Raw genomic sequence first — 72,089 nt, 5'->3', positions numbered from 1 at the left:
GAGGGCATAAGAGATACATATATTTTATCCCCTATAAGTTGGGAGGATTCGAGGAAACCTTGAGATAATTCGAAGGATAAATAATGAGACGCGGATAGACTGAGGAGACAAGAAAGTAAGAAATTAAGAAAATTGGATGAATGAAGTGACCTTCAAGAAGGTGAAGTGTAAGACCAGTGGCATGATACCCAAAAAGGGAGATGCCAGGTATGAAAGATATCCCAACATTGAGATGACTGTTGAGATAAACAACAAAAGTAAATAAGGAATTATTAAGAAGAAGTTCGCGTTGAACACGACCAATATCTTCCAGAACATCCTTGTTATCGTTACCAAATTAGGAAAGAAAAGCGGATAACCGCCGCTATCTTTTGGAGGCCATAATTGATTGACCTCATTTGGAATACAGATGTTATTGTATAATTAGGCATATACTATCGAGGTGGGAATGATTGAATAAGACACCCTCATCAGGGATATATGACTTGATTTATCCATGGAAGGATGTATGTACTTTTTCTAAAGATGGAATTAAGGATAGAACATCGGTAACTTAAAATGAATCCCAGGGGAATGCATAAAGGTTGGCATTTCACCCTTAATAGGGATAGTATGAGTTTGACAGTATGAATTGGAAAGGATTAAGGTAATAACAACCTTTAAGAATCAGTGGAGAAATTTTTCAGAAGTATATAGACAATGATTCTGGTATTAATAAATGGTATCTTGATATGCCCTGTATCTAGGGAATTCATGAGGAACGATTCAAGGATAACCTTAGAGGTTTTACAAGGAGAAAGGTAACATTCAAAATTCTCAAGAATAAAAATGTTGATAAAGGAAATATGATGTAATTATAATGATGCCAAGTGGGGCACGTGTTAAACCACGAGAAAGTATGGATCGAACCAGTAATGGTCGAAATTTTTTAGGGCAATTAGGACTTAAGATAAAAAGATGTTCTAAGTATGATTAAAAGTCAGTCGTGACAGTGATTAACCTCTAAAGACTGAGGCAATAACTTATGGAAAAATGGTGATAATTTTTTTTATTTACTCATCAGATTTTAAGGAAAACATCTTCACATAAGCTGTGATTGAAATGAGGTAGAAAATTTATTTGGAGGTGGTTAAAATGACATTGACTGTAAGGAAATTTTACTATCAGGAAAGGCCAAAGAGGTGGCCGACACTTTAAAGGTAAGAGGATAATTATAGGCGCCTGTGCCAAAGGAATACAGTGATGATGGTTAAAGCTATGAAGGTTGTATTAGGGTTTGGAAGATTGACATTCCTTCTGATGACTGTGCAATACCCAACCGTAATGGTAGTTGGTAAAGGTTTAATTCGTGTAATCGCTATGAGCGGGCTATCTATCTCAGAAGATACTATCTTGAGATAAGTCAGGACCATGTTTCAAAAAGGAATAGACGAACCCTTGAGTTAAGTCTTCTATTTAAGGCATACGATTAAGAATGGTATTAACCTGCTATCGTTGCTTTGATTGAAACTCTTTTGCAATTTTATCTGCTTCATGTCATGTATGTACATCAGGATCTAGAGTGTTCTTCATGAATCATGAATGGAAATTATGTTATCTCCTTAGGAGAATTCTATACGACATGTATGGACTCCGTATGGTTAGATATTAAGATTTCATGAGAAGTGAATGACGACAGTAGGTCAGTGGTGGACCATAGTAATGCAACAATGATTCTGCGAGTAATGAGCTGATTACAACCGTGAGAGTTGTATTGGAATGGATGTTGAGATTGAGTACCACTAATCGGTTTGTATTGACGTATAAGTTATCTTTGATAGAAAAAAAACTAGGTCGATTATCTAACTATTGAATACTTATTCCTTCTTATCAATAGAGAGTCGTATTACTATACGAGGAAGGTTGCGGTGCAAGCATAGAATTCTATTATCGATGATGTATAAAATGAGATTCCAGATTCGATTTTCGATGTCGAGGGAGTTTCAAAGGTGATTGTTTATAAGCTCGAGCAAGAGCATGGGTCCATAGAATGATGGACGAAATAGTAAATATTCAGCATGCGAAATGCGATGCGATAATACTTGATGTTGATATATAAACACATATGTTTTGTTCTCCTATATCAAACCTCTATAGTTCAGAAGTAGGTTCCAAGCCAGATATTTTGTGGCAGTATATTTTTTTCACATATACAATTCTCTTCAGTTCGTTCTTTTCTCTCTTTTTCATTTCATATAAGCTGAGAAGAACAACCCTTCCAGAAGGGGAGGTATTGCCAAATGACTATCTATCTGTGTGATAGAAGCCTAGTAGGATACCATCTATTGTTTAATTGCTTGTCAAGTACTAAAGGCTGGCCACCTTCTGTACAAACTATGCGATATAACAAGTGTTCATGATCATAGTAATCTCTCAATAAATTCTTTTACTTCTATATGAAGGACTAAGCTTTCGAAGATAGAAGCAACTGAAAAAGGAGTAGTAAAGTTGTGGTGGTATTCGGAATGGAAACACATTCGTGATACTAAGGTTGACGAGGTTATTAAAAGGTTATAAAACGCTAACGAGCAAAAGTATAACCAGTATAATATTAGGAATGGAAGGTAGTAGCAATTACGAACTGGAAAAGAATGGGTAGTGAGAAGCAAAAGCTATAATGCTAGAAACTATGATGAGAGCCGGTGCAATAGACTTGAAAGAATTTGGAATGATCACTTAACGCGGATTAAGTTATCTCAAATCGATCGTATGTCAGTATCGAGGTATCGCCTTATGAGATCCTCGAGGGAAGACAATGTCGATCTCCCTTATGTTAGGATGAAGTTGTAGAGCGCAAGATGCTCGGATCCGCAGTAGTCCAAAGGACCAGGGATATAATAGATCTAATCAGAGGACGGCTGGTAGTAACCCAAGATGGACATAAGAGGTATGCTGATTTGACTCAAAAGGACAAAGAGTATGAAATAGGGGACTTAGTTATGTTATAGGTATCCCTTGGAAAGGATTTATGAGGTTCGGAAAGAAAGGAAAGCTAAGTCTACAATTTGTTGGACCCTTGGATATATTAAGACGTTTTGGGAAGTTAGCATATGAGCTAGCCCTACCCCCGAACATGTAGCAAGTCATAACGTGTTCCACGTATCAATATTAAGGAAGTATAATTCGGATGCTAGGTAAATAGGGGCATATGAGCACATAGACACGCAACCCGACGTAACCTATATGGAGCAACCAGGAAGGGTTATAGAGTGAAAAGGAACAAGTGCTTAGGAGAAGGGTGCTCAAACTATTCAGAGTTTGATGGAAGAACCACAATGTGGGAAAATTTACTCGAGAGTTAGAAAGTGCAATGTTAAGAGAGTATCCCTATTCATTTTCCGGAATCCTTTTAAGGAGGGGAGACTGTAATAACCCCAATTTTTGGAAATTTTTGAAACCCTTATGAATAGTGATTTTGCAGATTATGCTGAATGAGAAAACTTTTCATGCCACACTATGTAGGGGTTCTGTTATTGATCTTCTGGGATATTATTAGTACTCTATGTGGTATATAAGTGTATGTAAAGATCGTCAGAATCCAATTCCGAACACTTTGATTTTTCCCGGAAATCCACTAGATACGGAAAGAATTGAGTATAAGGTAACAGGATAAAAAGGATTTAAATTAAAGGATTATAAGAGAGGATCATAAAAGGAATATAATGTATTGAGAAAGGTTAAGGAAACCCAAGTAATAAGATCCCAGGTATGATCCCTCAAACGAGAAACGAGAACGAAAGTTAAGCGAACCGTATAACAGATCAGCGGTCATTAGGCAAACAATTAGAAGCTAATCAAAGGGATTAGTGGGGATGATGTCATCAAACCAATAGGAAGAGGACAAAGGAGGGAGGGTGACATCACTTGATGATGTAAGCATGACATGAGGGGGAGGAAGTGTGGTTGAATGATAACCACACAAAATCAAGGTTAATTAGGTAATTAACCTAAAACAAATCAAAATTCAACCAACCAAGCCAAACATTTCATTTTCACCAAACAAAACACAAAACATTTCATTTCTTCCAAGCTTGCTCTCGGCTTCTTGCTTTTCCAAAGGAAGAGAAAAATCAAAATCAAGTTCCAAGCATTGTTAAATCACAAGGTAATTACCTAAGGTTCCTTGTACATAGATATGGATATCCTATAAGTTTAAGCTTCTAATTCCTTCACAATCTCTTCCAATAAATCATGGAAGAAGATGGTGAATAGTGTTTTTCAAGAACTAAAATTTTTGTTCTTGAAGTTTTGTTTAGTTTAAGCTTGGATAAGGACTTTAAGGGTGATTCCAAGCCATTCTCTTGATTCTCCACTCTCCAAGGAAGGTATAAACTCCAAACCCTAGCTTTAGTTTTGAGTAATTAGGAATGAATATGATTGATATAGTATATGTGAAGCATGATGCTTGTTTGTTTAAAGTTTGGTTGAGTTTGTAGAGATTAGTTGGTTTTGTGGTGTTTTTGGAGTTGTAAATCTTGATAATTAGTTAAAGAACTTAAGTAAAGCTTTTAGTTCATGTGGGGAATAAGTATAAATTGTTAATGTTGAGTTGTTGGGGCTGTTATGATGTAGTATGGATGGAGTTTTGATTTGGTTGTGATTGTGGATTGATTGGTGGTTGAATTGGAATGGTATAAAATTGGGAAATCGCGTAAACATAGCCGTCGTAATGCCCGATTTACCGTAGACTGTTTTTGTTCTTAACATCAGAACCCTTGAACTCACTGTTAGGCTTTTACCATTTCTATTTTTAGATAGTTCCTGTTACGAGCTTCGTTTTGATATGTAGTTCGTTTGATTCCGATGTACGGTTTAGGAGAAACGGTCGTTTTAAGTAACGACGTTTCGCGAGCGAACCATTACCCCTCGCCTTACTTTGAATCCTTGGTAAAGGACCTTAAATGACTAATTGGGGTAAGAAACATTTATGTAAGGTGTAATAGGCAGTTAGTAAGACATTTGTGAAAGAATCGCCTTAAAACTCGTAATGGTAAATTTATTAAAAATGGTGGAGCCACGGGTACTCGAGCGACTTAAGTGAATCGTTAAGCGCGAAAGCGAACATTAGGACTCTAAATGGTTAAAGTCTAGTTTCTTAAGCGACCGGGGTCTAATTCTGACTTATGTTGTTATCCATAGGTTATCGGACCCACTCTATGCTTAAGTCTATCCGGGAGCACTCAGGCAAGTTTTCTACCCGTATAACTGTTATTGTGATGTATATGTGTATATGCATGATCTTGCGATAAATGCATATTTGTTATTAGCAAATTTTTGCGATATATTGTAGCATGTGATATGGTATATATACATGCCTGTTTCATATTCTTGATTTATATATCTGTTGGTTCAAATGCTTATAGTTGCATAATACCTATGCTAGAGATAAGCGGTATTTGAGTTTACCCTTAGTATAGGGGACCCAAAAGGTGAACTTTTCTAAAACCGGGAGTCGAGGCTCCCGAGTATAATATATATATATATATATATATATATGTATATATGAATAGTTTTTAAAACTATTATTCGAATAAGGTTTATTCGATAACTTTATTTTATTATTGAATATTATTTTGAATATTCATTCGAGGGCTTATGACTCCGTTGATTTTATTATTGAATATTATTTTGAATATTCATTCGAGGGCTTATGACCCCGTTTATCTTATTATTGAATATTATTTTGAATATTCATTCGAGGACTTATGACTCCGAGTTATTTACTAATTAATATTCTATATTTTATTAAGGAATAATGTGTCGATAATCAAACTCACTTTTGATTATTCAAATAAAGATAGTACTTTCGTATAAGTATATCTTTGGTTATTTAATATTCATTGCAAGTATAAGTTTTTAAACATCTACTTCAATTATTTTTATAAAGATTATTCTTTATGGGAATATTATGTAAATAATAATATTCAGATATTTTTTTATATATTGGGACTGATTTATTTTATTAAATCAGCATCACTCCGAACATTCTTAAAAATGTTTTGCGAGTCTTCAAAATGATTTTTAAAAGTTAGAGCGGATCCCAAAACTCATTTTTATATTTAAGATCCTCCTTTAGAAGGGGATTTAAATACTCGCTCAAAACCTGAGGGATCCGGCTATGTGGTGTGTTTTATATTCGCAACAAGGTTGCTGTCTTGATAAAAGAGTTTTTGATTACTTACCCAACACTCGGGAAGTAAAATTCTTGGAACAAGTTAATCCATTAACAGGCATCTCCTGGGAAATATTGGTGAGTTTTCCTTTCCAACTAGATACGACTTCTTGGTGGAGCCGTATCAACAAGTTTCTACTTGGGGAAAGGGGGGACGAGCTTTACGTTTCAGAGTCATGGATTTCATCTGAACTAGGAGTGTCGTAAGTGGTCGAGTAGCGCCGGCCCAGCCTTATTATATTGGCCCAAATGGCCCGGAAGTTCCGCTAAGACGGTCCATTCCTTAGGAGTCCAGTGTTCGGTTGACAAGTAAATCCGACAGGTTCTCCTCTACATGTAGAAAATGGCGGGGTTGCACTACTACGACTGATCATCGTAAGTGGTCTTCCTGGCGCGGCAAACTCCCGTAATGAGTTCATCATCCAATTGGATATTTCTGCAACACTACCCAGAGCACTTCGATAGAAAGGCTACGGTTGGGCGATTGTTGAGTGTTGGCAGGGTCGAGTTTTCAAAATGATGTTTGCATCAAATGAAGTATCTCATAACTTCATTTTATTTTGATGATATTTTAAAGATTGAATCTATTCAAGTATTATCTTGTGGTCTCATCTATGTGATGAACTTTTGAACTAATTATAACTTGAACGGTGGTAGTTCAAGTAGTATTTGGAGAAGATATAAGTATATTGAAGTATCTTGTAACTTCATCTTTTAAACTTATATCTAGTAAATGATTATCTTGTGTGTGTCAAAGATTTTCGGAAAAACGTTGAGACAAGGTTAGATATATGAGATCACCTTGCAATAATATTTTTATACAGTTATAAACTGAAACTCTGTGTATATTATGCATGGAAGAGGACTTCCAAGATTTTGAAAAGTATATATGTATATATACTGAATATTTTGCGACTTCATCGCATTAAGATATCAAACTTGGTTCATTTCTTTTGACCAAGACTTTCATGAGTACTATGAGAAGGCTCATATACTATAAATCATTATACATATTATTTTGGTGGGCTTGCTGCTCACCCTTGCTTTCTTCTTTCATCACACAACAACAGATAGAAAAGATGAACAGGACCAAGCTCCCAATTCGCGAGCGGATAGGAAACGTTCCGCAGTTTCCTATAGGCGTTGATGTCATTATAGCTGAGGTAGGAACTACCAATAGGCTAGGCTTCAACTTTTGATGTACCAGGTTTATGTATATTTATGAATTGTAATAATGGCAAAGAAATGTAAATTTATTCAGAAACCCTTTTAAGGTGTATTGGCATATAATTGTGGAATAAAACGACTTGTGATTATTTTTGGATATTCATCTCTGAGACTATAACTTGTGGTGTGTGTGTTTATTGTGGGGTCACAGTACAGAGTAGTTGATTATTTATTAAGACTGGGTGTTATTAAGGGAAATGGAACTCCTGACAACCCGGATCCCCGACCCCGGATTTGGGGGTGTTACATAAGTTTTATCAAATTATTATATTATTTGTTTATGTGTTTATATATTGTGTTAGGTTATTGTTTAATGCATGTTTAATTGATTTAATTGATTAATTGTTATTTGTACTGGCTACAAGATGTTTAATTAATAGTAATATAATTAGTCATGTTCCCTGTTATTTTTGTTTTTAATTTTTATGTCATTAAGTTGGTTTAAGAAATTATATGATTATCGGGTTTTTACATTTTATTAATTGGGTGATATGGTATATTTTAATATTGTTAGTGTCTGGCTAGTTTTGTTAATTATTATTTACTAGTTATGTGTGTGAATTGTTTACAATAATTATCATGTTATATGGTGCTAGTTTGTTAATATGTAAAAATATTTGTAAAGTAAAATCTATTTTCGCAAGATTTAGTTTATGGAGATTTATTAAAATTGACAAAATATGTATTTGTGGGACTAATGATATATAAAGTATTTTATTTGACATGACATATGTAGTCAAAATATTTTATTAATTAAGTTAAGTAATTAATAATTGATTGTTTGTTTATCTAAAATTATAAATTATTTATATTTGTTAATATTATGTTATTATATTTTCCGCATAACATATTTGTTATCTTTGTCTCATTGTTTTTTAACCAATATGTTATTAATTATAGTATCTAATACTTGGGCATAATAATTTAAAATTTGTAAGTAATGTTGTAGTATTAATGTGCAGAAGTAAATTTGATAAATCTTGTCAGTATGATAAACAGAGAGCATGCTATATTTATTTTTATCATTTTCTTAAATTGTTGTTATAATTTAATATGTTAAATGAATGTATAATTTAAGTTTTTCTACTTTTATAAAGTTATATACTTAAAGATTTCTACATTAGTTTTATAAATTAATAAAATATCTTTTATATTTTATGAACCAGCTTGTATATTATTCAGATTATTTTTTAGTTAAATGTTTATACTATAGCATGAGATAGTGATCATCTATATTAGTTGTGGTAATTGTATAAAATATTATAATTTTGTTAGCTTACTTTTTGTGTTTTAGAGTTTGGTGTTTATAAGTTATATTTGTGTTGATATTATAGATTATAGATTGGTTTGAAGGTTGATTCAAAGCTATGTAGTGATTTAATATTTTAGACTCATTCCAGGTACGAGTATCCTCCATTCTCTCTCCATTTAAAATATATTTTCTTCCTCTGTACTTATTGTCCTATCATATTGTCCTATCATATTTATCTTATCATATTTTATTTTGTTAAATTGTATATATGTACACTTGTTAATTTTTGCTCAGCCATCTTTGATCCTGTTGTTGCTTAACCAGTTTTAATCTATGTTGCCTATCAGTATACTTGATTTGTCACAACACTTTGTAATCATTTGTTATGGGCTTTTAAACTTATCTGTGTGGGTAAATCAAAGACGAGACACATGGAGTTTTTTGCAGTCTTTGGTGCTCTCGACACTAACTCGTATCAGTGCTGTGAGTATACGAGCATGTCTCTGGGGTATGAGACATGATTAAGATCATTATCATTTTATTTGTTTGGGAAATGTTTTATACATTTCATTTTATCCTTCTTGTGGATAACCGAAAAAAGAACTGCTTGCCCTGCTTTGCTTGGTGTTTACTAGCCGCAGAGGTTTTATAAGATGCCCTTATTAGTAACCACCTTACTTTTTCTCAGCCATTTCTTTGATTTTGTTTGGATTAGTTTGTTCCATGATTCTAAATAATTATTATCATATTACTCATCTTCTTGGCTAATTGTTAAAATCAAATATATTCTTTTGCTTTACCTTTTAATGATATATCTGTATTGGGCATTTGCCTCACTCGTATTTATTTCTTTCCACAGGTAGTCAGGGGTAAAGCAGGCGTGTGATGAGTGCTACCTAGATTTTAGCTTGTTTATCTAGTTGAAAATAAAGTCAAGGACATATTTTATTCCATATTATTTTGGATCTTGTTAGAGAACTTTATTTTGGATCTTTTGAACTTTTGTTAGTCTAATAAATTATGTTTAGCTTGTTTTTTTTTTACTTTCATTAATAATTAAGGCTTAGCTTGTGTAGCCTCTACTCGTTTAAGTGGGGTGGTATGAAAGTAAAGAAAAGTTTTTGCTTAGGGTGGATGGCGGTGCTACTGTTAACAACCTGCTAATGCAAATTCAGGTACTCCTCCGCACTTTATAGTATATAGGTGCTTGCGTGCTACATGTTCCTCACTTTCTTCTGTTCTATAACTTAAAGTACTATCCTGGTCATATATCTTCACAAATTGAGTGCAATGAAAGCATGTTGTCGTATATTTTAAGTTTCTACACGAAGTTTACTTCTCTACTATTCTAGAAGGTAGATCATAAATGGATGTCTTACTTTTGGTTTCTTGATTAACATTGACCTGATGATTGAATCCCAACAACTTTCACCGACTTGAAAAAATTATATATTTTGTAAAAAAAAATTATTCCCTTTTTCTCCAGTTTCTTATTTTTCAAGTGATTATTTTAGTTTTTTTGTTGACACCTGAGAAAGTTGCAGATAGTAAATGCGTATAGTTAGTTAAAGTTACGGCATAACTATGTTAAGAACTAGACTTGTATTATTAAGTAAAATATGGCTATGCTAATGAACCTGTTTCCCTTCTATGGTCCTCTTGCATTTTTCCGGATTATTGTTATTTTTAATTGGTTACTAGTTTCCATTAACTCTAATGAGTGGATTATCATCAGATATCCACATTACATTTTGATTCTTTTTTTAATATATATATATATATATATATATATTGCAGTGGAAGGTGTAAGAAAGTTGTAAAAAGGAAAATTGCGATCTTATGATTGTGGGCACTATTGGACGCTACAAACAGGAAGCAGCTCTTTTTGAAGAGATGCGGCAAGTTTTAACAGCAACGGTATATGATATTGATACTTTGATCGTGCATTCAACATTCAGTTCCCTTCGATTACAAATGCTAATCAACCAGATCTTTTAATTTTTGTTATGGATAAGAGTATTGGTCAAACTGCTTTTGATCAAGCGCAAGCATTTAAACAAAGTGTTGCATAATTATTATAAAGATGGATGGGCATGCGAAGGGACGGGGTACTCTTAGTGCATAAGTCATAAACTAGTAGCTTTTTCAAAGAGTTTTATCTGTGACTGTATCATTTCAAGCCTTGTTCAATGGGTACATCATTCATCATAAGGGAGTGATACCTCGTTATACTGTGGGTTTAGTCACATATCCAGAGTGCATCTCTGTACGACAGCACCATGCACCATCCAGAGTCACATTTCCACATTTGCAAGTGAGAACGTTTGTTTTTTATACCAGAAGTATAAAATGCTATATTGTGGTATGGAATTGGATGTAATTTTGTTAATCTCGGTTTAAGGTCTGCAATCTGCATTTCTGTTCATCTTTAAACAATCAAATAGCATAAAAACCCGTGCGAGTCACTTACCACTAACTTAAATTATGTGCGTTAAATTAAATTATGTATGAACAATATCATTTAAAGAAGTTTGTAATTTGGAATCTAATATGAGTACTGATAGCTGTTATGGCTAAAACACGCGCTAATATTCACACAAGTATACACGATCGCAAGTAATATAGAATAAATTCTAGTTCGTTCCCACATGAATTGGTTTAGGTTAATTTCAATCAATGTATTTATCCAACACTAGTATGGTTATTATCCAATGCTAAGATGAATAACAAATTGAGGTTGTTTAACTAAGATTAACTAAGAGATTATACTAAGGAAATAAACTATGAGATTAAAGAGAGTTGAATACTATATGACACAAACATGGGATTCTAACTTCATTAAATACTTCATTCAATAGCCTTTTCGTTCTTAACCTTAGCATGTAATGGTGATGACACTAATCAGATAACACGAAAATAGTAAACGCCAACTTTCGTTGTACGAATACCATACTATCAGACATCCACAAAAGAGATAGAAGCTGAATAGACACCAATTATATTGAGACCCTATATGTCTATAGAATTTGACTACATAACGGTTTAATGCACAAGTTATCTATCATGATTACATAGGGCAAGTAAGATGGTTAAAATTACCTATGAATCATGTATAACAATTACATGAACCTATGCTAGCATGGCAAGTTCTAAACCCTTAAATTCATTTTTGCTTCATTAAAGATTAACAAACTATCTTATAAATTCGCGACGCTCATAAGATGAATAAGTACAACCAATGCTAGGTTATCATACAATCACCACACATTAAGGCATCGAAACGAATTAACTAAAGAAATCCATAAATAAATCCATTAGAACCCCTGTTAGGCCACACAACACTGTAGAAGGGGGTTGAATACAGTGTTACTACAATCAAATCGATTTTTAACACAAGTAATAGTAAACAGATATATTCAATATGATAAACTCTGTTACAATGGGACTGTTCTCTCTCAGTGATGAACAAATATCACTAAGAGCTGTTAGGTTACAATGTATAATCTTCTCGATAATGATAACATATATAGTGTAAACCCTAAGCCTGTGTTTATATAGTACACAGTTACAAGATAACTTCTAATTGATATGGAATATAATTCTGTCTCCTAAAATATAACAATCAGATATCTTCTACAAGTCTTCCAGTCTTCTAACTCTTTCCATGCATATCTTCTTTTATTTTAGCCTCGATCTTCTACTGTAAATCAGCTTCCTTCCTTATATGAAAGTCTTCCCGCACTTAAGTTCTGATATTAAATTCTGACTTCCAGTAATTCCTGATTCCAGTAAGTCCTGATATGACATGTTTGTTAAGATCTGAAAACTAAACATGAATCATATTAGACATGACATCTCAAATATATCTAACAATCTCCCCCAACTTGTAAATTATGCAAAATATACAAGTTAATAGATTTGATGATGTCAAAAATATTTAAGTACAAATACAAGAAGAGTTTAACTAGATAACTAACTATAACTTACAGTCCTTGTAGCTTTTACCAATCTCACGGAGTCAATCTGAATCCATAATGATACTTGACAAAGCTTGATATCAGCTTTTCTTCTTTAATCCTCAGGACTTGAGACATTGTAGTCTTGACTTGCTTCATTTCTTCATTCTGACTTCCAATCTGATAGATTGCAGTCCTTAAAGTAGAGATATGGTTTCTTTCTAAACCATCATTCAGTCTTATTACCCTAGGATGAGAAGAATCTTCATTGTAGCACATACATTTCTCATTCAATAACACTTCAAGCTTAGCAGAATTCTTCTTCATTGGAATTTCACTTCCATCATCTTCAACAATACTAGGAATGAATTCTGTAACTTTTGAACCAGAAATTATTGCTTAATCTTTGATGGTCTTCAATATGAAGTTTGACCATCTCCTGGTAATATTAGACTTTACCTCTAAAAGGTAATAAAAGAATTAAAGTTCTTTCAATAATTTGTTTAGCACATCTGATTCTGGTATCTGATATGTCCTTCCATCTTCAAGAAATAGAATCAGATTTTCCTTAACATTGTGCTTGTTATGAGCATCCAGTACCACTTGAACAGAGATAACCTTATCAAGATGTTTATGTGTAACATCTTCAAGCGGTCTGTCAGTCAATAGAAATGGATCTCTAGTAGCAACTTCAACTCCTGTTTTAATCTTAGCTTCATCAGAACCTAGTACAGCCCTGTCTCTTGGTTCTCTAGCATTTAACCCAATAGTCATGAAATCAGACAGCAATTGGCTTTACTTTGGATATGATGGTTTGACATTTTTCCACAGAAGTTTCTTTTTATCAGCTACTTCCATTTTGTCTAAATCAACTTGAGCACTGTCAGAGGTTGACTTGATGACTTTATCAGAACTTGTTGTTTCTGTTATAGCTTGTTGTTCTTGACTCTGAACAACTTGAGCCTTGTCAGAGGTTGTATTTGATTCTTCAAAAATCTTCTTTCTTTTCAGAGTTTGAACATCTTTATCTTCAGCAAGATTATCATCAGTAACTTGAACCATTTTGCACACTGGCTTTATCAGAATTTGAGGAATTTTCGTCTCCAGTGGCTTGATTGGTTCATCAACTTTTCCTTTCCCTTTTTCTTTGGGATCAATCTCAATCCGTGATCTAGTCTTGGGCTTTGATGCTTCAGTTTGTGACATCTCCTTGATCACAATGCCTTTTACCTTAGGCCTTGGAGGTTTCTTTGCAACAGAAGCTTTTGGCTTTAGATTTTTCTTTTCATCTTTAAATCTAAGCTTTTTCCTCCTTGAGATTTTCTAAATCCATTCCTGGATTATGTTTCAGAAATAATCTTCTAGCAATTTCCTCATCAAGTGTCTGAATCTTGGGATCCTTGTAGTAGACAGTAGTCTACTTTCCCTTGAGCTTCAAAGTTTGCATGAACTTTTGAGAATCTTGACTTCCACCTTATATCAGAACATCAGACTTTGCTCATCAGAACTTGATATCAGATTTTGAGTTTTAGTACTTGCTATCAGATTTTGAGTTTGAGCAGTTTCAGAACTTGTCTTCTTTTGAGTAGAAGATTTGCTTGCATCAGTAATTAGTTTCCCTGAAGAAACCTTGCCGCTCTGCTCTTTTCCTTTAACTTGACCTTTACCCTTGCTAGGGTTTCCTGGTCATCAGCTTCATCATCTTTCTTCTTCAGTATTTGATCATTAGAGCATTTGGACTTAACTATCTTCTCCCCCTTTTTGGCATCATCTGATAATAGGAGTGAGAGAAGAAGTTTCACTGAAGATTGAATATCATTCAATTGAGCCTGTTGAGAAGCTTGATTTACCAGGACCTCGGAGATTTGGGCCTGTTGCTTCTCTTGAGTTTTCTCAATTACTTCTAACTTTTCAAGTATAATTCAAGATATGTCGATTCAAAATCAACATTTGTTTATCAAATCAACACAAATTATTAGTAACCACAATTTTAATCAAAACATTCATCAAGATATATAGTTCAAGTAGATGAAGTAAAGATTAACAGGTTTTAATGAGAACATTCACATTCACATAATACGAGATAAATAAAGACTAAATCTTGCAATCAACAGAATTTTCATTAAAATATCAAAAGAGTACATTTTATGAAATTTGTAGATTACATGCAAAAGATTACAAGATAATCCTAGTCTAAGATTAGTTCCTTCTGCTGCTGACAACTAGCACTGCAAGACGGATGATCCGTTATTGCTGAAGAATAGCCTCTCTCTGTTCTTCTTCCAAGCGATCAAGATGGAGTTGATAGTCCATCTCAAAGAACAAGAGATTTGTTCGAACCTCTTGTGGAACCAAGTTCCATATCTCATCAGGAATGGCAGTGACGTGTCATTCCTGTTCCCAGTCACCACAACTGAACTCAACGTTGAAGTTTTCATAGTTCATAAATATGTTTACAAGAACCATTTTTATGAAGGAAGAAAATGGTGAGAATTAAAAGAGAGAGAATGATTTGTGTGAGAATAGAAGATGATTTGTCTGAGATGAAATGGCTGTTAAATAGCCAATGGAATATCAAGGGACTAGAGGACTGATTAATGATTAAGTGTAGAGTTAATGATGCCTCGTTTCCCTAGACCGATGTGCAATAATAACAGTCAGTAAAAAGTTAAAGCAGGAGTTAATGTGCAATAAGTAACAATTATTGTGCACATGCAGTTTTTCAAGACAAACACATTTACCACTAACTCAAATGATTATGACTGTTTTTATCTCACCTAATTATATTCTGATTAAATACGACCGTTTCAGTATTTACCACAAATAAGTCAAGTAAAGAATAATGCCACGTAAGCATCAGAGTTTCTGTTAGGTCACACTTTCACTGTAGAGGGGGTGAATACAGTGTTTATCACAATCAAATCAAACTTCAATAACTTATGTAACAGAAAACAAACTTTATTTAAACAATAAACTCTGTTACAATCTGGAACTGTTATCTCTCAGTGATGAACAAAATATCACGAGAGCTGCTAGAGTTATACTAAATAATATTCTCGATAATGATAACACTTTTAGTGTAAACCCTATGTCTGTGTTTATGTACTACACAGTTACAAGATATTCGCTAATTGATATGGAATATAATTCTGCTTCCTAAAATATATCAATCAGATATCTTCTATTCCAAGTATTCCATTCTTCACGGAATTCCTTCTTCATGCATATCTCTTCTTATGTTTATCTTGATCTTCTTAACTTTAATCAGCTACTGTCCTTATCTGATCGTCCTTCAGCACTTAAGTTCTGATATCTATCTCCTGATAACATAAGTACTGATATCCCTTAAGTTCTGACTTCCAGTATAAGTACTGATCAGTTAAGTACTGATTTGTTCTGTTCAAATAAGATCTGAAATCTAAACATAAAACATATTAGCCATGACATTATCAAATATATCTAACAATCTCCCCCAACTTGTAAATTAACAAAATATACAAGTTTAACAGATATTTGATGATGTCAAAAACATTAAGTACAAATGCATGAGAAATAGACAAGATAACTACAACTTACAGTCCTTAAAGTTTTTACCAATTCAACTTCTGATAACAACTTCAATCTGTATAAATATCAGAATTTAAGCAGTTGTAGATCTTCGACTTGGCTTCATCATTTTCTGATCTCTCTGATGTCAGGAGTTGTTCTGAGATAATTCTTCAACAAACATTTCTCAGCATATCTGAGTTCATCAATCATTCTCCGTTTGACATCTTTAAGCTCTGCAGTATCTTCACCAGTTTGAAATATTGCAGCTCTGAGATCATTAATCTTTGCTTTTCTCAACTCCCGATCTAGTCTTATGACATAAGCTTTATTAGACTCTAGATTGAATTCAAGCCCCTTAATACCAAGATATGTTCTGATCTGTGCAGTATTAGGCTTCATATCAACAATATCACCATTGTGATTTCTGTACTTTGGAACATATCTGCTGTCAGACTTAACAGAATAAAGTCTTTTCTGTCTCTGAATCTGTTCCTTTAAGTAGTTTGCAGCAGTCTCTGTTATTCTGTCATCCACTTGAAGTAAGAACAATACATGCTCCAATTCTTCAAAATACTTCAACGGAATGGCATTTTGTCTTATATGATAAACCCTACCATCTGTCATGAAATACAACATGATGTATTCTTTCAAGTAGGTATGGTAAACCATCTGTACAGATTCTAGTTGATTCAATCTTTCAGGAGTTGCTCCAATACCTGATTCACACAAGGAAGTTGGATCATCAGTAGTGTTGTGTACTCTTCTTTCATCAGCACTTCCCAATCCAGTTTTATCTCTAGCTTCCTTTCCAGTAACTACTCTTGCTTCAAAACCACTTGAAGTAGTCTTCAAAGATTGAGTCTGTTTTGCTTTAGTGAATCCTGGTAGGAGTGTTTTAGATTTATTTTCTGATATCAAGTTAACTTGAGCACTGTCAGAGGTTACTTGCTTCTTCTGAATATCAGAACTTACAATTTCTTGACTCTGAACAACTTGAGCCATGTCAGAGGTTGTTTTAAGAACTTTTCTTGAAGTCAGAGCAAGATTATCTTTTCCATCAGTAATTTCTTCTTCCTCAGGAGGTACATAAGACTTGATAGGTTCACCAACCTTTTCTTTACCCTTGGATCTTGGATCTATCTGTGGTTGTGATCTAGCCAAAGTTTCTTCAGTATGTATCCTTTCTTTGATCACAATGCCTTTAGGTTTTGGAAGTAACTTTTTACCAGAAGCTTCAGATTTAGATGTGACTTTCTCTGATTTAAGTCTGGCTTCTTCTTCCTTTAAACTTTCCAAGTCCATCCCTGGATTTTCTTGAAGAAATAACTGTCTTGACATTTCCTCATCAAGATCTAGAAGTTCATCAGAACTTATCCTTTTACCAGCAGCAGAACTTATTCTTTTCCCAGTATCAGAACTTGTTCTGTGACTAGCTTGTCTTGATGTAAACCTTCTACCTTGACTATGACCACTACCCATTCCAGAGTTTCCTTGGTCATCTTTTCCATCATCCTTTCCTTGCAGTGACTTGTTGGTTTTGCATTTGGACTTAATTACCTTCTCCCCCTTTTTGGCATCAGCAGGTAATAAAAGAGAGATAAGTAGTTCCACTGAGGTCTGGATTTCAGTAAGTTGCGATTGCTGAGAAGCTTGATTTGTCAGAATTTGATCAATCTGAGCTTGTTGCTTCTCTTGAGTTTTCTCAATATAAGCAACCCTGTCAATGGTAGGTTGGAAGAACTTTTTCTTATCAAGTTTCCAAACTTGTTCCTGTTTAATAAAGTTCTCCTGAATCTTGTGTAGCTCTGCATGAGTATTGGAATGAAGACCTTGTAGATGTTTAGTACTCAATGCAGTGACTCTAAGCTGGGTTTTAAAATCATCAGAATTTAACATTTCATCAGCTTTAGTCAAGTGCTCAGCAAGATGTAAAGCATTTGGAACACATGAAACTGAGTTCCATTCCTTAGTCCACTCCTGACCTGCAGGAGTTTCACTCCAAGGTACTGGTGCATCCCTGATAACAAACTCCTTTAGCAGTTCAGACTTAGGAAGAGTCAATGGAGGAGTATGTCCTGAAGGACCTGCTGCATCAGCATCTACAGTTGTAGCAGCTTCACCAGTATCTCCAACATTTGCAGCATCAGAACTTAAAGAATCAGTATCTTCTGATAAGACAACTGTGTGAGTAGCAATGGAGGCTTCAACATCCTCTAATTGCTGATCGGATACTAAGTTCTGATCAACAGCCATATCCTGATGCTCACTTAAAAACTGATCATCATCTTGATGCAGAGAAGGTGATAGTGATAACTCAGGAGTTTGAACAGCATCAGTAACAGGTGTTGTGGAAGGATTATTTGTTGTTGGAGCTTCTAACAAAAGTATTTCAGGCACAACCAAGTTCTGAATATCAATTTCAGCACTTGTGCCTGGATCAACAAGAGATATAGAAGGTGAATTAGCCTTGTCAGATACAGGTTCCTGAGATTGAGTTGACGGAGAAGAAGTGACTGGAGCAAATTCCTTGTCTTGCGAGATCAGAGATTCCTGATCCCCTTCCTTAGCTGCTTCCTCCTCATCATCTGAAACTGGCCTCTGTGCCCTCTGTTTCTTGTACTTCCTTGTTGATGTGGATTCCTTGGGAGTTGCAGGAACCGTCATACGTCTAAGCCTCTTGAGAAGCCTAGAACCCCCAATTGCAGAATCCTTCTGAGAAGTTGCCTTCTCAGCTTCATATATCATAGGTTCTGAAGATGGAATCTGATCCTCAGAATCTGATTCATCTCTCAAAGTAATCCTCCGCTTCTTCTGAGATGTTTGAGGAACAGTCTTTGTTCTCTTTGGCTTAGAGGATGTAGGCTTCACAGTAGGTGCTGAAGAAGAAGGTTGAGCATTCTGTGAAGTGGAGAGATAGGATTTGAGATAAGTTCTGAGGGTAGGTTGAGTAGAATGAGAGGTAGGGACTGAGGTTGATGAATTTTGGTTATGGTGAGTTGGTTGAACATTTGAGTAAACAGATTTGTAAGTAGCTGGATCAGCATTTACCAGAATCTGTTTCACAGACTGAGGAATCTGTAATTGTCTCACCATTGATTTCTTTGTGTCAGCATTTATCAGGTCGTTAAAGTACCTTTTTGCAACCTTAAAAGGTGGGGTTTGAGTGCTGACTAACTGGGGTTCAGCAGTACAATACGTATAAATAAGTTGACAGAATCTAGCAAAATAAACAACATCTCGATCCTCTGTCATCCTATCCCCAATAAAACCAATTATTCCAGTTGCAAAATCAAAATGAGTTTGATGGATAATAGCATACCCGATGTGCTGACTTAGAATTGGGATGGCATCAAAATTTGAACACTTGTTGCCAAAGGCCTTGGTGATGCAATCGAAGAAGAAACTCCATTCTCTTCTGATATTAGCCCGTTTCAATTGTCCAAGTTTCGTCAGACTCTTTTCATATCCCAATTCAGCCATTAACTCCCGAAGGGCTGAGTCCTCTGGAACTGAGAAAGTACAATCCTCTGGAAGATGTAAAGCCCTGCGTACTGTACCAGGAGTGACTACAAAAGATGAATCACCCACTTGGAAAATAATACTGGGAGTTCCACGGTTACCACCATCATCAAAAACGCCAGTCCTCCAGAACCTCAGAACTTGTTGACTTGAAAAGAATTCAGGATGAGTTAAGGCGTACCCAACCTCACTATGTGCAAGAAGATCTTGCACAAAATGCAATTCAGATGGAGCTTCAGCATGATCAAGAATTGCAGCATAGTTGTTTGGAACGAACTTTGCTCCATCAATGATTAAATCCTTTGGTGCCATGTGAAAAAAAAATATTGAAATTCAAGTATGCCTGTTAGGTGTTTGAGATAATATCTGTATGAAAACAACGGAAATAGTAAAGTGAAAGAGAGTAAAAGTAAGAAGAGAGATAGAAGATGAAGAAATTAAAAAGATTAAAGAAATCTTCTCTCTGCTGTACTTATACAAAAAAAATGTTACCGTTGGACACCTGTCAGACATGCAGTAATAACGGATAGTTACTGGGCTCGAGAAAACAGTAATCATGACTTACCCATTTGCCGAGTTTCAAGGAAAAAAAAAACTGTTCCTTTTATCAAGGGAAACAATTCAAATTTTAACCGGTTATCACTGATTGGATTGTTTTTCACTGCAACATTAATATTCTGAAAATGAATCATGTTAAAAATGACCGAGATTATGAATAAGTGCTGACGGAGAATCAGAACTTAAATAAAAACAAAATTTAAATGGTCATCAGAATATCAATCAGGATTTATCAACACAAGATAAAATAACTCAGAGACAAAATCTTGAAGTAAAGACAGTTTTCATTAATATATCAAGTCAATACATATATGAAATAGAAATTACATCAATACAAGATTTTCCCTAAGCTTCTAATCCTAACATCAACAGCTTTAGTCCTAGCTAAGAAGCCTGACAAAGCTGAGGATGAAGAAGAACAGGAAGAAGACGAGATTAAGTCATCTTCCTCTTCCTATCTTCGACAAACAAGATAGCGAGTCGAATGATTCGTTCTTGCTGACGGATAGCTTCCCGCCTTGCCTCCTCCAGGCGCTCCAGATGGCGATGATAATCCATCTCGAAGAATAGAAGGTGAGCCAGCACCTCCTGTGGGACAGAGTCCCAGATCTCCTCAGGAATGGCTGTTATATGCCACTCCTGCCGCCACTCGGCACAACTGAGTTCCATTGTGAAGGTTTGTGTGTTCAAAAACATGTTGAATCGAACCATTTTGTTTTTGACAGAAGAAGGAGGATAAGTGTGTGAGAAGAATGTGATGGAAAGACTGATGTGAAGTGGTTGTATATATAGGCAAGAGAATGCCAAGAGACGCAAAGAAATTGAATGCTGACAGGTAGAAGTAATTCTACCTCGTCTCCCTAGACTTTGAAAAAGAATAACAGTCATTGGAAAAGGAATGTGCACATGTAACAAGAGTGATCTGTTCAAGGACGAGTGCCATTATGTTTTAACCATAGACTATTAATCTTCCACTTCAACATTTCGAAATTAATCTGAGACTGTTACCAAATTTTATTCACAGATAAGTCAAGTAAAGGGTTAGACTGAAAGATCAGAACTTAGACCTATACCAGAACTTAACAGTCATCAGAACATAATGTCTTAACTCGAACAAGGGATATCTATCTTAGTAAATACTCATACAAGTTCTTAGTTATGAACGTCAGAACTTAATTATCAGAACGTGGAACTAGAACTTGTCCTCAGAATTTGTGCAGAAGTGACACAATGACTGTTTATCTAAAATAACATAGACCACCACAGAAATTTCATCATTCATATGGAGTGATGTGTGTGTGCATTAAGCTAAATAACAGACAAAGAGTAAAGTCTGATCTACTTCAGTACATCTTAGAAATAAGTCATAATTAAAATTTTGCTAAAGAGCTGTCATTATTCTGAAACCTACTGATAAATGAGTTCATGCATGAGTCCACCTCTACTGTTTTTGTGCTAATTTTATGCATCTTTTGAAATTCTATTTTACAGAGGCTTCTCAGTGTAAGTGAGTCACGACTGTTTATTAGAATTTATGCTATTATCAGAGTATTTCTCCAGTAATCATAGAGTGTGAAAAGTCACCAAGAAAAATATTTTGCTTTTCTAATGCATATTTACTTAATACCAGCAATGCACTTGGGTCGTCCCATTCACATTTTTACTCTAGATCTCAAAGGAGTACCTGATATTATTCTTTGATTCTTTTTCTTTTTCTTTTGATAAGTGAGGTTTATCAGCACTTAGTACATTCAGCAGTTTTACTAGAATCAGAACTTAAACAGATGAGTAGCATTATTCTAATTTGTGACTTAGTAATAAGATATACAAAGTAAACTTAACTAAGCTCAGTTATCAGAATTTGCTTGTGTCATAAGATTTTCACAGAAATAATTACTTCTTTCATGGGATCATTTGTTTATTGAAGACTAGTAGGTCAGTATCTAGCACAGTTATCCTCATGGGATTAAATAGTTACTGAAACAGACATATCACTTATCAGAGTTTAGAAACATATATCAGACAACAGTCAGTACTTAAAGACATTTATCAATTAATGCACAGAATATACAAAGAGATTAATTCTGTAAATACTGATCATAAAGTCTGATAACATAGAACAAGTTTAAGCAGATTTAGAGAAAGAACCTGAAATCATTCCAAGTTCATTTACCAATTTTGAAAAGGTAGCTTCACACAGTGGTTTTGTGAAGATATCTGCTACTTGTTGATCTGTGGGAACAAAATGCAATTCCACTGTACCTTCATCCACATGTTCCCTGATGAAATGGTACCTGATGCTGATGTGCTTTGTCATAGAGTGTTGAACTGGATTACCTGTCATAGCAATAGCACTTTGATTATCACAGTAAATAGGGATTTTGAAATATGTTAACCCATAATCCAGTAACTGATTCTTCATCCAGAGAATCTGTGCACAGCAGCTTCCTGCAGCAATATACTCTGCTTCTGCAGTTGATGTGGAAATTGACTTTTGTTTCTTGCTATACCAAGAAACCAACCTGCCTCCAAGAAATTGGCAGCTTCCAATTATTAAATCAGGTGTATGTGATTTTGTCCACTTCCTTGCAGATGGAAGATTTTCTCTAGAACTGGATGCTCCCCCATGATTCATGCTGTCTTCGGTTTCATTTTCTGATGCTCCCCCTGAAACTATGCTCTCTGAGTTGGATCCTTCAGTATTTAGATTTTCAGCACTGTCAGTACTTGGCTTATCAGAACTTGACGAATCAGAATTTGAAGAGCCAGATGTATGTTCTGATGCTTCTTGAGATGTGATAATATCTTGAGTATGCTCCCCCTGCATTGGTGCATCTTCCTTTGACGTAGTCACCACAGTTTCAATAACATCAGAGTTTAATCCATCAGAATTTACAGTATCAGGACTTAGACTGTCAGGACTTGAGATATCAGAATATGAATCTTCATTTTCAAATCTCAGCTTATCATGATCAATGCAATCTTCAAGTCCAGTGATCTTCTTGTCATCAAAAGAGACATTGATAGATTCCATGACCACTTTTGTTCTCAAATTATAGACTCTGAAGGCTTTTGTAGAAAGTGGATATCCTACAAAGATTCCCTCATCAGCTTTTAGATCAAACTTGGATAGCTGTTCAGGATGAGTCTTGAGAACAAAACATTTACATCCAAATACATGAAAGTATTTGAGATTTGGCTTCTTGTTCTTCACCATCTCATATGGTGTTTTTCCATGCTTGTTAATGAGTGTTGCATTTTGAGTAAAACAAGCAGTCTGCACAGCTTCAGCCCAGAAATAGGTTGGAAGCTTTGCTTCTTCAAGCATTGTTCGTGCAGCTTCAATTAGAGTTCTATTCTTCCTTTCAACAACTCCATTTTGCTGTGGAGTTCCAGGAGCAGAAAATTCTTGCTTTATTCCATGATTTTTGCAGAACTCTTCCATTATCAAATTCTTGAATTCAGTGCCATTATCACTCCTCAAAATTTTCACAGAATCTTTGATCAATTTATCCAGATGTTTGACATGATCAATCAGGATAGATGCAGTTTCACTTTTTGTGTGCAAGAAATACACCCATGTGTATCTGGTGAACTCATCTACTATGACCAACGCATATTTCTTCTTTGCAATAGACATGACATTCACTGGACCAAATAGATCAACATGAAGTAGATAATAAGGCTCAAGAATTGATGATTCAGTCTTGCTCTTGAACGAAGATTTTCTTTGTTTAGCCTTCTGACATGAGTCACAAAGACCATCAGGAACAAACACTGATTTTGGCAGTCCTCTCACAAGATCTTTCTTGATCAGTTCATTTATCTTGTTGAAGTTTAAATGAGAGAGTTTCTTGTGCCAATTCCAGCTTTCTTCAGTTGAGGATCTACTCACTAAACAGATTGCAGAACCATCAGAACTTGTTGAAAGCTTAGCTTCATAAATGTTACCACGCCTGAATCCCTTCAGAACAATTTTTTCTTTAGATTTACTAACTATTTCACAATGTTCTGCAAAGAAATCAACATGATAACCTCTGTCACAGATTTGACTTATACTCAGTAAGTTGTGTTTAAGTCCTGAGACTAGAGCTACATCTTTAATGATGACATTCCCAAGATTGATATTGCCATATCCCAAAGTTTTTCCAATGTTGCCATCTCCATAAGAAACACTTGGGCCAGCTTTCTCCACAAAGTCTGATAGCAGGGCCTTATTTCCAGTCATGTGTCCTGAACATCCACTGTCCAGAACTAAAATATTTTTCCTGTTGCCCTGCAATCAAAAAGACCACTAATTATTAGTTTTAAGGACCCAGACTTGCTTGGATCCTTTGGCCTTTTTAGGTTTGTTAACATTTGCAGCGGATTTAACATCAGATTTTATGTTAACAGTTTTCTTATCAGAACTTATACTAGAAGGAACAACAGAAACTTTCTTTAAAGAAGGTTTTATTTGATAATAATCATAGTACAAACTATGATATTCCTTACAAGTATAAATGGAATGCCATAAACTACCACAATGAAAACAAGGATTTTGTGGTTTGTATCTAACAGACTGACTCTTAACTCCTGACTTTGTAGATAAGGAGTTAATATTCTTATTCTTCCTGCAAAAAGAAGCCAGATGGTTAGAACTTCCACAGTTATAACATGCTTTCCTAGGAGCATCAGGAACAGATTTATAGTTATTGCTTTTATTCACACCTTCCTTTCCATTCCTGTTTTTCCTAGGTGATTTTACCTTGTTTGCATTCTTAACATCTTTCAGCTTATGCTTAAGCTGCTTCTTTGTCATTAAGCCTATGTTAACTTCAGCTGTCTTTTCCTGTTTTAGTTTGTCAGAAGCTAATTCCTTTTTAACTTCTGATTTCTCAGTTTCGGATTTTTCAGTTACAAACTTAACAGGTTTTAACTTCGGCTTTTGCTTATCAACAGGCTTAATTTCTTCAGTTCCTTTTTCATTATTTTCTTCATAACCTAAGCCCTCTTTCCAGTTTCCACTGCTCAGCAAATTTTGAGTTGTTTTGCCAGAGTTAGTCCAAGTTCTGATAATCTCTCTCTCCTTTTCTAACTCAGTTTTTAGAGATTCATTCATTTTTAGCACTTCATCCCTAACATAAAAAGCATCATCTCTATCCTTCTGAGTTTGATGAAACATGACTAACTCTTTTTCTAAGAAATTGTTTATTTTCTTAAAAGCAAGATTTTCAGAAGTTAATCTTTCACATGTTAAAGTTTGATCTCTATAACTAACAAACATGGTTTTAAGATATCTTCTCAACTCATTAATATCATCAGTATGAAAAGCATAAGTAGTCTGAGGTACCTTTGTTTCAGCAGTTTCAGAACTGCTCTCAGAACTTGATTTTTCAGCATTTGCCATCAATGCATAGTTCTCCTCACTTTCAGAGTCTGAGGTGTCTGTCCAGCTTTTCTGCTTTGTGACAAGAGCTTTGCCTTTGTCATTCTTGGTCTTCTTGCACTCAGGAGATATGTGGCCTTTCTCGCCACAATTATAACATTTAACATTAGCATAATCTCCTCTGTCAGACTTTCCTCCTTTTCCTTCAGATCTTCTGAAATTCTTCTTATCAGAACTTATGCCTTTCCTGGAAAACTTCTTTCCCTTCCTGAACTCCCTGTATGCAATCTTTGTGATTCCTTTCACCATAAGAGCACACAGCTTCATCATCTCCTCATCAGCATCAGTTTCAGGCAAGCTTTCAGAATCTGAGTCATCATCACTCTCAGAACTTGATGACTCAGTATCAGATTTTATGATAAGAGCTTTACCCTTATCTTTCTTTGAGGAAGGTGGTTTGGGGGATTCCTCTTCAACCTTGAGAGCAACTGTCCTTGACTTTCCTCCTTTTCTCTTGCTTCTTTGTTCCATCTCAAGTTCATGAGTCTTGAGCATTCCATAGATTTCATCAAGAGTTGTTTCATCAAGATTGTAGTTGTCTCTTATTGTTGTTGCCTTCAAATCCCAACATTCAGGAAGAGCTAACAGGAATTTGAGGTTTGTATCTTCAAGATCATACTCCTTATTAACCAATGACAAGTCATTCAAGAGTTTGACAAATCTTTCATACACATCAGTCAATGACTCATTAGTCCTAGAGTCAAAGTGTTCATACTCTTGAGTGAGTATTGTCTTCCTGTTCTTCTTAACTGTTTCAGTTCCTTGACACCTTGTCTCCAGTGCATCCCATATCTCCTTAGCAGTCTTGCAGTTGATTACCCTGTTTGACATTACATTATCAATGGCACTATGCAATAAGTGACGTACCTTGGCATCCTTAGCAATAGATGTTATATCTTCAGCAGTGTAATCATTCTTTTCCTTTGGTACGGTCATTGCTGCTTCACCTGGAACTACAACAGCGAGCTTGGTAGGTTTGTGAGGCCCTTCCCTGATTCTATCAAGGTATTCTGGATCTGTTGCTTCCAGAAACATGGTCATCCTTACCTTCCATATGGGATATTCAGATGGTCTCAATATGGGAACTCTGATAGTCTCATATCGACTCTGAATTGATGTCTTTGATGATTCCTCAGTTTTGGTAGGCTTAGTTGGAGTTTCTGTGTCAGACATGACTGTGTTTGGATCTTTAACTGTATGTGTGTTAACAGATAGCTCTGATACCACTTGTTAGGTTACACTTTCACTGTAGAGGGGGTGAATACAGTGTTTATCACAATCAAATCAAACTTCAATAACTTATGTAACAGAAAACAAACTTTATTTAAACAATAAACTCTGTTACAATCTGGAACTGTTATCTCTCAGTGATGAACAAAATATCACGAGAGCTGCTAGAGTTATACTAAATAATATTCTCGATAATGATAACACTTTTAGTGTAAACCCTATGTCTGTGTTTATGTACTACACAGTTACAAGATATTCGCTAATTGATATGGAATATAATTCTGCTTCCTAAAATATATCAATCAGATATCTTCTATTCCAAGTATTCCATTCTTCACGGAATTCCTTCTTCATGCATATCTCTTCTTATGTTTATCTTGATCTTCTTAACTTTAATCAGCTACTGTCCTTATCTGATCGTCCTTCAGCACTTAAGTTCTGATATCTATCTCCTGATAACATAAGTACTGATATCCCTTAAGTTCTGACTTCCAGTATAAGTACTGATCAGTTAAGTACTGATTTGTTCTGTTCAAATAAGATCTGAAATCTAAACATAAAACATATTAGCCATGACATTATCAAATATATCTAACAGTTTCCATCAGAATTTAATATCAGAACTTAACTATTATCAGATTTTAACAGTCATCAGAATATGGCTTATCAACTCAAAAAGTGAACGTTTGTATCTGTGCTTCTTCATACAAATACTGACTTGATCCTTCAGAGTTTAATCATCAGAACTTCCATCAGAACTTGTCCTCAGAATTTATGCAAATGACACTTAACTGTTTATCTGAAACAACTTGATCACCACTGTAATTTTCATTATTCATATGGAGTGAGAGTGTGTGTATTTAGAAAAATATCAGATAAAGATTAAAGTCTGATATACTTCAGTATATCTTAAAAATAAGGCATAACTAAGAAAAGTGCCTAAAATCTTTCATTAATAATGAAGTCTACTATAGGATAAATTTGTGCATGAGTCCACCTCAACTGTTTGTGCTCATTTTATGCATATTTTAGAATTCTTTTTCACAGTGGCTTCTCAGTGTAAATGAGTCACAACCGCTATCAGAATTTATGCTATTATCAGAGTATTTCTCCAGTAATCAGAGAATGTGAAAAGTCACCAAGAAAAATTTATTTACTTTTCTAATGCATATAACTTAATACCAGCAATGCACTTAGGTCTTCCCTTCCACATATTTACTCTAGTTCTCAAAGGAGTACCTGATTTTAATTTTCTTTTCTTTTCTTTTCTTTTGATAAGTGAGGCTTATCAGCATTTAGTTCATCCTTAAGATTTACTGACATCAGAATTTGATAGATAAGAAGCAAGAATCTAGTTTGCGACTTAGTAATAAGATACACAAAGTAAATTTGACTAAGCTCAAAATCAAAATTTGCTTGTGTTAATGAGTTTCCACATAAACAACTATTTCAAACATGGGATTTCTAGTATGTTAAAGACTACTAGGTCAGCATCTAGCACAATAATCCTCATTGGATTGAATAGTCACAAAACATTCAAATCACTATCAGAGTATATAGATCCATATCAAATAACAATCAGCATTTAATGTATTTTAATTTAAGCACAGAATATATTAAGATAAGACAATCTGCAAACACTGATCATAAAGTCTGATGCATGAGAACAAAAAACTAAGAAGATTTAAAGTAAGAATCTGAAACCATTCCAAGTTCATTTACCAGTCTTGTAAAAGTAGCTTCACATAGTGGTTTTGTGAAGATATCTGCTAGTTGTTGATCTGTTGGAACAAAATACAATTCCACTATACCTTCCATCACATGTTCCCTTAAAAAATGGTACCTAATGCTGATGTGCTTTGTCATTGAGTGTTGAACTAGATTACCTGTCATAGCAATAGCACTTTGATTATCATAGTAAATAGGTATTTTAGAAAAATCTAACCCATAATCCAGTAACTGATTCTTCATCCAAAGAATCTGTGCACAACAGCTTCCTACAGCAATATATTATGCTTCTGCAGTTGATGTGGAAATTGATTTCTATTTCTTTCCAAACCAAGAAACTAATCTGCCTCCAAGAAATTGGCAGCTTCCACTAGTGCTTTTCCTGTCTATTTTGCATCTTGCAAAATCTGCATCCGAGTAACCTATTAGCTTAAAGTCTGATTCTCTAGGATACCACAATCCTAGATCAGCTGTACCCTTGAGGTACTTGAAAAATCTTTTCACAATTATTAAATGAGGTTCTCTTGGATCAACCTGAAATTTTGCACAAAGACAGGTAGCATACATGATATCATGTCTACTTGCAGTTAAATAGAGTAAAGAACCAATCATACCTCTATAGTTAGTAATATCTACTGATGAACCAGTATCTTTATCTAACTTGGTTGCAATGGCCATGAAAGTGGATGCAGTTGAACTGTCTTGCATTCAAAATTTCTTGAGTAAATTTCTGGTGTACTTGGATTGACATATAAAAGTACCTTCTTCATTTTTCTTGACTTGAAGTCCCAGAAAATAACTAAGTTCTCCCATCATACTCATTTGATATCTTGACTACATTAGTTTTGCAAACCTTTCACAGAGTTTGGCATTTGTAGAACCAAATATGATATCATCAACATGTATCTGTACCAAAAGTAAGTCCTTTCCATGGTTGAGATAGAACAGTGTTTTATCAATTGTGCCTCTGTGAAATCCACTTTCCAGAAGGAATTGAGCTAAAGTCTCATACCATGCTCTAGGAGCTTGCTTAAGGCCATAAAGTGCTTTATCAAGCCTGTATACATGATTAGGAAGTTTTGAATCTGCAAAGCCTAGAGGTTGTTCAACATACACCTCTTCTTCCAATTCTCCACTGAGAAAAGCACTTTTTATATCCATTTGAAAGACTTTAAACTTTTTGTGAGCAGCATAAGCCAAAAAGATTCTTATGGCTTCCAATCTAGCAACTGGTGCAAATGTTTCATCATAATCAATACCCTCATGTTGAGAGTAGCCTTTAGCAACCATCCTTGCTTTGTTCCTTGTAAATATGCCATCACTGTCAGTTTTGTTTTTGAACACCCACTTTGTGCCAACAACTGATCTGTTCTTTGGTCTTGGCACTAGGGTCCACACTTTATTTCTTTCAAATTCATTTAACTCTTCCTGCATTGCTTGCACCCAATCAGCATCTTGAAGAGCTTCTTCCACTTTCTTTGGTTCAGTCTGAGATAGAAAAGAATGATAGAGACATTCATTTGATATTGCAGTTCTAGTTCTGACACCTGCTTCAGGATCTCCAATTATTAAGTCAGGTGTATGTGATTTTGTCCACTTTCTTGCAGATGGAAGTTGTTCTCTAGAACTGGATCCTCCCCCATGATCCATGCTATCTCCATCAGCATTTTATGATGCTCCCCCTGTAGTTATGCTCTCTGAGACTTCAAAATTTGAGTTGGATCCATCAGGATTTGAAGTATCAGAGTTTCCAGAATTATCAGAATTTGGCTCATCAGAACTTGATGAATCAGAACTTGAAGAGCCAGTGACAGGTTCTGATGCTTCTTGAGAGTCTTGAGTTATGGTAGGATCTTCAGCTTGCTCCCCCTGGACAGGTGCATTTTCCCTTGGAGTAGTTACCACAGTTTCAATGATATTAGAATTTAACCCGTTAGAACTTACAGGATCAGGATTTAAGCCATCAGAATTTGCAGAATCAGAACTTAAATCTTCATTTTCAAATCTCAGCTGATCATGATCATTGAAATCTTCAAGTCCGGTAATCTTCTTATCATCAAAAGATCATTGATAGATTCCATGACAACCCTTATTCTTAAATTATAGACTCTGAAGGCTTTTGTGAAAAGTGGATATCCAACAAAAATTCCTTCATCAGCTTTTAGATCAAATTTTGACAGCTATTCAGGATGAGTCTTAAGAACAAAATACTTACATCCAAATACATGAAAGTATTTTAGATTTGGCTTCTTTTTCTTCACCATCTCATATGGTGTTTTTCCATGCTTGTTTATGAGTGTAGCATTTTGTGTAAAACAAGCATTCTGCACAGCTTCAGCCCAAAAGTAGGTTGGTAGCTTTGCTTCATCAAGCATAATTCGTGCAGCTTCAATGAGAGTCCTGTTCTTTCTTTCTACAACTCCATTTTGCTGTGGAGTTCCAGGTGCAGAAAATTCCTGTTTGATTCCATGCTCTTTGCAGAACTCTTCCATGATTGAATTCTTGAACTCAGTGTCATTATCACTTTTTATAATTTTAATAGAATCTTTGACCAACTTATATAGCTGTCTGACATGATCAGTTAGAGTAGATGCAGTTTCATTCTTCTTGTGCAAGAAATACACCCAAGTGTACCTTGTGAACTCATCCACTATAACCATAACATATTTCTTCTTTGCAATAGACATTACATTAACTGGACCAAATAGATCAACATACAGTAGGTGATAAGGCTCAAGAATTGAAGATTCAGTTTTGCTCTTGAAAGAAGATTTTCTTTGTTTTGCCTTTTGACAAGTATCACAAAGGCCATCAGGAGACAATACTGATTTTGGCAGTCCTCTCACAAGATCTTTCTTTACAAGCTCATTTATATTGTTGAAATTTAATTGAGAGAGTCTTTTATGACAATTCAAGCTTTCTTCAATTGATGCTCTACTCAACAGACAGATTGCAGAACCATCAGAATTTGTTGAAAGTCTGGCTTCATAAATGTTACCATGCATGTAACCTTTCAGAACCACTTTTCATGTAGAATTGCTTACAACTTCACAGTGTTCTTCAAAGAAATCCACATGATAACCTCTGTCATATATTTTACTCACACTTAGCAGATTGTGTTTAAGTCCTGAGACAAGAGCTACTGATTCAATGATGACATTCCCAAGATTTATATTGCCATATCCCAGAGTTTTTTCCATGTTTCCATCTCCATAAGAAACTCCTGGGCCAGCTTTCTCCACAAAGTCTGATAGCAGGGCTTTATTTCCAGTCATATGTCCTGAACATCCACTGTCCAGCACTAGGATATTTTTCCTGTTGCCCTGCAATCACAAAGACCACTAATGGTTAGTTTTAAGGATCAGACTTGCTTGGATCCTTTGGCCTTTTTAAGTTTGTTAGCATTTGTAGCGGATTTAGTTTCAGAGTTTAAGCTAACATGCTGTTTATCAGAATTTATATCAGACTTTGCATCAGACTTTACACTAGAAGAAATAATACTAACTTTCTTCAAAGAAGGTTTTATTTGATAATAATCATAGTACAGACTATGATATTCCTTATAAGTATAAATGGAATACCATAAACTACCACAATGAAAACAAGGATTTTGTGGCTTAAACCTAACAGACTGACTCTTAACTCCTGATCTAGGAGGTAAAGAGTTTATATCTTTGTTCTTCCTGCAAGAAGAAGTAATATGGTTAGTGTTTCCATAGTTATAACATTTCTTTCTAGGAGCATTAGGAACAGGCATATAATTATTGCTTTTATTCACACCTTCCTTTCCATTCCTATTTTTCCTAACTTCCTTTACCTTGTTGACATTTCTAATCTCTTTCAGCTTATGCTTAAGCTGCTTCTTTGTCATTAAGCCTATGTTGACTTCAGCTGGTTTATCCTATTTTAATTTGTCAGAAGTTGACTTATCCTTAACTTCTGTCACAGACTCTTTCATCTTTTCAGAATCAGACTTTACAGTTTTTGCTAAAAACTTAACAGGATTTACCTTTGGCTTAGCAGTCTGTTTAACAACAATTGGCTCAATTTGTTCAGTTCCTTTTTCACTTTTATCATCTCCATAACCTAAGCCCTCTTTCCAGTTATCACTACTTAATAGATTCTGAGTTGTTCCGCCGGAGTTAGTCGAAGTTCTGATAATCTCTCTTTCCTTTTCTAAGTCAGCTTTTAGAGATTCATTCAATTTTAACACTTCATCTCTAACATATAAGGCATCATTTCTTTCTTTCTTAGTTTGATAAAGTAAAACTAACTCCTTTTCTAGATAGTCATTTCTCTTTTTATAAGCAGAATTTTCAGATGTTAATATTTCACATGTTAAAGTCTGATCTCTATAACTAATAAATATGGTTTTAAGATATAATCTCAACTCAGTAATATCATCAGTATGAAAAGCATAAGTAGTTTGAGGTACCTTCAATTCAGCAGTTTCAGGGCTGCTATCAGCATTTGCCATCAAGGCATAGTTCACCTCACTTTCAGAATCTGAAGTGTCTGTCCAGCTTTTCTTCTTTTTGACAAGTGCCTTGCCTTTATCACTTTTTCCTTTCTTGTAGTCAGGAGATATGTGGCCTCTTTCACCACAATTGTAGCATTTGACATTTGAGTTGTCTCCTCTGTCAGACTTTGCACCTTTGCCTTCAGACTTTCTGAACCCTTTCTTATCAGAACTTACACCTTTCCTGGAAAACTTTTTGCCTTTTCTAAATTTCCTGTAGGCTATCTTTGTGATACCCTTCACCATAAGAGCACACAATTTCATCATCTCTTCATCAGCATCTATTTCAGATAAACTTTCAGTTTTTGAATCATCATCATCATAATATGATGACTCTGAATCAAACTTTATGATGAGAGCCTTTCCTTTGCCCCTCTTTCAGGCAACAACTTTAGGAAATTTCTCCTCAACCTTAAGAGCAACTGTCCTTGACTTTCTTCCATGCCTCTTGCTCCTTTGATCCATCTCAAGTTTATAAGTCTTGAGCATACCATAAATTTCATCAAGAGTAGTTTCAGTAAGGTCATAGTTATCTCTTATGGTAGTAGACTTCAATTCCCAATTTTCAGAAAGAGCTAAAAGGAATTTTAGATTTGAATCTTCAAGATCATATTCCTTGTCCATCAGTCACAGATCATCCAAGAGTTTGACAAACATGTCATATAAGTCAGTTAAAGACTCATCAGCTTTTGAGTCAAAGTACTCATACTCTTGAGTGAGTATAGTCCTCTTGTTCTTCTTGATTGCATCAGTTCCCTGGCATCTTATCTCCAAAACTTCCCATATCTCTTTTGTAGTCTTGCAATGTATTACCCTGTTTGACATGACATTATCAATGGCACTATGCAGCAAATGTCTTACCTTTGCATCCTTGGCAATAGATGAGATGTCCTCAGCTATGTAATCACCTTTCTCCTTTAGTATGGTCTTTTCTGGTTGATCAGCAACTACAACAGAGCTTGGTTGGCTTATGTGGTCCTTCATTAATTCTGTCAAGGTATTCTGGATCTGTAGCTTCCAGAAACATAGCCATCTTCACTTTCCATATGGGATACTCAGAAGGTCTCAGTATGGGAACCCTAATAGTCTCATATCGACTGTGGGTTTTAGTCTTTTGAGTTTCTTCAGTTTTGGTGGGCTTGGTTGGAGTTTGTGCTTCTTCAGACATGATTGTTTGGATCTTTACTGTATGTGTGTTAACAGATAAGCTCCGATACCAATTGTTAGGTCACACAACACTGTAGAAGGGGGTTGAATACAGTGTTACTACAATCAAATTGATTTTGAACACAAGTAACAGTAAACAGATATATTCAATATGATAAACTCTGTTACAATGGAACTGTTCTCTCTCAGTGATGAACAAATATCACTAAGAGCTGCTAGGTTACAATGTATAATCTTCTCGATAATGATAACACATATAGTGTAAATCCTAAGCCTGTATTTATATAGTACACAGTTACAAGATAACTTCTAATTGATATGGAATATAATTATGTCTCCTAAAATATATCAATCAGATATATTCTACAAGTCTTCCACTCTTCTAACTCTTTCGATGCATATCTTCTTTTATTTTAGCCTCAGTCTTCTACTGAAAATCAGCTTTCTTCCTTATATGAAAGTCTTCCCGCACTTAAGTTCTGATATTAAGTTCTGACTTTCAGTAAGTCCCGATTCCAGTAAGTCCTGATATGACCTGTTTGTTAAGATTTGAAAACTAAACATGAATCATATTAGACATGACATCTCAAATATATCTAACAACCCCACGATAACGATTAGCCCATAATCGGACTCATCATAAACGTGGGATCCGATGAAAGCATTGTATAATAAACGTAGTCTTTATACTTAAATAAAACCATATACGAAATAAGAGTATAGGCTCACGAATAAGAAAACTAGCATCCAAAGTTATAACTTAAAACAAAGAATCACAAGAATAAACTAGATCTTCTTCGCCTTGGTTGAATTATACTCTATGGTCTTCTTACGCTTTCTCCTTAAGCTCTGGTACGTCTCTTTTGAATAACAAACATAAGTTATGTATATATAGCAACACATGCACAGTAGAAGTCCAACGGATCAAAATTCCAGAAGAAACAGGATTTAATTTTCCCGACCTGGCGCGGGTGCGCGCTTGACCAGAGTGGGCGCGCTGATATTCTGCTCTTTGGGCACGGCCGCATGCTTAACCAGCGCGGGCACGCTGTCTCTCTGGAGAAATTTCTGACTTCTTTCTTTTCTTGTTGGTTTGAGCTGGTCTTTTTAAGAGCTTTTATTCTAGACACCATCCCAACACCATATTAGCATCCAAACAATGTTAATTCACTTGTATTCCTGATAAATGCCTGAAATGCAAAAACACGTTAAAAACACTAACAACTTGAGTTCAACACATTAATCCAAAGCTTTACGGAGCATTATAAAGTGTCATAAATGCCACTCAGTATACCCCCAAACTTGAATCGATGTTTGTCCTCAAGCATAAACAGAGTCAAAGAACAAGAAATAAAAATGCATCAATGCAAACTATATGAATGCAACGATCCCCATAGAATAACTAAACCAATCAATGAGCAACATCTCAATAAATGCAGTTATTCGCACAAAGATCAATCAAGCCCCACAAATCAACTTACAATCCAGAAACGTGCGTGTGTGCAAATGCTTACAGATATACTATCACAACTAGATCAATAATCATGACTCACTATTCATCAAAGTAATCACAAGGTTATAAATAGAATAAAAACTAGACTCAAAATAACTTATAACACTTCAATTCTTATATCGGAGTTTTACATAGATTCATGCTTTTATTTCTAACACAAAAACAACACAATTATGCTTATTTGACCGTGCAATGAGTGAGGTCCACAAAAGACTTATACAATAATACCCATGTAGCGAGCGTTAGGTTAGCGGATCCCAGACTATAAAAAGCCTTTGGTCACTAGGCACAAAGTCCCCTAAGAACTTAATAACTCGAGTATTAAAGAGCCCACTCGTGATCAATTATGCATAAACACATATTTTTTTTATTTTCTTTTTTTTTTCTTTTTTTTTCTTTTTTTTCAACAATTTCTAAATGAAAGCGTTTCGCTCCATCTCATTCAATCCTAGACTACTCATAAAAATATGAGCCGGCTACTAGCCATTTGACACCTAGCCACAACAATTAGCAATGAAATCCAAATTTCTCCAATTTTTAAATATTCATGTTATTTAATTATTAAGAAAATATCCTAAATTCTAAATATAAATAAGCGATTAAACCTCGACAAACAAATAAACCATGACCATGATCTAACCCTCAAGCAACCTATAAGACTTAGTGAAATACAATTGTATCTAGCAAGCAAATCAACTCGATAAGACTTAACATCACTAAACACGACATCACTACACTAGCATCAATATCACAAATTAATCGGCAAAATCATCTAAGGGATCATGTTATTATGCAAATGCATGGAACTATATGAACAAATTATCATAAGAACTACAAAAATAATAAAAAACTACTACATGGAAAATATGCAACTATATGAACTAAACTAGCATGAATATGCAACTATATGCGACTCACATAAAACACATAAATCATTAACTACTACCCCCAAACTTAGAATATTCACTGTCCTCAATGAAGGTAATAGCAAGAAATCAGGCATACCTAATCAGAACCAGAATCATCAGCCTCAAGGGGTGGAGTGTCAGGAGTGTCTGGAGGCGGATACACGGAATCCTCACCGAATATTGGCCACTGGATATCAACTCTTGTGGCTGTGAAAGCAGTCCCCATCGCCTGGGTGAGGTCATATGCAAACCTGCTATGGATGTCATGCATCACATCCATCCTCCTAGCTAAACGCTTATACTGCATCGTACTCAAACTAGCACTGCCATGTGCTTCCTCCTGCTGCTGCTGCTACGATCCCGAAGGACCAGCCTCGTCTCCCAACTGAGCTCTCCATGCTGCTCGATGAGCCTGCGAAGCCCCACCAGCATGATTCTGATTCGCTGGCCTTCCACCTGGCGGATGGTCATAAGAATAACCAAGCCCCTTAGGATCGGGCTTCCCACCATACCACTTTGTCATATTCAACAATGTCGAACTATCAATCGGAGCACTAGGGAGATGCAGCTGCTCATGTGCGGGCCAACGAACGCCAACAACCGCCACACACAACTTCGTCACAATGGACGTATAGGGTATCAAACTCGTAGTACTCCCTCGTAAGAACCTCATAATACCCTGAGGGATCACCATCCCAAGATCCACATAGTCTCTCTGCAGAATACCCCACAACAAAAACGCACGCACCATAATAATCTCATGTACATGAGAAGATGGCATGATATTAGCACAAATAAAAGAATTCCATGCACGTGCAAACCTATTCATGCACGAAGCAGGGAACGTGGCATACTCATCTGTGTCCTTTTTGAACTTCCAATGAGTCTCAGGCACACACAGGGTAGCAACAATCCAATCCAACTTAAACTCCTCCGGAGTTTTCTCGTTCCAGTTCTCCTGCTCCTCCTTCCTCTCGGGCTACTCAATCACCCTACGAATCGCCACAGCACTGTAGTCCACCGTCATCCCCCTCACCACCATGAAACCGTTCTTCTTCGCCATAACATTAGTATAAAACTCATGCACCAAACTCATGGGCACAGCAGCGGGTGTCTCGCAGAAAACAACCCAGCCCATCTCCAAGATCATCTCCAATAACTTACCATCTTTCCCCGATGGTAGAAAACCACGCTCCTTAGCTATAGGCTTCGAAAGCAGCCTCATATACTCCTCCTCAGCCTCGGGAGTTGAAAACCTCGACCTCACACCACCTGCACTCAAAGAATCGGTGGTGCTGCTGCTTACTTGAGTTCGCTATCTTTTTGGGAGATTGTGTGTTTAAGAGTTTCGAGAAGTGATGGAGAAGTTTGTGTATAAGTGTATGTATATATAGGAGATTGGGAGAGAATTAGTTATGGAAAAGTAGTGGGAATTGATTATGGGAATAATGGGAATAATGGGTTTGATTTGGAGAGGGAAATTTAGGATGTGGAAGAGTAAAATTCGGGTGGGAATTGATTTTATATTAAAAATCCCGAATTTCTCTTCTTTTTTGCCATGTATTTTTTTCGAACACAGGGACCCAGCGCGGCCGCACGCGACCTTGGTGCGGGTGCGCCGTGCTACTGACATTTCAGCGCGGCCGCCCCGCCAGGCAGCGCGGCCGCGCAGTTTCTAGATTTTCAGCGCAGCCGCCCCGCTCTACAGCGCGGGCGCTCCGTGCTACTGTAGTTGGCCCTAATATTTTCTGTTTTTCTGATTTTTTTGTATTTTTCTATTTGCTTTCTGCTTACTCTACCTACTAATGTACAAAAAACTTGGGTTGCCTCCCAAGAAGAGCTTGGTTTAGGTCGCTAGCTTGACGTAGAATCTCGAGATCAAGTAGACAATAAAACGGCACTAACCACCTCACGGTTTGTCGTATTCCCATAGTAGTGCTTCAACTTCTGACCATTTATCTTGAATGCTTGGCCTAGATCATTCTCAAAAATCTCCACAGCTCCATGCGGAAACAGAGTTTTGATTATGAAAGGCCCTGACCATCTCGACTTCAATTTTCCAGGAAAAAGACAGAGAAGGGAGTTAAATAACAGAACTTGTTGTCCCGACATAAATGACTTGAGCACTAGACCCCTATCGTACCACCTCTTGACTTTTTCCTTGTACATTTGGTTATTTTCATACGCTTGAAGCCGAAATTCGTCGAGTTCATTCAATTGAAGCATTCTCTTCTTACCAGCTGCATCTAAATCAAGGTTCAACTTCTTCAAAGCCAAATATACTTTATGCTTGAGCTCCACAGGCAAATGACACCCCTTACCATAAATCAGCTGAAATGACGACATTTCCAACGAAGTCTTGTATGTTGTTCAATATGCCCAAACAGCTTCATCAAGTTTCAAAGACCAATCCTTCCTTGATGGACACACAACTTTCTATAGAATACGTTTGATCTCCCTATTCGACACCTCAGCTTGACCATCAATCTGAGGATGGTAGGCTGTTGCAATGCGATGATTTATATTATACCTTTACATCATGTCAGTGAACTTGCTATTGCAAAAATGCAATCCCTCATCACTGATTATGACTTTTGGAGTCCCAAATCGTGTGAATATCTGCTTATGAAGAAACTTAAGCACTACCTTCGCATCATTTGTCGGCAAAGTCTTAACTTCCACCCATTTCGACACATAATTGACCGCCAACAAGATATACTGATTATTGCAAGATGAGACAAACGGCCCCATGAAGTCGATTCCCCAAACATCGAAGACTTCAACCTTGAGAAGCATATTAAGAGGCATCTCATCCCTATTGAACATATTACCCACACGCTGGCATCGATCACACTTAAAAACAAAGTGATGCGCATCCTTAAACAATGTAGGCTAGAAGAATCCCAGTTGAAGGACCCGAGCTGTTGTCTTCTCTCCACAATAGTGGCCTCCATAAATAGTCTAATGATAGTCTCACAAGATTCCCCTCGTTTCTCTGTACGAAATACATCTCCTGATGATTTAGTCAGCTCCTTGCCTAAACAGATATGGTTCATCCCACATGTACCACTTTACCTCATGAAGAAACTTCTTCCTTTGAGCGAACGACAAGTATGGAGGTATGATATTACTCACAAGGTAGTTCACAATAGCTGCAAACCACGGTTCTTCCTCTTGCACTCGAAACAGCTACTCATCGGGAAAAGACTCATTTATCAATGTCTTATCCTATGAAGTTGCACTTGGATCTTCCAAATACGAGAGATGATCAAGAACTTGATTCTCAGTACATTCTCTGTTCTTGATCTCTAATTCAAACTCCTGAAGCAAAAGAACCCATCTAATCAATCTAGGCTTCGAGTCCTTCTTCGAGATGAGATATCGAATTACAGCGTGATCAGTGAAAACTATCACCTTCGTCTCAAGTAAATAAGATCGAAACTTCTCAAAACAGTAGACAATAGCCAGAAGTTCTTTCTCAGTAGTAGTGTAATTCAATTGAGTACCATTTAGGATCTTACTAGCATAGTAGACCACATGAAATATGTTGTTCTTTCTCTGCCCCAGAACTGCTCCAACTGCATAGTCACTTGCATCGCACATCATCTCAAAAGGTTCATTCCAATCAGGTGCAGTTATGATAGGTGCCGTGATTAAACTCTTCTTCAAGAACTCAAAAGCAACTAGGCACTCGTCATCAAACTTGAACTAGATATCCTTCTCCATAAGATTGCACAAAGGTTTAGAAATTTTTGAAAAATCCTTGATGAACCGCCTATAGAAACCCGCATGTCCAAGAAAGTTGTGAACTCCCTTAACAGAAATTGGTGGGAGAGTTTTTCAATGACCCCACCTTGGCCTTGTCCACCTCAAGACCCTTACTAGAGACCTTGTGACCAAGAATAATTCCTTGTCGCACTATAAAGTGACATTTCTCCTAGTTGAGAACCAAATTGGTCTCAACACACCTTTTAAGAACGTCGCCAAGATTCAGCAAGCACTCATCAAACGATACGCCAAACACAGAGAAGTCGTCCATGAACACCTCCACATTCTGACCAATCATGTTAGAGAAGATAGCCATCATGCATCTCTGAAATGTGGTCGGTGCCCCACACAAACTAAAAGAAACTCTTCTAAAGGAGAAAGTACCAAATGGATAAGTGAAAGTAGTATTTTCCTGATCTTCCGGAGTAATGCAAATCTGATTATAGCCCGAATAGCCATCCAGAAGACAATAGTACTCATGCCCATCCAATCTGTCAAGCATCTGATCAATAAATGTCAGAGGGAAGTGATCTTTTCTCGTGGCCTTGTTCAGCTTCCTGTAATCCATGCAAACTTTCCACCCCGTGACTGTTCGAGTAGGAATGAGCTCATTCTTCTCATTAGCAACAACGACGATACCTCCTTTCTTCAGCACAAACTGAACTGGACTCACCCAAGAACTGTCAGAAATGGGATAGATGATCCCTGCATCCAGCCATTTGAGAATTTCCTTCTTCACAACTTCTTTCATGATCGCATTGAGACTTCTTTGTTGCTCAACAGTAGGCTTGTTATCTTCCTCTAGCAGAATTTTATGCATACAATAAGAAGGACCGATTCCCTTAATATCTAATATCGTCCATCCAATTGCCGATTTGAACTCTCTTAGAATTCTTAAGAGTTTTTCCTTATCACTACCTGAAAGGTCAGATACAATAATAACAGGCAAAGTAGATGCATCACCTACAAATACATACCTTAAGTGTTCATGTAATGGTTTAAGCTCAAGTGTAGGAGCTTCCTCAATAGATGGCTTGAAGCGCTTGGGAGATTTGTTCAGCTCTTCAATTCCAAGAGACTCAAAAGATATATCCATCTTCCTCTTCCAGGGAGAAGCATTCAGATATTACAATTGCTCATCACCTTCATCATCTTCATTATCAGAATTCCCTAACAAGGCCTTTTCTAAGCATTTGACCTTAGCAATTGATCAAGTTCTGAAGTAACTACAGAATCGACCAACTCCACCTTTAAGCACTCCTCATTTTCCGTAGGGAATTTAATGGCATTGAACATATTAAAAGTTACATCCTGATCCAGAACTCGTATGGTGAGCTCACCCTTCTACACATCTATCAAGGTTTGGCCAGTAGCCAAGAACGGTCTTCCCAAGTTTATGGGAATCTTCTTATTCTCCTCGAAATCAAGAATTACAAAATCAGCAGGAAAGATGAGTTTATCCACCTTGACCAAAACATTCTCAACAATGCCTCGCGGATATGTAATAGAATGATCAGCCAGCTGCAGAGTCATATAAGTAGGTTTTGGATTAGGTAAGTCCAACTTCTTGAAGATTGACAAAGGCATCAGATTGATGCTAGCCCCCAAGTCATATAAGCATTTATCAAATGACAATTTTCCAATGGTACAAGGAATAGTGAAGCTTCCGGGATCTTTAAATTTCAGAGGCAACTTCTGTTGCAGCACATCACTGCATTCCTCCGTGAGAGCAACTGTCTCTAAGTCATCAAGCTTTACTTTTCGAGAAAGTATACCTTTCATAAACTTCGCATAACTAGGCATCTGTTCAAGAGCTTCAATGAAAGATATGTTGATGCGAAGTTCCTTGAACACCTCCGGAAACTTCTCAAACTGTTTATCCAGCTTTTTCTTCTGCAGCCTCTTAGGAAAGGGAGGTGGAGGATAAATCTATTTCTCCCTTGTATTACCCTCGGGAGGAGTGTGTTCAACAGTAGTCTTCCTTGGTTCCACTTCAGCTTCCTTCTGTACTTCTTCCTCAGCTACAGCTTCTTCATCCGAAACTTGAGAGTGTTCGGGATTTGCAACCTTCCCAGATATTAGTGTAATTGCATTTACCTGCTCCTTAGCTTCCCTCTTTCCTGGTACTTCAGTGTCACTAGGAAGTGTACCCGATTGACGATTTAACAAGGAATTAGCAATTTGTCCAATTTGATTTTCCAAGGTCTTGATGGAAACTGCTTGGCTCTTCACTAGTACAAAAACAACCATTCACGTCTGTTAAAAAAGGTTATTTGTGTCTGCCCTCAACAGACGCGTATGGAGGAGACGTATCAGCTAGAGAGTATATATGGCTGTTAGAGAACAGTCGCGTATCTGCTAGAGAGTATATATGGCTGTTAGAGAACAGTCGCGTATAGTTTTGTTGTGTCTGTTCTAACAGACACATAAAACAGCTGCAAAAAGTATGAACTTTTGCGCCCGGGTCTTATAATGGACGCCAAAAGTTTTCTTGCATCTGCCCATAACAAACGTATAAAGTCAAAGAACAGACGTATAATATTCCTTTTATGGTTGTTGTCGTAGAACAGCCGCAAAAAGTATTTTTTTTAAATATATATTTTGTATTTTCAGCTACTACCATGCAGGCATACATTTATGCTCAACAAATGCAAATTCTTATACAGTTTAATCCCAACTAATAAAATTACAAACTTGGCGAAGAAGAATTTTAATCTCAATTAATGAAAACTAACATTAACTTATTCAAACATTGTTTTGCCACAAACTAGAGAAATCTAGTATATATCCTATCAGACATGTACTTCTTTACAAGGTAATTTCATAAAAATAAGTTCTACTGCTGTTGAATATGATCACCTCATCCTTGCTGCTGTTGAACACGATCACCTCAGCCCCTCCAAGACTTTTCGTGCTAAAAGATCTTGTTTGAAAAAGATTGCTACTTTGCTTTACCAATTTTTTTGCAGAAGGCCGTTTCGAAGGATTTTTTATCAGATAACTAGCATTCATTTGCTTGAAAGACTAATAAGAAAGTAATAAAAAAGGCATATTAAGGAACAAGATCAATATCCACAATTCCACATCATACACAATAATTGTATATAGTAATTTAGTATACCTTGGATAACTTCCTGCTCCTTTTATAGTCAAAGCTAGGTGACGCATTCTGAAGATCATTACCAGAACCTAACATATAAATACTTATTTTGAATTTGTCATAATATGGGAACATCATAATATAGCAAAATTAGATAATATATTAGAACAACATACATGATGAGCATAGCATTTTCTGGAAAAATGATTCAAAATCATGACTTCTGATATGCCACCAAGGCAACAACAATAGAGTATCAACATACTGATTCTGCAGCGGAATCATATAGTTGAGAGAAGATTTTAACATTAAAGTTGTTTGTCTTGCTTTTGCTTTTTGGCCCCAGGATGGGCACCTGAGCTTTCTCCTACTTTGTCATGTATAATGTCCTCATCAGGGATCTAATAAAACGTAAAACATTATATATATATATGTACATAACACATATAAGAAAATAAGCAGAAGATAAATAATTGTTATACCAAGGAAGCTTGAGCTTTCACATTCTCTAAGTTAAAATCCCACCCACTACCTCGTTTATATTCATTCTACACTTATTTAAAAATTAGGAAAGCACGTAGATAATTGATATAACAGTACATGATAAATTAAACTTTTAGCATACTCCATAATCCAATTGTGGGAAAGTACTGCCATGAAGTTTAAGTAAACATGTCCACCAAAATTGAATTTGGCGATTAATATATAAATACAAGAAAGTTCTAGCATACCAACTTCTAATCATCACTACATAATGTGTAGGTTACAATTTTAAGGTTTTAAATGATGCTTACCTGAACAAATTGTATGAGAGAATGATGGTAGGATTATTGAATATGAGGTTTAAATAAATAAATGATTGTTATTACCTGGGAAGGTCTACACGGAAAAATATCTCTCTTAGCACTATTTGGAACTCTTTAGGTTCTAGAATAATTTGCAACCTTGGGCTCACTTGGTATGGAATTCATATTTAATCTCTAAGTGCTCTTTTAATATGTGGTTAGCAACATGATTTAATAGGAGGGGTTAAATAAGCTCTGGAGTTTATATACCTTCTTCATCAGGATGGGCAAGTTGATGTTCTGTAAGAACTTTGAATACACTCTGAGCATTAGGCGTCAAACTTTGCAAAACTATGGTAGCAGTCTTGTCAGTTTGCGTAGTTCCACCATAAGCAAGAATCAATGGGAAAAAGGTTCCTTCAACTTTGTATGGTGAAAAGGTAGGAACATGATACCAACACCAACTGAACTGCGTATGAACCATCTTCCTGTCCCACACTTCCACAAAGTAACAAGCGCCATCAGAACTGAACTTGATATGATATAATATATAATTGATTATATTTATCACATACAGTTCCAAAAAGTGTGAGCATACATATGAAGCATATTGTGTCACTCGAGATATGAACCATCACGCTTTTCTGAGACTTGTGTCACTCAAGATAATATATTTTGCAGGAAAGCAAAAAGAAGGAGGTTCTATTTTCCTTGTCTAGGTTTCATCATAATAGACAAACTTGATTAACCTCAATCCATCAAAATAAGTATATTCAGGCAAGACACATACTACCCCCTGCCATATAGTTATATTGCTAATTTTTAAGAAGACTGAACTATACTAATAAAATAAGCTTAAAGACAGATTACTGCACACATATATAAATTGCAGCGATTGGATAACACTTACAAAGCGGTGCATTCACGTTATCAATGGAAGCCACCATATGAACATGAGAACAAGCAGCAATTCTTGCAAGATACTGTTGATTGTCAGCATCCCGCAATCCAGGCCCATCAATATTGTGAATGACAACACAAATGGAGCATTCGTTCCCCTCTGAGTGAGGTCCATCTAGAAAAGCGATAAGATCATCCATGGACAGGGTGTTAAATGGTCGTTGGCTCCCTGAAGGAGTCTTTCTCTGTGTCTTCAACCGCTCCCCGAGCAGTTCACATAATGTTATTAAGACCTGAAATACAACATTCACATCAAGTATTACTATACCAAGAATATTGGTCTATGTTGGAAAGCCTTCTGAGACATAAGAATTAAAAAAGGAGAAAATACAATTGGACCAAGTATGTGTATGTCACAAAGCATTTGCTGACCAAATTGATAAACAAAATACAGTGACAGAAGTGACTAAATAAAGAACCATAGGAATTAGCTTAGTGGCATGTTTCTGTGTTGTGTGTGAGTTTTAATATCTGTACCACCCATATTACAGACCAATACAATTAATCTTACTTGAAAAAACCAAATGACACCAAGTAAAGATTAACAAAATATAGCAAGTGACAATATTAATGCACATATATATTTTAAACACAAGCATACAATTTAAATGCCTACATAAGCATTTTAACATAGAATTTTGACACTATAAGCAAAACCAGCAAATGTGTTCCAAGTACACATCAAAACCAGCATCTAAATCACAGAGTAATCACTCTACAATTAAGTCTAGACGACCATTTTAATATCAAATCCAGGGGAAGAGATAGTCGTAGAGTATATAAGCAAATACCCAAAACACCATCTAAATCACAGAGTAATCAATGGAAGACCTTGTACCAGCATCTGTGTTCAAGTACACATATGTCATTGTAGGAAACTTAACACTAGAAGACATATATGAAACACAAATGGCATATCAATATCAATAAAAAATAACCAAGTACTAAGAAAAAAATAGAAAAAACCTAAGAGTCGTCGAACTCACTGAGTTCGGAAATCCAAGAAATCTTTAATATTTACGGACTTCAACCAAAGGGCTTTTTATCTACAACATGAATCCATCACCAAACAGTTATAAAATCAACAATTGATCTAAGTTTTAGCACAGGCGATTTCTAGGGTTTTGAGTATGTGAAGAGATCGAGTTCTTAAAGTGAAGTAAATAATGAAATTTGTGTAATCGATGCCGCAAAACACGACTTCGGTATCGGTTTTCATGAGAAACGGATAGTTTTTTCCGAAAGTAGAAATCGGCAGTAAGGTTTTGTGAGGTCAGAGGTAGAACTGGCCAGTTGGGCGGTCCGTACGGGCCGGGCCGGGCTGAATGCGGGTTGAGCTCGGGAAGCATGAACACTGAACCGGCACGCAAGTTAAACGAATCGGGCCGGGCCGGGCTCGAACTGACATACACGAACTCGTAACCTACACTGGACTCGTGAGCGATGCGGGCTGTGCGTGCTGAGTGCGGGCTCGTAGCATGCGAATTTGGAACCCTCTCACAGTAACCAACTTGAAGGAAATCATCTTTTGGGTAAATATGAAGTCTCTAGAATTGTTCTTTTATTGAGCCATTATAACCCAAAATATTACCTCTGTACCTGATAATTTTCATGTATACAAGCCTCCTTTTCCAAAGGTCTTCCATCATGTGTAGTGATATTATGATTTAACCATTACACAACCAAAATGTAGCTATAAAAACCTTCAAAATTTATCAGTCCTCTTGATGTTGTTTTCTACAAAATTAGTATTGTGGCATAACCAATTAATTCTGGTGTAAACATTTCATCAAGCAACTCATGGGCGTGAACTTTTCTTCTATATGGACATATTACTCAAGCATCTAACGATTATATCATCTCAATAGGCTTGGTTTTCTTCTATATGGACAGAAACACAGTTCACAGGCATGGCAGAAAGGAGGAAGATGTTGGCGCGTGAGGCACACCCGCGGGCGGGCTGTGCGGGCTGTGCGAGTTGCCTGGTCCGTGCGGCTCGTGCGGGCTCGGCTCGTGCGGGCTCGTGCGGGCTCGTGCGGTTCCGGGTTCTGAAATTAGTATTCGTATTCGGTTCACCTAATTTAGCGAATTGGGCGGGTTTGAACCGGCCCGGTTCAGTCCGAATTTTTTACGGTTTTGGTACGAACCGGTCCCGAATGAGCGGTTCAAACCCGCACATTTGGCCAGCTTTAGTCAGAGGTGTATGCGGCGAGAGAATCATGGGTTTTGTATAATAATTTTTTATACATACATTTCGTATGATAATGTTTAGACATATATTTTATCCTTTTTTAATGAACTTTATATGCCTGTTTTAATAAACCGGCATATTTATTAATCCTTAAGCATCTGTTTCTAAAGAAGAGACGCATATGACTCACTAACAGACGTTTAAAAAATTCTTATACATCTGTTTAAATATAACATACGCATAAAATTATATTCTTGTACTATATGCATTTGTGCAGGTTAAGACGGACGCAAAAAATTATTTTATACGTCTTTTCAGCTTACATTAAACGCAAATTGGGAGACGTATATGGCAGGTTTTGTACTAGTACTTGCACATGAGCCTCAACTCTTCCATATCAGATTTTTCATTAGACTGTTGCAGCTGGAGTTGTTGCCTTGGTGCATATTCCGGATGCTGAAAACCAGGGGGGTTGTACTGCTTTACCGGATACTGCTGATAAGGTTGCTGAACCGCATTCTGAGTGTTGCTCCAGCTAAAGTTAGGATGATTGCGGTTGTTAGGATGATAGATGGCTGGTACAAGTTGCTGCGACCTCTAAAAGTTGCTCACGAACTGAGCTGATTCACTAGAAATAGCACACTGATCAGTCTCATGGGCACCAGCACAAAGCTCACAGACACTAGTGATCTGATTAACTCCATAATTAGACAGAGAATCCACCTTCATCATCAAAGCCTTAAGTTGAGCAGCTATAGCAGTAGCTGCATCCAACTCCAGAATTCATGCTACCTTGCCCTGAGATAGTCTCTGACTAGGATTCTGGTATTCATTAGCAGCCATCAGTTCAATCAATTCATAAGCGTCATCGTAGCTTTTAACCCACAAGGCTCCTCCTGATGCTGCATCAAGCATGGGTCTAGAAGTAGCACCCAAACCATTATAGAAACAGTTAATGATCATCCAGTCAGGCATCCCATGATGAGGACACTTCCTAAGCATCTCCTTATATCGATCCCAAATCTCACATAAAGATTTTTCATATTGCTGAGCAAATTGAGTAAGTGCAATTCTGATTGCAGCAGTCTTCGCCATAGAAAAGAATTTAGTTAAGAACTTTTGCGCAAGATCCTCCCAGTTGGTGATAGACCCTGGTGGTAGAGAATGCAACCAACACTTAGCTTTATCCCGCAGAAAAAAGGGGAAAAGCCTCAACTTAATAGCATCTTCAGAAACTCCATTGAACTTGAAAGTGTCGCAGATCTTGATAAAATCTCTGATGTGCATGTTGGGGTCTTCTGTCAGAGAACCCCCAAACTGAACTGAGTTATGTATCATCTGAATCATGCTCGACTTGATCTCAAAGGTATTAGCCGAGATGGCTGGTCGAACAATGCTAGACTGAATATCATTGATCTTCGGTTGAGAGTAGTCCATCAAAGCCTTTGGATTCGCTTCTGGTTCTCCCGTTACAATAAGACCCTCTTCTTCTTTCTCAACTAAGATCTCTTCTTCAACTTTTTCCTCGACTAAAACTTCTTCCTCAGCTTGATCCAGTGTTCTCTTACGAGACCGAGAACGCGTATGCATACACGCTCGCTAGAGTACCTGAAACATGACAAGGAATTAAGTAAGTAACAATATCCGAGTCACTGAACTTTAACGACCAATGATGACGAACACATAAACTAAAAATTAACACCAATATCCCCGGCAGCGGCGCCAAAAACTTGTTAGGGCTAAAACACGCGCTAATATTCACGTAAGTATAACCGATCGCAAGTAATATAAAATAAATTCTAGTTCGTTCCCACAGGGATTGGTTTACGTTAATTTCAATCAATATATTTATGCAACACTAGTATGGTTATTATCCGATGCTAAGACGAACAACAAATTGAGGTTGTTTAACTAAGATTAACTAAGAGATTATACTAAGGACATAAACTAGGAGATTAAAGAGAGTTGAATACTATGACACAAATATGGGATTCTAACTTCATTAAATACTTCATTCAATAGCCTTTTCGTTCTTAACCTTAGCATGTAATGCTGATGACACTAATCAGATAACACGAAACTAGTAAACGCCAACTTTCGTTGTACAAATACCATACTATCAGACATCCACAAAAGAGATAGAAGCTGAATAGACACCAATTATATTGAGACCCTATATGTCTATAGAATTTGACAACATAACGGTTTAATGCACAAGTTATCTATCATGATTACATAGGGCAAGTAAGATGATTAAAATTACCTACGAATCATGCATAACAATTACATGAACCTATGCTAGCATGGCAAGTTCTGAACCCTTAAATTCACTTTCGCTTCTGATAGGGATAAATAAGTCCTGATTTTATAATTAATGGGCTGCTAGGCCCAATAATAAGATGTATAATATTCAGACCAGAAAGGTTAAGCCTGATGGACCAGATCAGGCCTGGTGGAATAAAAAAGGCCCAAAAGCCCTGATTATTAATTAATTTCGTAATTAATTAATAAGGGAAAAATCAGCTATTGAGAAGAGTCCCGATAAGGATATAAATCCTTATAGATTAGCCTCAAGGGGGCCTAAAAGGATAAGGAATCAGCTTCCTACTTCCTAGGACTCCTAAGTCTATCCTAATTCAGAGGCTTGTCCACCAAGTCTCCTATACCAAGTCCAATTCAAGGACTCCCACATCTATATAAGGGGCCTCACCCCACAAATCAGAACTACGTTTTTTGGCTTGATTCTCTAATTCACAGAGATACGTAGGCATCTCGTAAAGGCAGATTGAGTCACGAAACACGAGAGCAGCCATTAAAGGCCTTGAGCTCCCGAATCTTAGTAATAAATATAGCAAATAATAACCTTAGCTTTTTATCCATAACATTTGGCGCCGTCTGTGGGAAAAACAACAACAACCATGGCGAGAACACGGAGAACAATTGGAGCTATAGAGGAAGGAACACCATCAGAGACAACCCAGGTGATTTCATCAACCGTGGAGGTTCCTCCCCATTCAACTTATGCATCTACTCAGGAGGAAGCCCAGACAGGGGCAACTCAACCCCAACTACAAGGGACAACTCCCCCGATTCAAGGTACGAATCCTCAAGTTCAACAAATACATATACCTGTAAATTCTCGACCCGTTGGGTATGAATATTCAACTATTGTTACTACTAACCCCCCTTATGGGATGCCCCTTCACCCTGAGGTTGGAGGAAGCGGATATGCTGGGCGAAGCGAAGCACGAGGGCGGTCGCCCCCCTATATACGAGGTTTGGGTCCTATCCCTGAGGATCGGGAATTTTCTGAGTCCATACACTGAGAGAGACTCCGAATCTTCGGATGATGAAGTGGCCCCGAGAAGGAGGCGTCCTGGAAAAGAGCCAATGGCCGATGGAAGGCAACGCCCCCAAAGCACCCCAGGGGCGAATCCCCAAGTAGTGCAGGAAAGGATCAGGGCTCATGAGGCTTTGCTTGCTTAGGATTTATATGTTTTAGTTTTATTACGAAGTTTATTATTACTTGTGTAAGGGACGAATCCCAGACAATTTTACAAAATTCATGAGTTCTTCAAAGTATGTTTGTGGCCTAACAAATAAAAGTCAAATGCATGGATGCAAGCATAGAAGGTGATAAATGAAATAGATCTGATAGATATTACAAAAATTCGATAAATAAAGTCTCGAAAATAGGATAAAAAACAGAAAGCCACGCAGGGCTGAAAAAGCTTTAAGGAGCTGAAGTACCCTCGGCATCCATATTATCATCCTCTCCACTCTCGCTGGATGTCTCTGTCGTCTCAGAGGAGGAGGAAGAGCTGTCGTCCTCAGCAGGTCTGGAAGAAGACTCGGGAGGAGGAAGGAGTGGATCCTGAGGAACATGGTCCGAGACAACTACTCGGGTACGAAACCTCTGTAGCAAAGCCTCGTCATCAGGGCAGATGTAGTCCACCGGGTTAATATCAGGACAAGCCTCGTTCACGGTCCCAAGGGCCGTGTCCCAACCAGTCCTAAAAAACCCGGGAAAGACTGAATCATCCCTAATCCTCATGGATTGGGCAAACTCCTCCGAGTCCAGATAGTTGTCTATAGCTTTATCCTTCTCCGCCCGAAGTACCACCAGCTCGGCATTAGACTCTCCGAGTTCTTCCTCCTTGCGCTTGAGCTTCTTCTCCAGGGTAGCATACTTCTTTTGTTGCCTCCTGAGGGCATTATCGGCCTTATCAGAAGCCCGCTTCCACGATTCGGCTTGCCTCACAGCGCCTTGAAAGTAGGCGTTAGACTGGAACAAAGCAATTAACAAAGTATAAGGCAAGAAAATGCTACAAGAATGAAAAATAAGTTCAAAAAAGAGAAGGCATACCGAAGCCAGAGACTGAGCTCCCATGAGCTTAATCCTCTCAAGATCAGGGGTGGCCACCACATCAGTAAAATCCTTGGGAGTCACGCTATGGTAGGACCAATCCCAAGCATGTTTCGTGGAACCAACTACGGTGTCCCCTCGGCGGAATCCCCAGAGAGGCTGAAAGGCGCCTGTGGCAGCAGCAGTAGGGGCAGCAGCAGTGATAGGAGCACCATGGCCTCCAGCTCCTTCAGTTGAAGTCTCCCCTATAGGCTCTTTGTGCTTCTTCAAAAAGATAGGCTCCGTGGCCTTTCCCCGGGTGTCTAGGCCTGCGAGCCGAGCTTTCTTCATCCTAGCTGTTTCCTCAACCAAAGGAACATTGTCCTCGTTAATCTCCTTAGCAGCTGAAACAAAGCAAATGACAAAATAAGTGATGTTAATAATGCATGAAATGAAGTAAAATTGAGAAGGGAAGAAAAATACCCTGTTGAGAAACAGAGGATAGTCCCACATGAATTAGGGAAAACTCCTCTAAGAGAGTCCAGCTGGTGGTGGTGCCATCATCCTGAGTAAGCCCATTATAAATAATAGTTTCTTCAGGAGTTAAGTGAATGGATTTGAGGCTACCATCACTGACCTTCCCGAAGGAAGATCGAAAAAGTGTGCCCCGGTCACCATTCTCCCAACGTAACCCAACGAAACTATTCCTCCAATTTTGATTATTATCAGGAATAGAGGCGATGTTAAAGATATGTTTGCTTTTGGGCCTTTGCTTGACATAGACCCAGCCACAGATATTGGAAGAACTATTATAACACTGAAAGACCTTCCTAAAAACGGCTACAGAAAGAGGAAAGCCCTCCCTAAGATAACAAACCATAAAACATAGAATGTTCCTCCAGGCGTTTGGAGGAAGCTGACACGGATTAATTTGTAGATCAGCCAAAAGATGAGGAATAAAAGGATGGAAGGGAAACCTAAGCCCAGCATTAAGGGCATCTGTGTAAATGAAGAGAGTGTCGGGTCTCCAGTGGCAAGTACGGTCACCACCAGAGACTGGAACTAATCTAAGAAGAGGAAGGACGTTATAGCGAGCATTTAGTTTATTAAAATCTATGTTGTGCCAAGTATTACAATGATTAAAAAAATCGAGATGTGCAGTGGAGGGATATTCATCCCCCCTAGTGTTAATCATATCGATTAAAGACATATACGAAGAACGGATCTCGATATCCTTACCTCGTTTTGAAGCCGAGGCTATCTTGGCCGCCCTCTCGGAACTCTTGTCAGCCATTTAGTAAAGCTAGAAAAGGCCTGGAAAGCTAAAAGAGGAGATTTGAGAGAGGAGAAGGTTAGAAAGTTTGAGATGAAAGGAAAAGTGAAGAGTGAAGAGTGTGAAGTGAATGCACACTCCCCCCACCTATATATAGGAAGGAAAAATGGATAATGGGCCTTAAAAAGCCCATTTGGGCCCAAAAATTGGAAGGTTCTGGAATTATCCAGGAAATTCCTGGAAAATTCAAGAGAATTCTAGCAAAAATCAGAAGAAAACTTGATTTTTGTTTTGAAGAATCTGGAAGGATCCAGAAAACCCCCAGAAGAATTTGGAATTTGAGTTTAGAAAAAAAAAAGGCCAGTTTAGAAAAAGGGCCCAATTTTAGAAAAAATTAAGCCCAGCTAAAGGCCCAAGTGTTTTAAAAAGCCCTGTTTGAGGCCCTAATGGTGTTTAAGAAAAAAGGAGTGGAAAGGGAGCCCAATTACAATGGGCCAATTGCAAAGCCTAGCTGGACCAAGAAAAATGGGCCCAAGGTTTTTCTAATTAAAACCCAGAATTAAGGGTAGGCCCAATAAGAAAATAAGCCCAGTTACAACGGGCCCAGGTTTTAGCCAAGCATTCAGAGCCTAAATCCAAGTAGGTACAAAAAATAATAATAAAATAAATTCCTGACCCATTCGACCAGAAAACATAAAGAAATCCTGGTCGAATGGCTTGAGGTCGAAAACCTGTCGATCAGAGGTAAAAAATGGCCTTAATTCGACCAGAACCAGGACCAATTCTACCAGAAATTGTGAAAGATTCCTGATCGAAATCCTCGAGCCCGAATTAATGTCGACCTGGGCAATCAAAAAGGGGATAATTCGGTCAAAAGTAGAGATCCTGACCGAAAATCCTGATTGAAATAGAATCCTGGCCGAAGGAAGCAAGTCCTGATCGAAAATTCCTGGTCGAAATAATAAAAAAAAAAAAGGGAGGAAAAATCCTGGCCGAAATTCGACCAGGACTCCTGACCGAAAGCATCCTCCTCGAAAAGCCTTCGACCAAGGCACAGTAGAGGCTAATTCGACCAGGATCCTGGTCGAACAGGATTCCTGGTCGAAATTTTTATATAAAAAAAAAATCTGAAAAATTACAGAAAAATAAGGAAATTCCTTAAATATTTTCTGAAAAATGTTAATATTTTCAGAAATAAGGAATAAATCCATAAAATTAAAGGATAAATCCCAGAAATTAGGGAAAAATCTAGAAAAATAAGGAAATTCCTTAAATAATTTCTGAAAAATGTTAATATTTTCAGAAATAAGGAATAAATCCAGAAAATTAAAGGATAAATCCCAGAAATTAGGGAAAAATCCAGGAAAATAGGAAAAATTCCTTAAATATTTTCTGAAAAATGTTAATATTTTCAGAAATAAAGGATAAATTCCAGAAATTAAGGGAAAAATCCAGAAATTAAGGATAAATCCCAGAAAATTAAGGGGAAAATCCAGAAATTAAGGATAAATCCCAGAAAATTAGGGAAAAATTCCAGAAAATTAGGGAAAATCCCAGAAAATTAGGGAAAAATTCCTGGAAATTAAGATAATTTCTGAATAAAAGGAAGATTCATTGTAAATGTGTAGGTCGCTCCACACTTTACGCAAAACAAAACCCTATAAGGGGACGAATAGATTTAACTTCCGCGAAACCTAATCAATGTTTCCCAAAAGTTGGGGGGCAAATGATAGGGATAAATAAGTCCTGATTTTATAATTAATGGGCTGCTAGGCCCAATAATAAGATGTATAATATTCAGACCAGAAAGGTTAAGCCTGATGGACCAGATCAGGCCTGGTGGAATAAAAAAGGCCCAAAAGCCCTGATTATTAATTAATTTCGTAATTAATTAATAAGGGAAAAATCAGCTATTGAGAAGAGTCCCGATAAGGATATAAATCCTTATAGATTAGCCTCAAGGGGACCTAAAAGGATAAGGAATCAGCTTCCTACTTCCTAGGACTCCTAAGTCTATCCTAATTCAGAGGCTTGTCCACCAAGTCTCCTATACCAAGTCCAATTCAAGGACTCCCACATCTATATAAGGGGCCTCACCCCACAAATCAGAACTACGTTTTTTGGCTTGATTCTCTAATTCACAGAGATACGTAGGCATCTCGTAAAGGCATATTGAGTCACGAAACACGAGAGCAGCCATTAAAGGCCTTGAGCTCCCGAATCTTAGTAATAAATACAGCAAATAATAACCTTAGCTTTTTATCCATAACAGCTTCATTAAAGACTAACACACTATCTTATAAGTTCGCGATGCTCATAAGACGGATAAGTACAACCAATGTCAGGTTATCATACAATCACCAGACACTAAGGCATCGAAATGAATTAACTAAAGAAATCCATAAATAAATCTGTTAGAACCCCACGATAAATTATAATCTGTTAGAACCCCACGATAAATATAAAGAAAAGCGACATCTCATTTTTTTGTGAAAGTTTTGGTAATATATTTATGGATAGCCCATAAATAAATCTGTTAGAACCCCACGATAACAATCACCAGCCCTTAAAGTTTTGGTAAACGAATGTTCATAAAATTATAATTTCATCAAATGAATAGCTGGTATGAATAATTTGTATGGTTTCAAATATAGTAGTGAAATATATGTTATTCTTAATTAATAGAATAATAATATCAATAAGTGAAATATTATCGCTTTTGAGGGTATTCATTGATCGAGATTTAACTGTATATTTTAATTTGATCAAGACTAAAGCTAGTTGCACGATCAAACATCAGTAATTCAACTTTCACATTAATAAACTTTTAATATAGAAAAATATTTTTTTTCATATTATCCTAAATTCTAATATTATATAATATAATATTTAATATTATTATCGCTCGTCATTAAATGTAATCTATTATCCTAAATTCAATTTTTTACGCTTTGTTGTATGAACATCTATACTATTCTATATTTTCGTCTTCTATTATACAAGTTCCGCAAGTTATATACTATGCATGACCTATATTTATTTTTTGAGACATAACTATAAATCATATAATATACATTACATATAATTCTTTTTTCAAAAAGACGTATTTTGACCTAACATTGAGCCAATTTGTATATTGAATCTTTTGTTTTATTTTAATGAGCTTATTTTCAAAATCAACTAATTTTACTACTTATAGAATTGTCATAATATACAATTTTGAATATTATATTAAAATTTTCATCTTACACTAAAACTTTTATATTTATAATTTTAATATATTATTGTATATTATCCACAATCTTGATTATAATACAATCTTATATCTTATTATGTAATATGTAAACGATAACATATAAATAGACTAAACTATTGATTTATTATATTTTTTTAGTATTTATAATTTTTTATAATGTCATCTTACTATTGAACTATATATTCTATGTAATTATTAAAAGACATCCAATATGTAATTCAGAATTTATTTAAATATTTTTTTAAAAAAATTATAAATTATCATATTTTTTTAGTTTGTATATTTTAATTGATCAAAATTATATATCTCAAAAGAATAATTAATTTATCTAATTTTATAAGAAAAATAAATTATGAAAATGGTTGTATATAGGTATAGGCTTACATATAATTACATATAATAAAAACAATATATACAAAAAATCAAACAATAGTCTACAACTATTGTATCTTAAATGAATAATAAAATATTTATTGAGGTGATTATAAATTAACGAAGAAATCTTTATGTACCTAGTTAATGAATTATAACATAAGGTTAAATGTTCTCCTAACTAATTAGGTTCGAAAACAGGTTTGTAAGACTTCTAAAAAATAAAGTGTCGTACTATTTATGACACTCATACATTATCTATATCATTAAAAACCCAAGTGACGATATAGTGTAGTAGTATGAATATCTAAATGTGAATGAATAGTCTCGAGTTCGATTCTAATTTCTAACTAATAACAATTTTTTTAATAAATATTAGATATATGGACAGATTAGTCATTTTAACTAATGAATAAAATGTCTCACTAATTTTATAGGTATGTTGGTGTATTATATAGATAAAGTAGAAAGTAGATGGGTGAACAATTATTTCGTTGATTATTAAAATTTCTTTACTGCAATTACCAGAAAATAGAATAAAACTATTTCAATTTGTCAAGGGGAGAAAGAAGTAGTTATCATTTCTACATATTTGGCTATTAGATATTCCTACTTTTCGGTCTTTGGCATTGCTCGTGGCTTCTTTGTAACTGAGGTTTATCGAGGAAGCAACAATGCCAAATAGCTCACTAACTACAAAATCTCATGAGGAAGATTTATGAAGCAGTTTTCATGGATCAGCAGACTGAGCTTCTGCAGAAAATCATGATTTTTTTTTTTAATTTTGTAGTGAGAAAATCATTATTTTTGTATTTTTAATAAGAAAATCATATTTACACGTTTAAATGAAAATTTAAATGTTCATTGAAATTTGAAGAGGGACCGAGGGAGGTTTGGTTAAATAGGGAAGAAGTGATTTTTCTTTTATATGAATGAATTATGAGTTCTATTTTATGTCCTATTAGATGAAATATATATTATAAATAGTAAATGAGAATGGATCTCGAAATCTATCTCTCTGTTTTTATTTGACTTTTGACTCATTTTTATGTGTTTTTAGCATTAAAAAAATCTTTTTGATTAACTTTTAGTTTTACATTAATTTTTTATTAAAAATAGTTATAAAATAGAGTATTAATTTTGATTATCCAATTAAAGAAGCAAAAGTTACTGTGTAAAAGCCACATGTCAAATAAAGAAAATAAAGAAAATTTCTATCTATTTATTATATTATTTAATTATTTATTTGATATATATTATTATCTATATAAAAGAGAATCACGTGTGACTGGCATGGCAGGCCTCGACTTCCTTCTTGATGATTTCTCTTATTTTGGTCCTTCTTGTTGATTTCTCTTATTTTGGGCAATTCTTTTGCGAAATTAATCAATTCGAGACTTTTGTCTTTTGTATCAATCATCAATAATCAGTTTTAGGCTTTTTGTATTATATATCAATCTGTTTCAGCCTTTTCCTCTGCCACCAGATCAAGAGTCAAGCGCCAGAGTTATATATATGTGAGGCATGCGCAAAGAGAAAGAAAACTCATAATATTTTAACCAGGTATGTTTCTGCTCAGTTTCGATTTTGTAGAATTGTGGACATATATTGGATGATACATACACATTGGATAATTTGTTAGAATTTGGATATGTATTTTGGAAATTCTGATGTGTATTTGCTTTGACTCTCTCAATTCAGAACAACTATCTCAAGGTCAAGATGGTTACAATATAACAAGGACTATATTGAGTTCTTGTGACCATTTCGTTTCAGCTAACAATTCAGACAAGTATATTGAATTACGTTATTGCTTTATTTATGTTGTATATTAAAACTGCCACCAAATATTGTGATGTGAGTTCTTCAGTGATTTGAGGCATGTGGTATAAGTATATTTGAATGCCAAATTTTAGTTTTTAAGTTGCGCTTTACAATTTGTCAAGGAGGTTTCTTTGCTATAATTGCTTCCATCATACAATTTTTAGTATAGAGAGTGACAAACTCATTAACTACTAGCATACTACACATAAAAAAGCACAATATAAAACCTAATTATGCAAATGTACAACCTACTGATTACAACTAAACGTAAAAAAATATAGAGTAACAACCTCATTAACTTCTTTAGGAGGAGGCGGAAGCGGAGGTGGCGTTTACTGCTGTCACGGAGGCGATCTAAAAATCTTGGACAAATCAACGGAAAACTTATGATTACTCAAAAATGAAATCTTTGGTTGATGCTTTATGCTGCATTGCTCACCATAACCTAAGATTTACGAAATAAATCCATATTATGTCAAGTTTCTATTCCGTGTGAATTTTATGATTTTATGCATGTAAATAAAATAATGTACTGAAAATAAGAATATTTTGACTTGAGCATGCGAAAATGTCAAGCCGGTATCAAATGAAATTGTAGAACAAAGAAAAAATCATTGACGATGGTGCCATTTTGATAGATTGTTATGCTGTCCGATATTCATTATTTAGTATCCTATTGATTATATTTGCTACTTTCAGTATTTTCTTTGATCTTTAAGTTTACATATTAATATTATGGTATTTTGTATTGAGCTCTATATTAATCGGGATTTGGAAAATATCAATCTTCTCGGGTTTATATTGAGCTCTTAATTTCAAATAGTCCAGTTATCTAATTCTCTCTTCATATTTAGACCTTAAATATATAATCTCTTTCTTGGGAGCTATGTATAATTATATGTTCCTTATAAGATGCATAAGTTAATTTGGTTATTTTTTATTTTGTTCCTCAAAACAAGTAGCTTTCTCTTTATCAATGATGGTTTTCTAGGAAACATTTTGCATAATTTATTCCGCAATTGTGTTTGGTTGCAAGCAGAATTTATATGGGGACTGTTTTTGGTCCTTTTGGTGACCATAGACAGACTACATCATCAATGAAAGTCGATAGGTATTTATCATTCTAACAAAATAAAAAATAACCAAATTAACTTATGCATCTTATAAGGAACATATAATTATACATAGCTCCCAAGAAAGAGATTATATATTTAAGGTCTAAACAAGTAGCTTTCTCTTTATCAATGATGGTTTTCTAGGAAACATTTTGCATAATTTATTCCGCAATTGTGTTTGGTTGCAAGCAGAATTTATATGGGGACTGTTTTTGGTCCTTTTGGTGACCATAGACAGACTACATCATCAATGAAAGTCGATAGGTATTTATCATTCTATGATTTGTATGACATTTTTTGCTTCAATTTTATAGAGTAACATTGCTGATAAATAAATTTAACAATTATATTATCTGTATCTGTATTTTATGCACCAATCTAAGCTATATGAAAGTAGCAAGCAATGGTTGTGGGATGGACTTGAAAAATTCATTCTCTTCCTTTTGTTTTAGATAATTGTGAATATAATATTGATAGTATCTCACTTTCTGAGTTCTTAGCTAAAAGTGGCACTGGCCTTATTTTTCGTCTCGAATCAAATAATTGTTTGTAATCCAGATCTATTATTAATGACAAGTATGCTCGTGAAGGCGGCGTAACATATAGTAAGTTGGTAAATTGGTGATTTATCATTTATCACCGTGTGTTTGATTACCAAGCAAAACTTGCAAGCTGCACAAAATTATCAGATAATTCCTTAAATCAACCTAACTTATGTATTATATCATTACGTGTTTGTGTTCATGCTCCTTAACTGATGATATCTTCCGATTTTTATGAAAGATGTACATGTTATTTGTTGGCTGTGTGTGTTTCATGTATGTTTGCATTCCGGAATTATGTTCAGCCAACCCTTTCTATTAGTTTTTATGAGTAAAAAAAGGACTCATTTTAAGGATTTATTTTTTTACAGTAAAGTATTCCAGGTGCTACTTAGTAATAGGTTGTTGCGGACATTATCCAATTTTTGTATCATATTTTAGTGTTTTTGGAGACGATGGCTTTATAAACCCTGTCATAATTTGCTATTGTGTAAAATGGCGGGGACTACATCATGTAGAGTGCATACTAAGAGCATATGCACCCGTTTACTCCGTTAATCCATCAGTTCATCAATTGAATCAACGGCACTGGTTACTATACACCTAAAATTAACTTTTTTTCATAAATTCTATACACCCATAAAACTCTATTAATTCATCGATTACTATTTATCAAATAAAAAGTACATAATATTAGCTATTTTACTTCATAAAATAGATTAAATATCTATTATGTAACGGTCCCGCAAATAATATTCTCGAATATAATTGTTGATAATCGATTAACTAGATTAAATATCTATTATGTACATAGAGATATTCTTGATAAAATTGTTGATAATTTTAGATTTTCGGATAAATTTTTATTGAATCATATTCTGACACGTGTCTTGATTTAATTTTATAGATAGAAAAATCTTTATAAATAACATATATTTATAAATTTATAGTCATCTCAAAATCACTTTCATTCTTTAAAATTAAGAGAATGAATTCTCCCCCTTAAATTATATTACTTTGAATATCAACCGATAATTGGATCAACAAATCGTCGTCGAGTCCCTGAAATACATAATTGTACCCATTTTATTAAATATGTATATATATATATATTTAGGGGAATGATTAAATACAAACTAAAATTAAAATAGAAATTTAGAGCTAATGTAAGCCATTAGATCTACCCAAGTCCCATAAATCACACCATCCAACTACCCTGCACCCTCCCACACCCAATTTCAGCTTTTTCCCTCTGTTTTTAATTTGATATTTCCTATCAAACCGTAATTCTTTTTAAAATCCGATTTCACTGTATTTTTCTACATCTCTCAACGATCGATTTGCATACCATATGTGTTATATTTCAAATTAATTTTTTTTAAAAAAATATTTGATTTCTAGTCTCTATTCTAAATTGGTTTTTATTGAAGTAGCCCCTATATATTTATTTAAAACACAAAATATGTAAAAATATATGTGTGTGTATTGAACTAAAATAGTAAAAAAAGTATTAGTAAAACAAATAAAAATAATTTAAATAATGAGCCCCACTAATTGATGGCCATTAGCAAGTCCATTGAAATTTGATGGAGGGAGTGATGAATCAATGCTCCATCGATATTTTATGGAGTGAAAACCTCTCCGCTGCATCCTATTTTTACACTGAACCATCAATAAAGCTTATAAATTGCTTTTTCAATATTACCCGTGCATATGCTCTAAGTACTTAGGCATTTTAAATGCCTTTTACTTTTGTCAATATGAAAGTGCAGCGGAGTGAAATATTAAAGGAATATTTACTACTTTAATGTATCCAGAAGGGGTTTAGACTCTGTTTGGTAGTGCTGTTGAAAACTGCTCTACTATGAGAAAAAGTACTGGTGGAAAAAGTGCTGTCAGGAAAATTAGATAACTGTTTAGTATATTTTTTAATTTATGCATTTTTTGAGATATAATATATAAAAATAATATTTTTGACAAGATTTGATGGTTAACTGATAGTTAATTTCTGCAAAAGCTGATAACAGTTTTTTCCAAAAGTACGGGGGACATGTTTTTGCTAACAGCCGCTTTTAGACCAAAAGCGTTTTTCCAAGACAACAACTTTTGGAATGTACCAAACACCTGTTTGACAGTTTTTCAGCAAAAAATATTGTAACTGTCTACAACTGTCTACAACAGTAATACTAAACAGGGCCTTAGACTCCAACAGAATGGCTGGAAATCAAATGTAAGAACTCAAATGGAAGGAAATGTCTTGAACTTTGTTAATATGATTTTTTTTTAAAAAAATTAGGTTGTTTAAGTTGGGGTATACTTTATTAAGTTTACAATGTTACATTTTTGGTGTTATTTTCTTAAACTATTTTAAGTTATTTTCCTCTTGTATTTATTTATTTATTTAGTGAGAAAAGAGTGTTTTTTGTTTTATTTAATTGCTTAATCAAAAAATATCACGGTAATCTAAAAACCTTCATATGGAACACCTCATTTGAGTGTAAAAAATTAATGCTATGAGAAGGATACATAAAAGTTGAATTAATAATAATCGGAGGTGTAAGGCCATCTCCAACAGTTGTGATCAAAAAATCGAAATTTGGATCACTAACTGATCCAAATTTCTGACCAACTCCAATAGTGTGATTCAAATTTCTGATCCAAATTATTTTTTACATATAATAATATATAAATATCATATTAAGCAATTTTATCTTAAATTTATCATTTAATCATTATTAACATATATAACATTTCATAAATTAATTAAATAAAAAAAACAATATACATAAAAATATTAAAATTGCGCACTTAATTCACGAAAAATACATTGCAATAATTAATATATAAAATATCATTGATACACACTAATTTTCCGAATTATTATATTCTTCCCACAAATGCTCAATTAATGAATCTCTAATTGCAATATGTGTCTCTTTATTTTTTTTATTTTTAAATTTTAATGAAATTATGTTTTCTCTATATTTTAAGTTTTGTTTTAAAAATAAATTTTATTAACTATTAATTATATTCTGTTATTAATTATATAATTAAATAATCAAAAATCAATTTAAAATCTTATAAACTACAAATAACAAAACCATTATTTTATATTAAACCAAGTGATCCAAATTTGGATTAGTGAATAATAGTAATCCAAATTTGGATCACTATTATTCACTGATTAAATTTGTATCACCATTTGGATCACTGTTGCAATGAAATTTGGAATAATCTGCCCAAATTTGGATTTCTGTTGAATTTGTCCTAACAGCTAAACAAGAGTTCTAATGCAACTTAGGTTGCCAAGAATTTTTGAAGTTGACGTGAGCCAGGGAGAGGACTAACAATATTGATCGTATTATTTGATTATTCATATAGTTTTGATTCTCAAGTAAATGTAATTTAATTATACAAACAAGTTAATTTACAGAGATAAATTAATTTTATTGAAACATGTGGGGTTTTTACTCTTGCAAATATAATTAAAATGTACCATTTTTAGCATGTAAAGAAGAAAATCAATACTGTTTAAAAGTAAAGAATATCTCTAATTGTTTCTTTACTATAAATGTTCAGATAACATGTTTTATACTCCATGAATTCTTATTTAAATTCCAGTTAACATGTGAGTTACATGTGAAAATAAAATTAATTACTATTGAGAAATCATTACTACTGAGATTTGAGAAATCATGAATAGTTATATACGTAAAATATTTAAAAATTGAAACAAGAGCCAAACTAGTAAAAACCGAATTTTTTAATCAATTCCTATTATTTTTATGGTAAAATTTGTTAATACTCATTTATTTATACATTCAATAATACTAATATTTTTGGAATACAGCGGTTCATTAATTCTCATTATTAATTTACATTTTATAATAATGATATTTTCAAACCGCGCGAAGCGCGATTTTACCAATAGTTTATAATACGAGACTTTCAATAAGTAAATTTAATCATTGCCACTTTAATTAATATTTATCTAATACTTGCTTCATCTCTCTCCAATATTAAATTAAAATTTGTTAAATAAAGTAGCTAACAACATTTACATCTAGTCGTTCAAAAATCAGTCAAACATATTTATTTGATTTGACTGATTTTTAATAAATTTCCGATAAATTATTCAATTTGAAAATCATCTAATAATATCATAAATCAGTACCTCTAACCAATAATTCTCATTTTCAAAATGTGTGACCGGGGTAGAAAAAAATAAGCTTAAATCTTAAAAACAGAAAAAAGAATGATTGAATTGAATGGGCCAGAAGAATAAGCCACCCTCCAAAATGTAGCCCAACAAGCCCACTCACTAAACCCTAAATCATACTTAAGGTATAAAATAAAGTCTTGTTCTTCCCAAGCCGCCGTTCATCTGTTTGGTCTTTTTTTCATCTCACTTGATAATCTTTCTCAAGCAAGCAAACAAAATGGTTGCCGGAAAGAAGACCGTAAGTTTCCTTACATCCTCATACACACACGAACATATGTTTTATAAACATATGCATTTGTTGATTTGATTCTGTGTTTCTAATGTCTGTATGTGTGAATGTAATCGCAGAAGAAGACTCATGAGAGCATCAACAACAGGCTAGCTCTTGTAATGAAGAGTGGTAAATACACTCTTGGTTACAAAACTGTTCTCGAATCTCTCCGAAGCTCCAAAGGTTCTTTTTTTTTTTATTCTCTTGTCTTTTTTATTTTTTGTTAATTATTTTGGTTTAATAGTTGGTCAATTGAAATGGAGTTGTTTCAAATTTCAATTTATCTTACAATATAGTTTGGTTGTTTAATTAGAGGAATTGTTGATTGTTGTTGGGATGGAATGAAATGGGGTTTGATACTTGATTTTAGTTTACGTGTTTGCGTATTTAGTTTTTTCTGTTGTTGTTTATGGTTTGTGGTTGGAATGTAGGTAAGTTGATTATAATATCGAACAATTGCCCGCCATTGAGGAAATCTGAGATCGAATACTATGCCATGCTTGCAAAGGTTGGAGTTCATCACTACAATGGAAGTAAGTATAGAATGTGTAGCGATTTTGTTTTAACTGTTTTGTTGGCTTGGTTGTTTAAGTTGATAGTTTTTGCTTTGTCTTGGTGCTGCTGAAATTTAGAAAAATAGTAGAATATACGTAGATGGTTTGTTATACTTCTGGTAGCTGTTAGTATCAGTTTCCTGGTATTATGTTTGTTAAAGAAAGCTGGACAAAGTTTTTTATTTCGCACTAAATCTTATTACAATTGGAAAATATTATCACAAAATAGCTTCCTTTGCCAAAATACAGACAACTTGTTTAGTTTTTTGTTCTGTATAGTGATCCATGTATGTGATGTTTGGTTTTGCAGATCATTTACTATAGACTCGGGAATTCTCGTTATTACTACTAATAGTGTTGTATGTAGATATACATTGTTTGAAAGTGCTTGTATCATCTTAAAAGATTTAGTTTAAACCCGCTTTACCCTGTTTCTTCTTGTTTGTCAGTGTGTGTACTTGCGAAATAGCTATATTGAACTGTGTAGGATGGGAAAAATGTTTTCAGAATGTGCCTTATGTGTAACTGCTAAGTCGAAATGGAAGTATCTTCTGTTTAAACTATAAAGATATTAGATGATGTTACTATCTCTTTTGCTTAAAATTTAATGTTTAAAACTTTACCCAAGACTGTAAAGTGATTTCACAACAACGTTTCCTTTGTCATAAGATCTGTAACCTATTAAGTTCCAGTTTTGTAGATATTAACGTAACCCTGTGTGCTGCAATTCCTGATACAGACTTGTTACTACAGTTTTGTATGTTTTTGTATTAATTTAAATGTGCTTGTATTATTTAAAATGAATCATATTTCAACTTGTAATCCACCTTATCCTTGGTAACAAATTTATTTTTAAAATTTTAACCTGTTTAGATTTTGTTGGCAGTCTGAGAGTCTCCGGGTTCCAAGATTTCTCTATTTTTGCTCTATGTTACACTGTGAGGTTGTTGCTCTCTCAGTCTTCTCAAGACTTCAAAACTAGGGTTATGTCTTTAGATACTGCCTAATACCGATTATGCATTTATGTGGTGCTTTAAGTGTATAAACATCATCTTTTGAATTTTGTGCTTATGTGACAATGCCAATTTTCTGTTATATTAATTTTTTTGGTTTGCTTGATGGCTCTGTCCTCTAACTGTTTTGAGTTTTGCTCATTCCTTACTCTAGACAATGTGGACCTGGGTACAGCATGTGGAAAGTATTTCCGTGTTTCATGCCTCAGCATTGTGGATCCAGGTATAATTTTATTTGTGCATTACAGATTTACAGCTCGTACTTTATAATGCAAGGGTTCTTATGTACTTATCCTCGATTACATCTTAGGTGATTCCGATATCATCAAGACCTTGCCTGGAGATCATTGAGAGACCATTCAGCTAGTAGAATGCTTCCTCCTTTTGTAGAACTTTCAATTTTTCAGTACATGGTTTGTAAGGGATTGAAGACTAACCAGACATCAATTCCGTGTCTTAATACCAGATTTTGGGCCCCGAGGGCCACAGTTAATGGATTTTCTTGTCATCTTTACTGTGTGTTTCTTGTTCTTTTTTGTGTTTTATCGTTCCCAAGTGTTTGTGAACTGTATTATTAGGTTCAATGAGATGATCAAAACTGACCATGCAACTTTTTTGAAAAATATTTTTCGTAGTTCAAAAACTTACATAGAATCACTAGAATGAATTTTGGCATCTTAGAAAATCTGCCGGTAACAAGTTAAAGAAATCTGGATATCGAATTTAAGTGGATATCGAATTTAAGTGATGATCATGTTTGGTTGAATGTTTGAATTATTAATTTATTTAAACTAAATTGCATACCATTCTCTTTACTTATATCGATCATTTTCAAGAGCTTATGTGCTGAAATACGGAAGTGAGGATGCCCCACTAACTTTCAATCTCACTTAGCAGGCTTCTGAACGTCACATCGTGACACTGCAAAAGTTTTTTCTTTTTATTAAACTTAATACCTAGTATTATTAATCTATAATTAAAATAATAATTTTAATATTAATTAATGTTATTCCATATTTAATAATAACACTCTCTACGTCTCAATTTAGCTGTTTAGTTTAATTTTTATGGTGCAATTGAATCAACTATGATCATAAATTTTAAATTGTGTTTATCCAGGGGTCATTATTCTTGTTTTTAAATTTTCCTTTTTTTTTAAATTTTATAATGTACTAAAATTATTAATTGATGTAATTTATAATTTACATTTTGTTTTTTTTAAATTATAATTTATTATCAGTAAAATTATCCAAACACATAAATAATATATACGTTGTCATGTTCATTTCAACATTTTTTTAATATTAGATCAAAAATTATATTTTTTAAGAAATTCTAAACACGCCCTCTCGGTTCCATTATGTACGGTAACTCGACGGAATTAAATAGACATGCATCATAATTTAATAAGGGGTGATAAAAACATTGTATCAATTGCTATCTTTCTAACCAACCCATTCCAGTGTTGCTTTGTCTCAAATACTTAGACTTTGCTTGCCAGTTGCTACAAGAAAAGTTAATTAATACTCGATGTCAAGGAAACGAATTTTCGAGTTTAATAACGTGTTCAATAAATACCAACACAGAGCGGTTAGGTCGATAACTGTTGGATCATGGGCTCGGAGGAGAGAAAGCCCAAGAAGATTTGATCGTAGTAAATGATGTAACATTAATATAATAACCTAAAAGGCCCATTTGTAAACAATAGACTCGCTATAAATAAAAAGGAACAACCTTATTTAAAGGGGTTGGTAAATTAAATTAAAAAAATACCTCCTTGTAAATTAGTCTTAGATAATAATAATATTTAAGGCATATCAATAACTTGTTAGCATTTGCACATGATAAAGTTTGAAGATGTCAAAAAATTCTAGTGAAAATGATTTTGAGATTTCTACCCTCGAGCTCCTTCAGTTCGTAAGCTAGTTGATACTTAGGATCACCTGCAATAGAGGTTGATTTATAGTTTCATATTATATTGGAAATTACGAAATTACTCTTTAACAACACGAGATGGGCTGTTCCAGAGCATGGGAAAGTCGTTCTGTTTTGCTGCAGGCATGGTGCTTAGAACTCATACACGAGTGTTTCTTCAGTACACCAGGGGACGCAGAAAACTTTTTTTCAGGGGGTCAATTTGCGTTATAATTAAAATTTTTAAAAAAATAAAAACTTTTAATCATAAAATGGAAAAAAAACATCATTAATTTAACACACAGCCCTTGTTTATCAATGACTAGATTTATTAGAATAATGATTAAAAGATTTTATAAGTTTTAGAATATGTTAAAATCTAAAAAAAATCTAAGAAATCATGAAGAAAAAACCATAAAATGAATTGCAAGTAAACACGAATGCTAACCAACTGGGCTACAGAAACAATACATATATAAGGTAACAAAATTAAGAAGAATAATGATCCTAAATCTCACAATTTGAGAGTAAATGGTTCAAAATATCATAGCTCAGCGAAATGACCCTTACTATCACTCAATAACGCTAGTAAATCTCGCGTTTATCATTTCTTTAAAACCCTTGTTTTCTAATTGGGCTTTGCACTTGGGCTTACAAAACTTTTCTAAGTAACACATTATAAACATGCGCAGAAGAGGGAGGAACACATTTGAAATCCATGTTTACAAGTATAACGCATTCTTATCACGTGTTTTCAGAAATAATTATTTTTTTTATTTTTTTTCTCAAGATAAATATTTTTAAATTTAATGGAAACGTAATATAAAATTACGTTTTAAAAAACGCATATAAAAATGTGTTTTTAAGTGATATAAAGGGCCTTATTTTAGCTCATTTGAGATTTTAGGCCTTTTCTTCGTTAATTGTGATATAAAGGGCCATTTCCCGATTAAGAATGAGTAACAAGTGTTGGGAATCTGCCCCGATTCCCGGCGTCTACATAAACTTTTTTGTATACCCGTGTGTGCTGAGCCCCACAAATATTATGATGATAATGAAAACAACAAACCAACAAAATAGTAAAAAAGACAAGAGATTTTAACGTGGTTCGACAAGCCTTCATCCACAACAATTTCACTAAATAAACAGAGATTACAATATCTGAATATGCGAGCCTGAATTCTATACTCAAATTCAGCCTACTAGCATATCTATTATGTATATCCCTCACTCACTGAAGTGTTTCCCTAAAAACCTCCACCTATCACTATTTCCCGACAACCTTTCTATCACTCCTTCTTAACCCCAGACAGTGCCGAAGGCCTCCTCCTGCTGCAGCGGGACGTCCGATGGCTGCAGCCGACCCAAATATCCTAAGAAATAATTTAGGCACGAGGACCTTCTATCCAGACACTTCCTGAAAGCAAGCTAAACCCGCTCTCCTACTAGACGGACTATCTAGCAGCTATTTAAAAGGAGAAAGAAAAGAAAGGTGCAATTAGAAATGAAGGGGATGGGGGTTATTTATATAGGAGAAATGTGGGTGTCCCTTTCTCCTTATCAATGTGGGACAAAGAGTGAAAGTGAGGAAACTTGGTTTTAGGCTTAAAACCCAACAATCTCCTCCTCCGAACTTCCGACTCTTTCTTCCTTGTTTCCTTCATAGAAAACCACTTCAACCACAAAGGTTTCCAAAGCTCCCCCCAAGTCATAGACTCTAAACTCTCTAGTTTGCACATTCAATCTCGAATGCCCACTTGCTCTACGCATAAGTGTCTCATTGGTCTCTTTTTGTCCAACTACATATATGCGAAACAATCTGTTGTATGCGCACATACTCAGTTGATTCACGTCCACCAATCCCAAATGTAGTCCCTCACACACGCAAGTGTGACTCACACATGCAAGTATGACCATCGATCTTTCATTTACCCCAACTGCATATCAAACAAATCAATCTGTTGCATGGTTCACTGCTCACTTGATTCGTGTTGATCGATGCGCATATGCAGTTGCAGTACACCAATTACCTGTTGATGTTGTGGAAGCCCTTCGACCAAACTTCCATCCCAGCAGTCTTTGCACCATCGTCTAGACTTGACAGCAATACAACCGCAACAGCATCCTTCAAGTCCCTATTCTCTCGTGCACGAGATAACCAGATTTTTGAAATTCCGGTACGGTCTGGCTCCGTACTAAGCAGACGATATATTCCCCCACGCAGCTCTCCCTTCATCTGAACCATACGGCCTCTTTCGATTTCCATAGCTCCCCCACTACAGAACATCTATAGCCTTCTGAAGCTAACTGGCTGATAGATATTAGATTCTTCCTCAACTTAGGAACATATCTTACCCCGCCAAATTTGCGAACTACTCCATCGAATATTTTGATTTTCACAATTACAATCCCCATCAGCCAAAGAAACCGTTTCATTCTTTGTTTCATGGAATTTCTCAAAATGCTCCCTCTCCGAACGTATATGGTAAGATGACCCCGAGTCTAATATCCATTCCCTTGGAGAACTTGTTGGGTATAATTCTAACTACACAACAACAATGGGCAGTTATATATATAATAACAAGAACAAGGTAAATAACCAAATAACCAACTAACGAAACAAAATACGAAGCCAATAATAAACTATAAAGACTGTGATTGACAAAGAAAGTAAAGAAAACTTATCTCTTATCGCTTTCCAAATTCTGATAAGAAGAAGAACACAACAGCTGAGTCGCCAAACCCTTCAATAGGACTTGACTATTCTTGAAGAGATTATTACCCCCAACTTATGTTGTGATGAAATGCAACAATATCGCTTCGAGGATAAAACAACAACATATCAATCTGGCCACAGAACCAACAATGATCAACGACGACTCACACCTCAGTTTACCCATAAAAAACCTATGCAACTCATATATGTTTGCGAGGTAGGTACCGAGACTTGTCTTATATTTATCTCAAGTATACCTCTCAATATATAGGCATCTCAAGTTGCTCTTCTTCTATTTTGCTCGATGTGGTATCTCAAGTAACAAAACAGAAAAAGTAAACAAAATGGGTTTTCCTTAATATTTATATTATATCCTGATTAATTAATATTAATATTACAAAATATATTCAGAGTATGATTAAAATAATCCTTACTCAATATATTTAATATTAATAATTAAATAATCAATATAAATAATTAAACTTGTAATAGAAAAGAAAAATATAAGAGTTCTCACTAGCACTAGGTCACACAAGCATTCCACTTATGCTAGTAGTTGTAAACAATACTAACACAAGATGCTGTATAAACTCAATATCTTTCTTTTACAATGTTAATGTGAGACAAAATCCCCATAATCCATTTCAAACAAGCAACTTTGTCTCAATATATTCATGGATTCCGCTAAGAAAATGTCTTAGATCCAAATATGAAAGTTTAAGTCCTCATGTCAAGGAACAACCTCCAAGTGTTAGCTTTCGGAAATCATATCAAGAACATATATAAAATATGCCTCAAACTTTCCATTTTTTAACAATTCCCCACAAATCCATAATTAAATTGCATACCAGATTTTATACATGACATATTTTTCAGAGTCGGTACCCTTCCGGGTTTGAACCCTCCTAAGTCCTCTACTTCGATGGCTACCGGATACAGATGGAATGTTTCACCTTGAATCTCTATCTGTTTGGTGTAACCACACTCCATAGACGACGACAAGTCAAAAGGCTATGGTGCCAATCTACGGCTTTGAGACGTTAATGGTCATGTCTCGATCCTGTTCGTCGAATGTTTCGAGGAATAACCTTTTCCTCTAATTG

At 35.3% G+C, this 72,089-nt stretch overlaps 2 protein-coding genes and 1 non-coding gene across 4 annotated transcripts; 2 read left to right on the top strand and 1 right to left on the bottom strand.

Annotated features, from left to right (window-relative positions):
• Positions 1-43,241: 43,241 nt before the first annotated feature.
• Positions 43,242-46,677, bottom strand: LOC141659194 (origin of replication complex subunit 2-like). 2 transcript variants are annotated; one of them, XM_074465968.1, is made up of 5 exons: positions 46,345-46,677; positions 45,329-45,611; positions 44,689-44,916; positions 43,655-43,722; positions 43,242-43,557 (listed from the first exon to the last, which is right to left on the bottom strand). In XM_074465968.1, the coding sequence occupies exons 2-5, from the start codon at positions 45,516-45,518 to the stop codon at positions 43,342-43,344; spliced, it is 702 nt and encodes a 233-aa protein (XP_074322069.1). In that variant the 5' UTR covers positions 45,519-45,611; positions 46,345-46,677; the 3' UTR covers positions 43,242-43,341. The 2 variants fall into 2 exon arrangements, with proteins under 2 accessions (XP_074322069.1, XP_074322070.1); XM_074465969.1 differs by having other exon boundaries at positions 46,365-46,677.
• Positions 46,678-48,542: 1,865 nt separating this feature from the next.
• On the top strand, positions 48,543-48,649 carry LOC141662737 (small nucleolar RNA R71). Its single transcript, XR_012550835.1, has one exon. It is a non-coding gene; the product is annotated as a small nucleolar RNA R71 (small nucleolar RNA).
• A 15,949-nt stretch (positions 48,650-64,598) lies between these two features.
• Positions 64,599-66,870, top strand: LOC141659193 (large ribosomal subunit protein eL30). Its single transcript, XM_074465967.1, has 5 exons — positions 64,599-64,756; positions 64,867-64,972; positions 65,221-65,322; positions 66,511-66,579; positions 66,667-66,870. Exons 1-5 carry the CDS (start codon positions 64,736-64,738, stop codon positions 66,705-66,707), a joined length of 339 nt encoding a protein of 112 aa, XP_074322068.1. The 5' UTR covers positions 64,599-64,735; the 3' UTR covers positions 66,708-66,870.
• Positions 66,871-72,089: the final 5,219 nt, after the last annotated feature.

The sequence above is a fragment of the Apium graveolens genome, chromosome 5 (assembly GCF_009905375.1).
Source record: "Apium graveolens cultivar Ventura chromosome 5, ASM990537v1, whole genome shotgun sequence".
NCBI classification, from domain to species: Eukaryota; Viridiplantae; Streptophyta; class Magnoliopsida; order Apiales; family Apiaceae; genus Apium; species Apium graveolens.
The sequence above is the reverse complement of the archived record's forward strand: the minus strand, read 5'-3'. Positions and strand labels throughout refer to the sequence as shown.

What these genes read in the sequence shown, in the direction of transcription:
- LOC141659194 (XM_074465968.1), bottom strand. Translation starts at nt 45,518, where the DNA reads ATGGATGATCTTATCGCTTTTCTAGATGGACCTCACTCAGAGGGGAAC. An exon ending in TAACGTGAATGCACCGCTTT is followed by an intron (nt 44,917 to 45,328) that starts GTAAGTGTTATC and finishes ACTTTGTGGAAG; the next exon opens with TGTGGGACAGGAAGATGGTT. An exon ending in TGCCCATCCTGATGAAGAAG is followed by an intron (nt 43,723 to 44,688) that starts GTATATAAACTC and finishes TTTATATGTTAG; the next exon opens with GTTCTGGTAATGATCTTCAG.
- LOC141659193 (XM_074465967.1), top strand. Translation starts at nt 64,736, where the DNA reads ATGGTTGCCGGAAAGAAGACC. An exon ending in AGTTCATCACTACAATGGAA is followed by an intron (nt 65,323 to 66,510) that starts GTAAGTATAGAA and finishes TCCTTACTCTAG; the next exon opens with ACAATGTGGACCTGGGTACA. An exon ending in CCTCAGCATTGTGGATCCAG is followed by an intron (nt 66,580 to 66,666) that starts GTATAATTTTAT and finishes ATTACATCTTAG; the next exon opens with GTGATTCCGATATCATCAAG.